Raw genomic sequence first — 72,089 nt, 5'->3', positions numbered from 1 at the left:
TGTGTGTTTGGTTTTCAGCTTAATTATGCACATGTCATACGTAATTTAGGCAGGATAATAGTAGGATGTGCTAACTTTGCGATTGCAGGCTCCAACAATTATGACTTATAGATATTGTGTGTGATTGAACCCTTGGACATGTCAAGGGCATTTTATTATGTGTGCATGATTATATTTAACTAATACAGCAGGAGCTGTATTAGCCCTAAGATTTTACATTTATGTTCGATCTAGACATGATGTACATTCCCTTGTGGAATATAGGATCGATGTATGTAAAATTTTATTTTTTCGGTTGCGGATTGTATTCTTACTAGGCGTAGTGCTATTGGAGGACCAGAGACGCAGGGGAAAAGGAAGCTCGATGGACCCGATGGCATGAACCCTAGGGCTGACAGCACACGAAGGATAGTGATGGAAAATGTCATAATAGTTGGAAAATTAATTTCCATATTTATTGCTTTTATTTACTGTGATGTGTGTGTGCATGTGATGTATGCTAGCATAATCAAAAATCCTCACCTTTAAAAACTAAGTGGGAGAGGGATTAGTAAAATTCCACGGTCTCTATTACTAGTTTGTAAGTGATACAGCAAACTTGCGTGTTGGCTCTGAGTGCCTCCCTCCACAACGGATGAGTTTGTTGTGGATCACTAAATTAAACTTCCTTTATGGATGGTTATAGGAAATTATGTAACAACCCAAATTTCCTCATTCCTTGTCCTAATAGTAATTAAAAATATTTAGAGATGCTTTAGAAATATTCTAGAGATTTTTAAAAATTTTTAGAGTATTTTTATTCAATTTTTGGAGTTCGTTTGGTATTTTTACCAAAAGATACAAGTTGTAAGAATAAAGAGGTTGAGCCGAGGTTCGAACCGGAGACCTCCGGTTAAGCAAAACCTTAATTTGTCTTGGATAACTAGGAACCCAGCAGGGCCGTGCTGATTAAATATATAGCGAAATAAATTTAAGCAGTAATAGAAAACAGAAAATATTAAGTATAAAAAAGTTTCGGCCGAGATTCGAACCCGCGACCTCCGACCCAATCCAAGACTTAGGCAAACCGCGGTAGCCAAGCGTTCAACAGGTGATTTGTGAACAAATCAATAATGAATTAATCTTAAGTCATAACAGAATCGGAAAATACCTAAGTATAAAAAGGGTTAAGTAAAGGAGAAGAGGGAATACCTTATCCCGATCCCGATTTCGAGCGGCGCCATTATGTGCTTGGGTGAAAACGAAGCCGAGTTAGGGCTTCTCTCCGGCAACCGGCCTAGGGTGAGCTCCGAGAGGTTTCTCTACCATCGTGATCACCTTGTTGAGGAGAACAAGTGGATGTGAAGAAGTTGACGAGAGCTTGAGTTTCTCCGAAGCCCTTGAAGCAATTTCGGTTGTAAGTCCAAGAACAAAGGTAAGTGCTTCCTCACCTGCAGTAGAGTTGTTTTGGATTCATGTTAGTTTCTTGTTCTTGATTTTCGAAGCATGTTTGTAAGGAGGAATTGTTTTGATGTTGCTGCCATGATTCTCAAAGGAAGAAAGAAAATTGTGTAGGATAAGAAGGTAGTTTGGATTCTCTTCAAGCCTTGTGATTGATATTTTGATTTCGAATTAGACCTTTCTACTTGTTACCTTAATTGGCATGTTCGGTTCATATAGAGCCTTGCTGGTTTCGGATTTTGTTGCTAGGCAATGAACATAGAATGGGTTAGATTAATTTGGAGCATGTAAATTAGTTTCATTGTTGCTGCTGGGATTAATGGGCGTGAATATAGAAAGGATATGTTCGGTCCTTAATGGTGTTACCTTAATGGTTTGGATTAATGGTTTGGATTCTGTTACCTTAATGCTTGTTTCCTTACTGTTGGGTTTTGGGAGCATTCAGTTAGATCCCTTAGTGGTGTAATTAGACCTGCAGACTTGATCTCTATTGCTTTATAAAAGTATAAGTTTTGAATAAGTTTTATACAGGTTTCAAGCTTCAGTAGGTTTTAGTTTTGAATGGCTATGAGTAGCGTTTTTGGTTTCTTTTGTTTCCTTGTCGTGGCATTGAGCATGAGGAATCATTATTGTTCTTTTGTTGGTTTCCCGTAGCAAATCATGTACTAGTTGCAATGCAGATTTTATTAAGCTTACAAGTGTAGATTTTATTAAGCTTACAAGTGCAGATTTTATTAAGCTTATAATGCAGATTTTATTAAGTTTACAAGTGCAGATTTTATTAAGCTTACAAGTGCAAATTTTATTAAGCTTACAAGTGCAGAATTTTGTTAGTATAGTATGCAGAATTTTGATTAGCATAGTATGCAGATTTTTGTTAAGTTAGTATGCAGATTTTTGTTGAGCTTGTATGCAAATTTTTGTTAAGCTTTGCATGCAAATTTTTTGTTAAAGCTCTGTATGCAGATTTTTGTTTAAGCATTTCAATGTTAGAATTTATTTAAACATTTCAGTTTTTAAAGAAGCATTCTTTTATTAGAAGTATTAACAAGTATAAGTATTTTACTTGAGAAGGCTAGTACCCGACTTCCGAGGTTATCGTTAAACAAATCCAGGAGACCGTTTCTGAGGTCTCGGCCCTGTTAAGACCGAGGTCTTTACCCTCGTAGGACTGGTGGCTCGCTACCTTAGTTCTATTAGGGAGAGCGCAATGGTACTACGCCTGGGCCCAAGAAAGAAAAGATTATTATTTTCAAGTACTAAAGTATAAATTTTAAACAAGTGAAATAAGCTTCACATAAGTTTAAAATTCAGCAAGTTTAGTTTCTTTTATGCTAGCATGTTATTTAGAATTTCATACTATTGTTAAATGAGTGTGAGCAGCTTTACATGTTTAGCATTTCAGTATGTTTGATTCTTTTGCTATTAGATGAGCATGTGTAGTATTTCCTTTAAAGCATTCAGTTTTAGATTTATTCTTATTCACATGCATATTCGAGTTTTGTGAGTTAGATAGCTCTTACTAAGCAATTTTGCTTATAGTTGCATTTCCTTTCCTCTTACTACAGATAAAGGAAAGGAAAAGCTATAGCGAAGGAAGGCGACAAGGAGGTGCGAATGGATGTGTGATGTTTGGACTATGGAAGCCTTGGGAATTAGTTTAAAGTTTATTAAGATTTTGTAATGAAGATTTTATGTTTTAGAGCTCTTCCTTTTAATTGTTATGAACATTAGTTTCATTATTTGAGTGGTATTATTGTTGCATGCATGATCAGATTAATATATATTTTGTTTAGCATGTTCAGATTGATGTATAGATTTAGATGTGAACATAAGCTTGAGTAGTATGTATAGATGAGTTATTTATGTTTTCCGCTGTTACATACTTATATTTACATGTGAGCAGCATAGTTAAGATAAGTTAGTAGTCCAGTAGCGCTCCACCCTCACAGACCAGTAGTGAGGAGGGTGGGGTGTTACAAGTTGGTATCAGAATAGTTACTATTCTCCAACATCACACATCAGCACCAACCTTGTCGTCTTCAAGTAAGAATGTATTTATACTTTCTTTTATGCTTTTCCTTTATTATTTATGTGTAGATTTCTTTTGTGTTCTATGCATGATTGTGTATTACCTAGTTAGTTTCACTTATAGATGCATATGGAAAAAAAAAATACCCTATCAGCATTTTGAGTTTAGGAAAAGTATAAGAAAGATAAAGAAAAGAAAGAAAAAGGCCAAGGCCTTAAGTAGATCTCAAAGTCAAGACTTTAGGAAATTTGGCACACAAGGTGTTTGTTAAAATGCCAAGGCATTTAAAGAAAAAGTAATTAAGATATTTTACTTTGAAAGGCCAAAAATAGCACTTAATGTGAGTAGTGGAACTCACCGGCCACAGACTAGTGAAGAGCTGGTCAGCAGGGCATTAGTCGCTGAGCACTATCTGAACAGCATCAAGGCACAACAAGCGCAACTCAAGCCAGTCAAGATAGAGGACAAGACAGCAGAGAGTCAGAAGCTCAAGCAAGTAAGCAGAACTGGAAGGGCAAAAATAACAAAAGGAAATGATGGAATACAGGAGGCAGCCAAAAGGGAGGTCCAGTAGACAAGTAGGCCAAGTTCCCTCCCTGCCCTAAATGTGGGAGACTACATCCATGAGCCTGTCTTTTGGGTATGACTGGATGTTATTCATGTGGTCAAGAGGGACATCTGGCTAAAGCGTGTCCTAACAAGTTTAAGGCACCTCAACAACAGGCAGAGCCATACGGGAGCAGGCCTCAGTTACACTACATGCCTGTAACTCTGGACGGACCCCAGCTCAGTCAAGGGAGGTTGGAAGCCCCACCAGTTCTAGCCAGTGCCAGAGTATTCTCCCTCACTAAAGAGGAAGCTGCTAGTGCCTCCACGGTCGTAACAGGTCAAGTAGTTATCTTTCAGCATTTAGCTACTGTACTGTTTGATACCGGGGCGGCCCATTCTTTTATATCAGTACCCTTTGACAAAGAGCTTCGGGTACCTACAGAGAGCATGAACTCCAAGTTCTTAACAACTCTACCTTCTGGGGAAGTCGTGGAGTCCAACCAGTGACTTCAGGTTGTACCAGTCAGAATTTCAGACCGAGAGCCATATGTCAATCTAGTAGTCCTTACGATGCAAGATTTCGATGTCATTCTGGACATATATTTTAGAGCGCTGAACAAAGTAACAGTTAAGGACAAGTACCCACTTCCCAGGATAGATGACCTATTTGATCAGCTAAAGGGGGGATAATAGTATTCTCTAAAATAGACCTGCGCTCTGGGTACCATCAGTTGAAAGTGGGAGGAAGTGATACACCCAGAACAGTTTCTAGGACCAGATATGGACACTACGAATTTGTAGTCATGCCATTTGGTGTGACTAATGCACCTGCGACCTCCAAGGACTTTATAACAGGTCTTCCAAGGACCACTAATGAGCACGATGCGATATGAGTGATAGTGGATCAAGAAGTTAAGAGACTAAGGAACAAAAGAAGTACCACTAGTGGAGGTCATTTGACATCAGAAGTGCGAGGAAACTACTTGGGAGTGTAAGGACAGTATGAGACAGAGATATCTGGAGTTATTCTAAGTTCGAGGATGAACTTTTTATAAGGTGTGGGGAATTATAACAACCCAAATTTCCTCATTCCGAGTCCTAATAGTAATTAAAAAATATTTAGAGATACTTTAGAAATATTCTAGAGATTTTTAGAGTATTTTTATGTAATTTTTGGAGTTCGTTTGGTATTTTTACCAAAAGAAACAAGTTGTAAAAATAAAGAGGTTGAGCCGAGGTTTGAACCGGAGACCCCCGGTTAAGCAAAGCCTTAAGTTGTCTTGGATAACTAGGAACCCAGCAGGGCCGTGCTGATTAAATATATAGTGAAATAAACTTAAGCAGTAATAGAAAATAGAAAATATTAAGTATAAAAGAGTTTCGGCCGAGATTCGAACCCGCGACCTCCGACCCGATCCAAGACTTAGGCAAACCGCGGTAGCCAAGCGTTCAACAGGTGATTTGTGAACAAATTAATAACAAATTGATCTTAAGCCATAACAGAATCGGAAAATACCTAAGTATAAAAAGGGTTAAGTAAAGGAGAAGAGGGAATACCTTCTCCCGATCCCGATTTCGAGCAGCGTCGTTCTGTGCTTGGGCGAAAACGAAGCCGAGTTAGGGCTTCTCTCTGGCGACCAGCCTAGGGTGAGCTCCGAGAGGTTTCTCCACCATCGTGATCACCTTGTCGAGGAGAACAAGTGGATGTGAAGAAGTTGACGAGAGCTTGAGTTTCTCCGAAGCCCTTGAAGCAATTTCAGTTGTAAGTCCAAGAACAAAGGTAAGTGCTTCCTCACCTGCAGTAGAGTTGTTTCGGATTCATGTTAGCTTCTTGTTCTTGATTTTCGAAGCATGTTTGTAAGGAGGAATTGTTTTGATGTTGCTGCCGTGATTCTCAAAGGAAGAATGTAAATTGTGTAGGATAAGAAGGCAGTTTGGATTCTCTTCAGGCCTTGTGATTGATATTCTGATTTCAAATTAGACCTTTCTACTTGTTACCTTAATTGGCATGTTCGGTTCATATAGAGCCTTGCAGGTTTCGGATGTTGTTGCTAGGCAATGAACATAGAATGTGTTAGATTAATTTGGAGCATGTAAATTAGTTTCATTGTTGCTGCTGGGATTAATGGGCGTGAACATAGAAAGGATATGTTCGGTCCTTAATGTTGTTACCTTAATGGTTTGGATTCTGTTACCTTAATGCTTGTTTCCTTACTGTTGGGTTTTGGGAGCATTCAGTTAGATCCCTTAGTGGTGTAATTAGACCTGCAGACTTGATCTCTATTGCTTTATAAAAGTATAAGTTTTGAATAAGTTTTATACAGGTTTCAAGCTTCAGCGGGTTTTAGTTTTGAATGGCTATGAGTAGCGTTTTTGGTTTCTTTTGTTTCCTTGTCGTGGCATTGAGCATGAGGAATCATTATTGTTCTTTTGTTGGTTTCCAGTAGCAAATCCTGTACTAGTTGCAATGCAGATTTTATTAAGCTTACAAGTGTAGATTTTATTAAGCTTACAAGTGCAGATTTTATTAAGCTTATAATGCAGATTTTATTAAGTTTACAAGTGCAGATTTTATTAAGCTTACAAGTGCAGATTTTATTAAGCTTACAAGTGAAGAATTTTGTTAGTATAGTATGCAGAATTTTAATTAGCATAGTATGCAGATTTTTGTTAAGTTAGTATGCAGATTTTTGTTGAGCTTGTATGCAAATTTTTGTTAAGCTTTGCATGCAGATTTTTTGTTAAAGCTCTGTATGCAGATTTTTGTTTAAGCATTTCAATGTTAGAATTTGTTTAAACATTTCAATTCTTAAAGAAGCATTCTTTTATTAGAAGTATTAACAAATATAAGTATTTTACTTGAGAAGGCTAGTACCCGACTTCCGAGTTTGGCGTTAAACAAATCCAAGTGACCGTTTCCAAGGTCTCGGCCCTGGTAAGACCGAGATCTTTACCCTCGTAGGACTGGTGGCTCGCTACCTCAGTTCTATTAGGGAGCGCGCAATGGTACTACGCCTGGGCCCAAGAAAGAAAAGATTGTTATTTTCAAGTACTAAAGTATAAATTTTAAACAAGTGAAATAAGCTTCACATAAGTTTAAAATTCAGCAAGTTTAGTTTCTTTTATGCTAGCATGTTATTTAGAATTTCATACCGTTGTTAAATGAGCGTGAGCAGCTTTACATGTTTAACATTTCAGTATGTTTGATTCTTTTGCTATTAGATAAGCATGTGTAGTATTTCCTTTAAAGCATTCAGTTTTAGATTTATTCTTATTCAGATGCATATTCGAGTTTTGTGAGTTAGATAGCGCTTACTAAGTAATTTTTCTTATAGTTGCATTTCCTTTCCTCTTACTGCAGATAAAGGACAGGAAAAGCTATAGCGAAGGAAGGCGACAAGGAGGTGCGGATGGATGTGTGATGTTTGGACTATGGAAGCCTTGGGAATTAGTTTAAAGTTCATTAAGATTTTGTAATGAAGATTTTATGTTTTAGAACTCTTCCCTTTAATTGTTATGAACATTAGTTTCATTATTTGAGTGGTATTATTGTTGCATGCATGATCAAATTAATATATATTTTGTTTAGCATGTTCAGATTGATGTATAGATTTAAATGTGAACATAAGCTTGAATAGTATGTATAGATGAGTTATTTATGTTTTCCGCTGTTACATACTTATATTTACATGTGAGCAACATAGTTAAGATAAGTCAGTAGTCCAGTAGCGCTCCACCCTCACAGACCAGTAGTGAGGAGGGTGAGGTGTTACAAATTATTTAGGAGTATGTGATTTTCTCCAACTGAAGGGGCACAATCCTATTTAATAGACTAAGTATCAAATAATGGTATACACTTAGACACATTCAATAGTATCCTCCCCAACGGAGTCACTGCTATTGTTTTGTGTGACCAAAGGAAACCCAACTATTAATTTGTCATAAAGCTAGGTGAAACCCCCTCTTACAAATGTTTGAATTTGTATACGTCCACACTAACGTGGCATACAAAATTCACTATGTTTGAGGTAATTTTATTTGTCATAAAGTTAGGTTGACAAAATAAAATGGGTAAAACCTTCTCTTACAAATAATTGAATTTGTATACGTCCACACTAACGTGACATACAAAATTCATGGTGTTTGAGGTAATATAAGGTTGACAAGATAATTAATGGGTAAGACCCTTCTCTTACAAATGTTTGAATTTATATACGTCCACACTAATGTGGCATACAAAATTCACGGTGTTTGAGGTGTTGGTGAATTTAAATGATATTGTTTTGAGAAATCAATATTATTTTAAATTCAAAGTTTTGACTAAATATTTGATCATAGATAGACCAACTATTAATTTTATTTGTCATAAAGTTAGGTTGACGAGATAATAAAATTAATGGATAAAATCACCTCTTTGATTTTGTATACGTCCACACTATCGTGGCATACAAAATTCACGGAGATTTTAAGGTGTTGGTCTTGACCAAATATTTTTGGGATTCTTAGGATTTCAAATGTTTGTCAATCTCCTAGTTGTTATACTATAGAATAGGCTTAGTTGTCCCAATTTTAATGATTGGAAATAAGACTTGGACATTAAGATGAACTGTCCTCTCAGAACTAAGAACAATATAGGTGTATTTTATTCATTAGTTGTTGAAATATGTTTAGTGGTGTTATCTACCGATACCTGGTGTGTAGATACGAGGAGCCATTGATCATGTCTGCAATTCATTGCAGGGTTCCAGGAAACTCGACAACTATATGAAAGGGAAAACACTGCCTACATAGACACTACTGCAAAAATAGTAGCTGTTGTAGTGGGAGATGTTTATCCTCTGATAGGAATAAAATATGGATTTTGAGAAATTATCTTTACGTACCAAGTTTAGAAAGAATTTGATTTCGATTTCTAAACTATCAAAGAACTTGATATTCTATCTCTTTTGATAACAAAGTTGTTATCAAGAATAATAGGGAAGTTATCTGTTCTGATACGTTGGTTGACAATTTATAATCCAATAACTCCCACGATGCAACAAATGGAAATTAATAACACATCTTCTAACTCTAATAAGAGAAAGCAACCTTCGGAAATGAACCAATCATATCTTTGGCATATAAGGCTAGGTCATATTGACTTGAGTAGGATTCAAAGGATAATAGCCAATGAACCTTTGGGTTCATTGGTGGTGGAAAACTTTCAACCTACGAGTCTTACTTGGAAGGAAGAATGACCAAGAGGTTTTTTAAGTCTAAGGGGTATAGAGCCAAAGATGTATTGGGATTGATTCATTCTGATTTGTGTGGACCTATGACTATCTAGGCAAGAGGTGGTTCCGAATATTTCGTCTCTTTTATATACGACTATTCAAGATACGGGTATATTTACTTGATGCGCCGCGAGTCTAAATGCTTTGATAAGTTCAAAGAGTACAAGGCTGATGTGGAGAAACGTCAAGGTAAAAGTATCAAGACACTATGGTGAGATCGTAGTGGCAAGGACCTCTTAGGAGAGTCTAGGAGTCACTTATCAGAAGTCGGGATTCAATCCCAACTGACTGCACCTGGTACACCTCAATAGAATGGTGTAGTATATTGAAGGAATATGACTCTTATGGAAATAGTTAGATCAATGATGAGTTATTCAGAATTACTAAATTCGTTTTGAGGATATACTCTGAAAACAGAAGTGAACATAGTACCTTCTAAAATCAGAACCCTCTACTCCCATAGAATTGTAGAATGGGTGTAAGCCTAGTCTAAAACATATTCGGATTTGGGGTAGTCCAGCACATGTGTTGAAGGGAGACACTGATAAGTTGGATAGGAGTTCACTTGTTTGTGGGTTATCCTAGAGAAATGAAAGGAGATTTATAGTCCTTAAAAATCAGAAGGTCATTGTAAGCACCAATGCCCGATTTTTAGAAGAGGACTATATAATAAACCACAAGCCTATAAGTAAATTTGTTCTTCAGGAAATAATTAGGACACGTCTAATCTAGTACTAACTGTACAAGATGAAATATCATAAGAAATTACAACACGTATCACAAATGATACATAATTGCACAAAGTACCTCGTCGTAGTGGGAGGGTTGTTAGGCAACCTGAAAGATTCATGTTTTGAGAGAGTCTTTAGACTTGATCCTTGGTGAACATGGACCTGATCCCCGGATATATGATGAAGCACTCCAAGATAAAGATGCAGCATCTTGGCAAAGAGCAATGAATACTGAAATAGAATCTATGTATTCTAATAGAGTCTGGGGGCTTATAGAACCACCAAATGGTGTAAAAGTCATTGGGTGCAAATAGGTCTACAATAGGAAAATAGGGATAGATGGGAAGATGGAAACTTTCAAAGCAAGGCTTGTTGAAAAAGGAAACTTTTTCACCGGTAGTCATGCTTAAGTCTATCCGGATTCTTTTATCTATTGCTGCTCATATGGATTATGAGATTTGACAAATAGATGTTAAAAACAGCTTTCCTTAATGGAAGTCTTGAAGAAAGTATCCATATGAAGTAACAAGAGGGGTTCATTGCGAAGGGCAAAGAGCATCTAGTATGTAAGCTTAATCGGTCTATTTATGAACTGAAGCAAAGCTTCAAGGTCTTGGAATATCCAGTTTAATGAAGTAATCCAGACCTATGGATTTATTCAGTGTCCGGATGAGTCTTGTGTATACAAGAAGTGTGATGGAAACGTGGTGGTATTTCATGTACTATACGTAGATGACATATTTGGTAGTTGGAAACAATATCAATGTGTTGTCGGAAGTAAGGGTATGGTTGTCCAAACAATTCGATATAAAGGACTTGGCAGGATGCACATATTCTTGGGATCAAAGTAATAAAGGATCGTAAGAAAAGAATATTATGATTATCCCAAGCTTCATATATCGATACGATCCTAGCTCGTTTTAGCATGCAAGACTCCAAGAAAGGTTTTCTACCTTTTAGACATGAAGTAACTTTATCTAAAGAGATGTCTCCGAAGACATTAAAGGAGATAGAGGACATGAAGGCAGTTCCTTATACTTCGGCTATCGGAAGCCTAATGTATGCTATGCACGAGACCGGATATCTACTTTGCCGTGGGCATGGTTAGCAGATATCAAAAGTAACCCTAGACTGGGACATTAGACTGCTGTTAAGCATATATTAAAGTACTTGAGAAGGACTAGAGATTATATGATGGTTTATCAAGCAAATAATTTGCTCTCTGAAGGTTACATGGATTTTGACTTCCAATTAGATAGGGATAATAGTAAGTCGACCTCGGGGTTTTGTGTTTACTTTAGGAAGTGAAGCCATAACAATGGAAGAGAGTATAGGTGCTTTTCGGATTCCACCATAGAAGCTGAATGGCTCAGAAACTTCATGATACACTTAGACATGATTTCTGGTTTGCCCAAAAATTATTACAGTTTATTGTAATAATAGTGGTGCAGTAGCAAACTCGAAGAAACAATAAGTCCATAAGGCAAGTAACACAATAGAGCGCAAGTACCACCCAATACGAGACATCGTATAACGAGGAGAAGTTGTTGCCGCCTAGAATGCATCAGGTGATAACCTGGGAGATCCTTTCACTAAGGCCCTTAAGGCAAGAGCTTTTGATGGGCATGTTGAAGGGATGACAATCAGATGTATGGCAGGATATATAGCAGCATAGTCTTTTAGTATAAGTGGGAGATTGTTGGAATGTATACTAAAAGCCTAGCTTTTTGTATAAACATTTACTTAGAAATAAGAATCATATTGGTCAAATATCTACATTTATAAGTTAAGTGTAGTTGTTCGATTAATTCATATTGTAGATAATATGGTGTGTGATGTCACACACAGAAAATCATGTTATCAATTTCTTATAAATTATAAACAGTAGATCACGACTGAGATGGAAAGGAATAAACCATTGGAATAGTCATAGTGTAATTAGGTATTAGTTTATCTTGACTGATAAATTACACTAGTACACTCTGAGTGTATTAAGCAAGACCATTTAAGGTAAGTTCTTTTTATACTGACTTAATAAAAGAACAAGACCTTAGTTATTGTGGAAGTGTGTGCTCTTAATCCTAATATAATAACAAGCACATATGTTTAGTATTTATTTCTTTGACTTATCAAAGGGTGAGATTCAGCTCGATAAATCAATAGGCTCGATAAGTTGAAAAATGATATTACTTATAGCGTATGCTGTTGATTATAGAAGGAAACTATGTCCTAGTAGTCTAGGTTGATAATGTCCCAAAGAGGAGCTCATAAGGATTGTCATGTTAAACCCTGTAGGTGGACTTAGTCCGACATGACGATAAGGTTGAGTGGTACTACTCTTGGACTAAGATATTAATTAAAGTGAGTTGTCAGTAACTCATTTAATTAGTGGGCATTCGACATCTTAAACATAACGGAGACTAACACACTTATAATAAGAAAGAGCCGAAAATATAATTTGGGATTGATGCGGTAGTTCAATAATAATTCTTTAGTGGTATGAATTATTATTGATGAAAATAAGTTGGGTGTTCGGGGCGAACACGGGAAGCTTAATTTCATCGGGAGACCAAAACCAATTCCTCCTCTGGGTCCCTATCGTAGCCTCTTGTATATAGAGAATTATACCCACCTATACCCACCTTTATACCCATCCTAAGGTGGTCGGCCAAGCAAACTTGAAACCCAAGCTTGGGCCGGCCAAGCAAATAGGATGAGCCAAGTTGTGTGGTCGGCCCTAGCTTGAACCCAAACTTGGTATGGCCGGCCACATCAAATTAAAAGGATTCTAATTTTTAAAAAATTTTCTTATCTGGATTCCATGATTTTAAAAGAAAGTTTTAAAATTATAAATCTGTCCTTTTATAGCTTTCTACAAAAGATTAAGAAATGATTTGATATCTTTCCTTATTTGTAAATTGAAAGGAAGATTTTAATTTTGAGAAAACTTTCCTTTTTTGTAACCATGTTCATGATTTATAAGAGAGTTTTAAAATTATAAATCATTCCTTTTATAGCTCTCTACAAAAGATTAAAAAAAGATTTGATATCTTTCCTTATTTGTACATTGAAAGGAAGAGTTTAATTTTGAGAAAACTTTCCTTTTTTGTAACCATGTTCAAGATTTAAAAGAGAGTTTTAAAAATTATAAATTTTCCTTTTATAAGTTTCTACAAAAGATTAAGAAAAAATTTAATATCTTTCCTTATTTGTAGATTGAGAGAAAGATTTTAATTTTAAAAGATAACTTTCCTTTTTAGAAATCGTCCACATGTTTTAATAGAGAGATTTTAATTTATAAAATTCCTTTTATAACCAACCATGAAGGGAAAAATTGTTAGAGAAATTTTTATTTTAAAATTTCCAGAAACAAATTAGGAAGTTTTAATTTTGTGTTAAAACTTTTCTTGCTTGGAGCAATGAGGTGGTTGACCATGTGGATTTAAGAAAAGGAAATTGGTTTTAATTAATTAAATTTTCCTTTTCATGGCAAAGAAAATAAGGAAGTGTTTATTTAAACTTTCCTTATTTGCCAAGACCAAGGATTATAAAAGAGGGGGTAGGGGTGCCTTCATGGGTAACAACTCTATTTTATTTTCCACCCTCTCTTCCTTGGTGGTGGCCGACCCTAGTCCTTGCTTCTCTCCTCTTCTCTTCTTCTTTGGTGGCCCGCAGCATCATCCCTTGGAGCTTTTTGGTGGTGGCCGAATCTTGCTTGGAGGAGAAGGAGAGAAAGGAGGTTTTGTTTCTAGCATCTCTTGGAGCTTGGTGGTGGTGGCCGAAACTCTTCATCTCAAGGAGAGGAGCTTAGCCAAAACTTGCAAGGAGGAAGAAAAAGGGTTTGGGTGATTCTCATCTCGGTAGATCGTTGCCCACACAACGTCCAGGATAAGAAAAGAAATACGGTAGAAGATCAAGAGGTCGTTGCATACAAAGAAAGGTATAACTAGTAATTATTTTCCGCATCATACTAGTTTTTCTTTGTATGAATTCCAAACACAAGACGCATATAATTCTAGGTTTCTAATTTGTGATTCAAGTTTATGTTTTTTTTTTGTTTTTCGAATTTGTGATTCGATTGTTCCTTTTGGTTAAACATAGGGTTATATAAGAAAATTAAATATTAGATTTCATTGAAAGGCTTTGTCTAGGAAGTGGTGGTTGCTCCCATATCCAAGAAGATCTAGTGTCTCGCCAGGTTTAACCTGGAAGCTGATTTCTGAAATTAATATTTAATTGAATTTATAACGTAGGTGGATTTGGATCAATAATGTTAAGTATCGTTTGCGATCCAAGTCTAAACCATTAAGAACAGATAAGTTAAATTTGGAATCAATAATGTTAAGTTCCGTTTGCGATTCTAAATTTAATTTCTAAAGAACACAATAGGTTATTAGGATAGGTTCGACACTTGTACAAAATTTTTGTACACTGGAACCGGTAAGATCTTCCTAGGACTAACCAACAATTGGTATCAGAGCTAGGGTTTGCCTCTGTGTGTTTGGTTTTCAGCTTAATTATGCACATGTCATACATAATTTAGGCAGGATAATAGTAGGATGTGTTAACTTTGTGATTGCAGGCTCCAACTATTATGACTTATAGATATTGTGTGTGATTAGACCCTTGGACATGTCAAGGGCATTTTATTATGTGTACATGATTGTATTTAACTAATACAGCAGGAGCTGTATTAGCCCTAGGATTTAAATTTATGTTCGATCTAGACATGATGTACATTCCCTTGTGGAATATAGGATCGATGTATGTAAAATTTTATTTACCTAGGCTGGATGGAAGCCTTGTGCGGGTCGGGCTCAGGCCGAACACATAGAGGACACCCCTCCAACAGTAACTTATGTATATGATATTTCTGGCCGACCAAGCTGGAAGCTGCATGAAGGTAGTCAGAGCGACTCTTGTATTTCTTGAGATCTGGAGGGTTTGGTGTAGGACCATTGGGTTGTCTAAAAGGGGGGTTGAATAGCTCTGAATAAAACACAACCCTTTCTCGAACGATTAAGCTAACACTTGAAAAATAGATTAAGTAGAAAATAAAGCATAAAAATGAGGCACCGGATTTGACTTGGTTACAACCGGGGAGGTTGTTAATCCAAGGAAGATGGTCGCACTAAGAACTCCTTCAGGCGGAGAAGCCTCGTTTACAGTAGTAGGCACAGAAAGAAAGAAGCTAATCTAAGCAGTGGAATCACACAAGTGTTGTTACAATTTCTGAACTGATGAAAAGCTTTTGGAGCAAGGTTATATTTATAGCATTGGTCGAGGCGCCCCAAAGGGGTTCCGGCCGCCCTAGGGGGATAAACTTTATCCCCCAACGATCAGATCGAGTCAAATCTCGATCCTGGTCAAAAGTCTGGTCCAGGCACCAGGAAGGGTTCCGGGCGCCCCGGAGGGCTCCGGGCGCCCCGAAGCCCAAAGTCAATAGATGTTGACTTTTTCGTCCGGGACCTTTTCTCTGGTTCAGTCCCTCCTCGGTCCGGTTCTTCTCCTCCGGATCCGCTCGCTTGGGTGATCTCTGCTATCCGGAAAAGGGCTCACCTAAACCCAACTTCCGGTTTTCTCGAGCGGGCTTCCCTCCTGCTTCTCGTCCCTCGGAATCGCCGCGTGTTTCCTTCTCGTCCGCTGGCGTACTCATCCGCAGTCTTCGTCCCTCGGACGCACCACGTGTCGTCCTTCTCGCTAGCTGCGTCTCTTGCTCCCCGAGCAATCTTCCACTCTGGCTTTCGTCCCTCGGAACCACTACACGCTTCCTTCTCGTCCGCGGGTGTACTCTTCCGCAGCACCTCGTCCCTCGGACTGCCGTCCTTCTCGCTAGCTGCGTCTTCCGCTCAACTACCTGTGCTCCTAAGCTCCTGGACACTTAGATACAAGGTTAGAAATACACAGGACCTAACTTAACTTGTTGATCACACCAAAACAACCTTGGGGTTCCAACAATTTCCCCATTTTTGGTGTGATCAACCCAAGTTAAGCTAGGGTTAAAATAGACATTAAATAAAATTAAGTGAATTAACTTAATTTACAATTTAAGTATAAAAAGATAGAAAAAATTAAATCTATCTACCTCCCCCTAGACTTAATCTATATACCTCCCCCTAGACTTATACTTTCCCTTCTCCCCCTTTGATCACAAAAAATGAGGTTTCAAGAAAAACAATCTAAGAGTTAAAAATTTAGTAAATTTGAAAAAAATATTTAAAAGAAATTCTAAATTAAAAACAATTCTTAGTAAAGTTTTGAAAATATGACTTAGGCAATTTTTTTTAAAAAAAAAATTCTAAGTAATTTGAGCATAAATTTCTAATTTTAGAAAATCTTAAGAAAAACATTAATAAAAAAATTCTAAGTAAAGATTATTTTTGAAAGAAAATTTTCTAACTTAATCATTTGAGAATTTTTAAGAAAAATTTTTCTAAGTAAAAAAAATGACTTAATCAATTTAAAAAAATTTTAAGTAAGTAAATTTCTAAATTGAAAAAAATGTTTTGAATAACCTTTTTAAAGCATTAATTAATTCTTGCATTAATGCTTTATTAGTAAGTTAATTAAACATTTATTTCAATATTTTGGCTTCCAGGTCGTGGCGAGGCACTAGGCATTCTTGGTTATTGGAACAACAACCACTTCCTTGACAAAGCCTCATAAAGAAATTCTTTGTTTAATTTTCTCACTTAAAGCGCTAATTTTAATTTTAAAATTAATTTAAGCATGACTTCGAAACCCAATATAGGTTCCAGCCTACTAGATTAACCAAAAAATTTTTAGGAACATATTTTCTTGAAATGTTCTTAATTTGTCCCGGGTGATATTTAAAGTACCAATTTAAATTATTAAATCTTCTAAAATTGGTTTTAGATGAACATGCATAGTTTTTCAAGTTATCTACTTGAATTTTCAAATTATCATTTTCAAGTTTCAATTTTTCATTTGCTAGTGTTAATTTATCTAATTCTTCTAAGGGACAAGACTTAGCTAGAATTACTTTTAAATTTTTATTTTTACTTTCTAATTTGCAGCAATCTTTTGTTAAAAGTTTAACGAACTTAAACATTTTATCGGGAGGAAGAGATCGTACCTGACTTACCTTGTCGATCTCGTTGTCCATTTCTCCCCCTGAGCTACAGCTTTCTTCCGACGTGTCTCCCCTTTCATTGATGCTCTCGATGCTCATTTCGGAAGAGCTTGAATCGTAGTCGTTGTCTTGATGACTCGCCATCAGTGCGAGTCTGGAGAATGCTTCGACTTCCGATTCGGACGACGTATCGTCCCACGTCGCCTTCAGGGCCTTTCGTTTTTGGATAGGTTTTTTACCCTTCTCCTTGTCTTTGTTCTTCATCTTGGGACAGTTGTCCTTGACATGCCCTTCTTCGTCGCAGTGGTAGCAGCGGATTGTCCTTTTCTTTTTCCCCTGCGGATGGTTAGTAGATCTAGATTTACAAAGTTTATTGAATCTTCTTACCATCATTACCATTTCCTCATCATCGAGAGAAGATTCCGACTCAGGTTCGTCTCTCGAAGCTTTGAGGGCGACGTTGTTCTTGGGCTCCTTCATTCCTGCACATCTTGACTCATGCACTTCAAATGTTGAAAAAAATTCTTCTAATGAAATTTTTTCTAAGTCATTCGAAATGTAAAAAACATCTACTAGTGATGCCCATTTTGAATTTCTCGGAAATGAATTTAACGTATACCTGAGTGAATCTGGGTTACTTACCTTTTCTCCGAGATTCGTGAGTCCTGTGATGATTTCTTTTATTCTGGAGTGCAGATGTGCGACTGTCTCATCTTCCCCAAGTCGCAGGTTGGTGAGCTGATTGCGAAGCAGATCTCGTCTAGTGAGCTTGGCTTCGGACGTTTCTTCGTTCAGCTCAAGGAACTTCTCCCAAAGCTCCTTTGCCGAGTTGTAGGTGCCGACACGGTTGACTTCTTGTGGCGGAAGTACGCTTAGCAGATGGAATTCTGCTTTCTTGTTTTCCACGTACTCGACCTGCTCTTTCTTTGTCCATTGATTTTTCGCTTTGCCCTCGGGAGCTTCAAAACTGAATTCCATTGTTAGTAATAAATCGAAATCGGTACCAAAAAATACCTCCATGTGCTTTTTCCAGCTTGTAAAGTCCCCCTCGAATTTTGGCGGGTGGATGTTAGATCCAACCATCTCGTTGCTTCGTTCGGCGGTTAGTCCTCCTGAAGCGTCTCGACTCTGATACCACTTGTAGGGCCATTGGGTCAGCTAGAAGGGGGGTTGAATAGCCCTGAATAAAACACGACCCTTTCTCGAACGATTAAGCTAACACTTGAAAAATAGATTAAGCAGAAAATAAAGCATACAAACGAGGCATCGGATTTGACTTGGTTACAACCGGGGAGGTTGTTAATCCAAGGAAGATGGTCGTACTAAGAACTCCTTCAGGCGGAGAAGCCTTATTTACAGTAGTGTAGGCACAGAAAGAAAGAAGCTAATCTAAGCAGTGGAAGCACACAAGTGTTGTTACAATTTCTAAACTGATGAAAAGCTTCTGGACCAAGGCTATATTTATAGCCTTGGTCGGGGTGCCCCGAAGGGGTTCCAGGCGCCCCTGGGGGGGATAAACTTTATCCCCCAATGATCAGATCGAGTCAAATCTTGATCCTGGTCAAAAGTCTGGTCCAGGCGCCCGGAAGGGTTCCGGGCGCCCCGGAGCCCAAAGTCAACAGATGTTGAGTTTTTCGTCCGGGACCTCTTCTCTGGTTCAGTCCCGCCTCGGTCCGGTTCTTCTCCTCCGGATCCTCTCGCTTGGGTGATCTCTGCCATCCGGAAAAGAGCTCACCCGAACCCAACTTCCGGTCTTCTCGAGCGGGCTTCCCTCCGACTTCTCGTCCCTCGGAATCGCCGCGTGTTTCCTTCTCGTCGGCCGACGTACTCATCCGCAGTCTTCGTCCCTCGGACGCACCGCGTGCCGTCCTTCTCGCTAGCTGCATCTCTTGCTCCCCGAGCAATCTTCCGCTCCGGCTTTCGTCTCTCGGAACCACCGCACACTTCCTTCTCGTCCGCCGGTGTACTCTTTCGCAGCACCTCGTCCCTCGGACTGCCATCCTTCTCGCTAGTTGCGTCTTCCGCTCGACTACCTGTGCTCCTAAGCTTCTGCACACTTAGACACAAGGTTAGAAACACACAGGACCTAACTTAACTTGTTGATCACACCAAAACAACCTTGGGATTCCAACATTTGACACCTCTAATTGGCACCTGGTTGGGAAGTCCGGGCACTCGGGAAAGTGAACAAACAAGTAGTAGTCTTTCCAATGCTTGTTGGAGGATGAGATCTTGTCAAAAAAAGACTAAGCCCATTCAGGCTTGAAAGAGAAAAGTCCCCGACTTGGACAATTTGGGATAATAGAAATAGTGGAAGAGCCGAGAAGTAAGAGGAATGCCGTGCAAGCGGAACAAATTGACGACCCCACACAACAACCGAAAGGAGTTCGACACCAGTTGATGGAGAGAAATATGAAAATATTTACAAATGGCAGAGAAGAAAGGGTGGATCGGGAACCACAGACTGGTGATGAATTGGTTCCTAAAAAAGCATACAAAAATCAGAGGCGGCTTATTCAGGCGGTCAAAAGTCGAGGGAAGACCGATTTGATAATCAGAGAAAATTTCAAAGGTAGCTCTCAAACTCTCTGCATCACCTCCGTCAAACCTAGACTCAATGGATGTATACTAGAGCCCAGGGACAGAGACAGGAGGTTGAGAGGAGCTTGCCATCGGAAATAAAAGTCAACGAGAAACAACGAAGAAATTCGACTGAAAAGGAGGATGCTAAGAACAATGAATAGATTCAATTGAAAGGAGACGATGGCTTACTAGAGAGATCGCTGAGATTGTCGAAAAAGGTGAAGAATGCAGTGTCACTGAGATGCTCACCAACGAAGATGAAGACGCAAAGTGAGTAAGACGGCGAAATACACGAGGTTTATAAACCTCGTGGCCGATCGACCTCAGCTGTCCGATCCAAGGTTACGAAAACCTAGAAGCAGATCTAATCATTGATTTTGAAAAGGTGCATGTCTCATCACAAGTGAATGCCCGCCTGTCACATTGAGTGTTCGACGATAGTCAGGGACACGCGTCCTGCGGTCACCGGATAACATTTAATGAACTTAATTAAGAGGGTATAGTCGCATGCTCGGCCATAATTAGCAGGGATTTGTACAATTTTCAAGAAATTTGGATGACGTCAGTCGCAACCGGACTCACCCTAGGAAACACATAACGGAAGACAATTTGCCAAGTGTTGCTGCTCATCTTCCCAATCAGCGCAAGGAATGAGCCACAGGACTGAACTTGACAATGACAAAATGTAGCTGAGCGACGTTGGCTTGTGAGCCAACCAGTGATTACAGATCGAGCATAATCCGATCGGACACTATGGCATTTGGGCCGAACGGGCTTCAAAGCCACCAAAGACATATCTTGTCCAGTCAGTCGGACTTGCATCCTCCTTCAACTAGATTTGAAGGGGAGGCTTATTATGCGGTGATAAGGAATAGCCTACCTGGCTCGAGTCAATTGTCACGGTATAGGTCAAAGTCAAGGCGGTCAATATCAAGGCTTAAGCTAGCAAGGCTCGACTGCACCCGAGCGGGAAGTGGTTCATCGACCAATCGGAGGGATCCTTGTTCGATCGACCATCTGAGTAAACAAGTGTAGTTAACCCAGTCGGCTGGAGAACAAGCTAAGCGAGCCGGGAGCCCGAGCCGAGCGAACCACTCGTCTGGTTCAAAGAATGGCGTTGACATTATACACATAATGAATCGATAAAATGATAAAAGAGGAAAAGACGGATAATTAATAAAGGAAAGAGAAAATCAAATAGAACACTCCATCTATCATTAAATGAGAAGAATACAAGACAAAAATATCCTTTGTCGATAATCAATATCATTAAACAGAGGAAGATAGAGAGTCACCAGAAACGGTATAAAAATGATATGTCATATATGAAGAAAGATAAGAAAAATCTTTATCCTTAATACTCACTTTTTTCCTCTCCTACTTCTAACTTGAGCGTCGGAGGGTCAACGCTAGGGACCCCTTTCCTAGTTTGATTTTATTTTGCAGATATACACAAGGTCTTCATCTAGTCAGCGAGACTCTTACATCCCAACTTTCTAGCTTTACGCCTTTTGAACAGGATCAAGTATAATAATAATGACCTAAAGGGGTTTGTATTGATTGATATTCAAAATTATATTCAAAATTATTGTGTTCAAGTTAAACACAAATATTTTTAATAATTTTTTGTGTCTAATTATTTATTTTTATATAATTTTAATTTAAATATATGTAGATTAAAGTTTGAATAATTTGAATCAAATTTAAATTTAATTCATTTTAAATTATAATTTAGTTTTGTTCGAATCCATTCCAACGATTCAAATGAATTGGAGATTGAATTTTACTCCGAGTCAAAATTATTTATATTTTTTTACTTCAAATTGAATTTAAATATTATATATATATTTGGCAAGTTTGAAGTTGAAAAAAATAACTTTAATGATCTTAAAAATGAGCGAGTGAAAAATAAATATTTTTGAGAATGGTAAACTGTGGCGAAATTTAAGAAAGTTTTGAAAATTAGGGGCATTGATTTGAGAATTCTGCCAAAATAACTACTTTATGCTAATTGAGTAATAGTTCACCCATATTTCCATCCAAGTAAACAAGGCCTTACAGCCGACCTCTTTATTGCGATCCCAGGCCCCGAAGAGTCGACCTCTTCCCCAGTCCCAAATCCCACGCCTCCTTCCTGCCGTCCTTTTTACTCATCGCGATAGAAGAGAAGCCCAAGAGCCGCTGCCGCCTCCGGTGAACGGGACAGGTTCCCGACTGCTCCGTGGTATCACACCGACGAGAGGAGAAACAGATAGGAGGAAGTGATGGCGTCTTCGGTGGTAGAGTCGGCGATGGCTGACGGACCTGTGATGAGCATGATGAATAAGCGTCTCCGAGCCTTGCGCAAGAAACACAACCGCATCTTGCAGATGGAGGAGAGACTCGCCCAAGGGAAGCCGCTCAACAAAGAGCAGGAAGAGGTTCTCCGCTCCAAGACCGCAATCCTCACTCTCATCGACGAGTACGAAAAGCTTCAGGGTCCCCTCGCCGCCGCCGTCCAGGAGGAGCTCGACCGCGCCTCTTCCGCCACCGACCTTGCCGTATCTCCCCCTCCTCCTGTCTCTACCCCTCAAGAAGACACCCCTGCCCCCGCTGATGACAAGGAGGGGCCGGATCGGACCGTGATTGACATTTTGACCTTGGTCTATTTCGGGTGCCTGTTCGATGTCAACCCCCAGAGCGAGTTTGCGGCGATGATGCTGACTAGGACTCACGAGCGTGGCTGCTGCTTGACCTACGACTACGTGACGGACGATGCCACCGACCTACTTGGGGAGCAGGATCTCGATGCGATATCGGCGCTTGGCTCCTTTGTCACTTCGCGGCCGGTCTATTCAGGTGTCTCTCATAAGGACGCTCTCCATGCCTGCCTTCAGCACGCAAAGCTCTGGCTTATGAACGCTGATCAACCTATCCAGCCTGGGACATCGCTCACCTGTTAGTGCCTTTTGGTTATATGTGGATGATAGGTTTCTTTTTTCTGCATCTTTTGTTGGTTTTGACGTACATGCTGTGGACAATTTAGATTCTGGATTGAGAGAAAAGTTGAACAAGATTTTGGCTTCAGACTATTTCACCACTACGCCAGAAATGAAGGCCCCTGGTGATGTGGCAGCTGCTGTGGGAAAGTATGGTGCTTCTTGTCAGATTCATATTAGTGAGGCAACGACAGTGCCCTCATTAGTCGTCCAATCTAAAGATGTCCAAGTTCCTGTTGTGTCTGAGGTGAATGTGAAATTTTATGGTTCTACTATGTTTTTATTTGATGCATTTTATTCATTCAACTTATCTAGTCATGTAGTAGGTTGGGTCGGCTATATGGATCCTTTTACACCATTGGACACTATCCCTTATTATATCATCATCTATACTCTTAAGTACATGCCCGTATCATCTTAAATGCGTCTCTCGGGGTTTTCCCTCAACCGATATAACTCCAACTTTTCTCTTTGATACTTTTATTTCTTATTCTGTCCATCCTCATATATCCACACTATAGGATCGATGTCTGCACCAATATACACATCCATTTAACATCCTTATCTCTGCAATTTTGCTCGAATCATAGCCCAACATTCAACTCCATATAATATAGTAGGTTTAACTACGGTTTTGTAGAACTTTTATTTAAATTTTAGATGTATTTTACGATCACATAAAACACTGACGCTCTTCTCCATTTCAACTTTATATTCTATATAAGACATATTTCTCAATCCCTCTATCGTTTTGCAAAAATGATCCTAAATATTTAAAGCTCTCAGTTTCAAGTAACTTGTTTTCTCATATTTTAATAATTATCTCATTACGTCTAATATTGCTAAATTTAAATTCTATATATTTTTTCTTTATTCTACTTAGCCTAAAACCTTTCTTTTCTAGTGTTTCCCGCTAAGATTCTAATTTAGCATTTACTCATTCACGTTTCATCTACTAAAATAATATCGTCTGCAAACAACATGTACCACGGTATTGTTTCTTGAATATATGCAGTGAGTTTGTCCATATAGTGTAAAAAGATAGGAACTTATAGTTGATCCTTGATGTAACTCTACCTCTATTAGAAATGCTTTAGTTACTCCGTTTAAAGTTTTCATTTTGGTCGTTATATGCTCATACATATCTTTAATTAATTCAATATATGTTATTCTAACACATCCCCTTTCTAAAATTCTTCATATAATTTCTCTTGGACTATTATAAGTTTTTTCTAAGTCAATCATGTGTAGATTTTATTTTTGCTTCCTATATTTTTCATTAAAGAAGATGTATAGTTTCTATTGTCGACCTTTTAGACATAAACCTAAATTAATTTTCGGTAACCATAGCCTTTTTTCTTAATTTTTTCTATTACTTTTTCTCGAAGTTTCATTGTATAACTCATTAGTTTAATACCCCTATAGTTTGTATAATTTTTACGTTTTCTTTGTTCTTATATAAGGGAACTAAAGTGTTTATCTTCTATTGATTAGATTTTTTTTTGTTTTTAATATCATGTTAAATAATTTTGTAAGTCATTCAATATCTTGTTTGCCTAGTTACTTTCATACTTCTATCGGAATATCATCTGATTCAACAGTTTTTTCATTGTGCATTTCATTTAAAACTTGTTTTACTTCTAAAGTTTGAATTCTACGATAAAAATTAAAATTTTTATACACAAATTTTCATTAAAAAGTTGATAAAAATACTTCTTCCACATCTTTTATTTTTTTCATTGTTTACTAGTACTCTATTGCATTTATCTTTAATACATTTTATTCGGATAAGATATCTTGTTTTTATTTCTCTTACTTTAGCCATGTTTTAAAGCGTTGTGCTGAGACGGTCGAAATTGACAAAACATCTCGTTTTGCCAAATGACCGGTGCCGGCACGACCCCGACACCATACCCACGACAGCTATGACGTGTTGCACGATCCTGTGGTTGTGGTAGAGGGGTCACTCAACCCCGCAATAGCAGTAGAGAGGTCGCTTAACCCTTCTGCTGCCGCTGCAGAGACGTCGCACGACCTTGCGGCCGCAAGGGGTCGCACGACCACTGCGATCGTGCCGGAGGAGTCACGCAATCCCACGGCCATAGCTGAGGGGTTGCACGACCACCGCGGTCGTGCCGAAGGTGTCATGCAATTCCAGCGACTATAGATGAGGGGTCGTGCAACCTCGCAGCAGCACCGAAGTTGCGCGATCTTGCGAGTGGTGTTAGATTTCAGAATTTTTAAAAAAAATTAAACTTAGATTAATTATTTTAATCAACTGCTATGTATGATGGAGATAATTTAAAGAAGTTTTATTAAACCCTAATAAAATTATCTAACTAATTTTATATTCTATTTATTTTAATTTAAAAATTATAATAAATTTTTTATTTATTTATTTATTTATCTATCTATTTTCATATCTTTTCCCTTTTTTTAAAGATTATTTGTTATATTGTTTATTTTGTTTATTTTTTAAATATTTATGTTAAATATTTTATTTTTTTAATTAATATATTTTTTATTTAAAAAATACTGAAACTATATTGGCACGGCACGATACGGTACCGAAACTGTATCGTTCCGTTCAGGACCAAAACCTTGGCACGGGTCAAAATTTTAGATCTTGACTTTAGCTATTTTATAAATGTCTCTTTCCCCTTCTTTTGTATTCAATTTTTGATATAATTGTTCAAAAGTTTCATTTTTTTCTTCATTCACTACTTTTTTATAATCTCTTTCTTAGATTTTGTATATTTTTTTTAAAGTTTTCCTCAATATTACAAATATATAATTTCTTATACGTTGTTTGTTTTTTCTTCACTTTCTCTTATACTTTCTCATTCCTCCACCACCAAGATTTCTTACGTGTTTGTCCCTTTGATTAGTACACTTTTAGCTATTATTTTCAATTTTGATGCTATCTTATCCCATATCGTATTAGAGTTTTTTATGTAATGCTTGTATTCCTATCTTCTCCTTAAATATATTTTGTTTCTCATCTTTTAACTTTTACTACTTAATTCTAGGAGTCGTATATATTTTCTTTATATTGATACTTAATTTATATTAGAAAAAAAAACCTAACTAGAGTAGAAAGAGAAATACTCCCTAGAAATCAAACACCGCAAAGAAGCAGGTTTAACCCAAGCACTAGTTCTATCGCTTCACTCAAACATAGGATGGTTCCTATGCTAGAAAGAGTCTTTTTCCATTTTATGTTTCTTCACATATTCCATTTTATGTGATTGAAGAGGGTGAGCCTTGTGGGATCTTACATTTATTGCTAAAAAAGAGAACGGTGACAAAACTGCTACATCATCAACAGCCCTATTGCTCCTCCAAACTGCATTTTTCCCATGAGGCCTACAACAACAAGCCTTGAGTTAGTTTTTTTTATCTGTTTTTCTTTCCTTGATACAAGAATTCTATCGAGCATCTAAGAGAGACATGCTAGTTTTTAGGGGGTTTACATTGAGGAATGATTATTATGATGTATCCAGCTTTTTTGGCTCCATGGTTTGCCAATTAACCATATTGTTTTTGAGCTTGTCTACCTACTGACTACAAGTAAATATAGTAAATTATGTGAAGCTGTTCATAAATTTGAGCACTCTTATGAATATTTCTCTAAGTTCATTGATGTTCATTTCTTTGTCCCCACGGGGGTGTCCAGTTGGCTAGAGGGTGATAAATTTGCTACAATGTGTAGGGGATCAATTCCTGATGGGCACATGCCCTCGGGAAAAAAACTCTTCCCAACCCCTAGCTAGTGATTTACCTTCCTTTACATAACTTGGGGATGAATACCTTTTGCTGCAATTGTTGTTCATTTCTTTGACTCATATTGTGAGAAAAATCAATTCTAATGTATATTTATTTAACTTGCCAAGTTACCAAAATATTAATCCATATTTTTCCTTTTATTATATCAAGCAAACTTAGTCTACTTTGCCTGAGTCGTATGAGATTTGGTTATTATAAGGCCTATAAAAGATGCCTCTCTCATTGTTTAAATCATTTAAACAATATTATAACATTTATGTTTTGTTGATTATTTTTTCTTTTGGGAGATATACCCTCGAGATTAGCAGTTGAGGCACATATATTCATATGGATGCTGCTGCAATACATCTAATCTACTAATGCCAAGTTCCTTTTTTTTGCTCCTATCACTCTTTATGGAGACAATTGTAGGTTCCAGGTTTCATGGAAGGTCTAACCTTTTATAATATCATACAAATTCTATCTGGAAAACTTCTCATTTATATGTCTGAGATTTCTGCTTGTTGCTGACTTATTTTCTAGTTTCTTTATAGTTGAGACTATGGAATATGGGTAGGTTCCCTTTCAAAGTTTAATTAAGATCATGCAGCAGATTTTGCTATCATCACCTGTCCATCAAGAAATGGCTTCAAATCTTTCTCTCTTTTTTTTTTGGAATAATTATATCTATACTTGGTTGATGAGGTTTTTGTTCATAGGAGTATATTTTGATACCTAAATTTACTCCTGGGAAACATCATGCCTATAGTTTTAGTTATAGTAGATATTTTTATTGATAAAAAAGGGTAACTCAGCTTTAGTTGTTGAAACCATGCAAACCAAGATAATGCATCTCTATTTTATCAGTGATCTGGTCTGGGTTAATAATATGGTCAGATAGGGAGATTTATAAAAGTTCACCGGCAAAGTTTCTACCACCTCAACTTAAGCAAGATTCTAATTTAGCAACATAATATGGTTATCACCTCCATCATGCCAACCAAATTTGGATTGGTATTATATGATACCCGTTGCCAGCAGTCGCATGAGTTACTTTTGGAACTTGATGCTAACTTGATCAATCATGGATAATATCACTTTGCTTCGTTAAGTTTGATAAAGGAAACATATTATATTATGCCATAAGGGAATTATTACGTATACATGTAGGATTTAAGTAGAAACTCGAGATCTAAAATACTTATATGCAACTACACAAAGCTTAATATCTAATGCTCTTAACACTCTTTATGTTGGAGCATAGATACTATCTGTCTTGTTTGTTATATAACTACATTAAAAAATGACCATAATGAAATGGAAAAATTATATAATATTCACATGTAGGTGAAAAAGATTTAAGTAGTTAACAAAGCATACAACTAATAATCCGCTCAACCTCAAATTAAAGCATCAATAATTGAGAGGATAAAGAGAGAATAAATGACAATAAAGAAAGAAGAAAAAGATGAAATGGAACTTGGAGGAAAAAATTATCTCACAAGAAAGTCTCTCAAGTGGCCTTCTCCTAAAAGTGACACATACAACAACTGCAATAAGGTCCTGGGTGTGAAAACAGATCTCTCTTTCTGACCCTTGAAATGGGGATATGATACTATGATAAAGCCAAGGAAGAAAAAGATAAGAGTGGTAGGGTCGGAGGAAAAGTATTGAAAGACAGGAGGGGAGGTCATTAATCACCCCCTAAGGGGATCCTGAGTTGGAAAACTTTGACCTTGAAATGGGGATCTAATTCTATGAAGAAACAGATTGTATTAAATAACAAGGAATGATTATAGATATATATAGTTATATATAGTTCTGTATCTTTATGGAAATAAATCTGCAAAGGTTTAAATGCCATTTTGTAGTTTCAATCTCAGACTGAACTGAAATGCGGACACACTTCAAAATATGTTGTGATTAACTTAAATGAATTTTAATTTTATGTTCATCTTCAACTTAAGTTTTATAAGCCTATAGCAATTAAATTGTCAATTGAATTAAACTTTTAAGAGTAAAAATATTATAAAAAAACACTAATGATTATGCCTTACTATACCAAAATGAGGGTCGAAAATCAAATGAGAGCATTAGATCCTTTAACATTCTATGAGAATTTTCTGAAACCTAGACTAAATAATGCTCTTAGGACATCTAGTATTGGAATTGGTTTGTTCATGTAATATGTATGTATATCTCGATCAACCACAGAAAACTTGACTATAGAACATGGAAACATATTCTTTTCTCCTACTCTGATTTCACTGCTCTTCTTTATTAATGATGTGCTTTGATTGGTCTTTCCTCGCTTTGCCTTCCCGCATATTGCATCTTGTTTTTTGTGACAAAATCAAATGATTAGTCATGGGATGCAACAGAACGAGACTAGTTGAGACAGGCTTATCTTAGTTGGTACCACCAAACTTGTGTCACTACGACGACACAGTGAATTTTACCCATATATTGGTCAACAATTTGAATGCTATATGTTAACGATGCTGACTACTACCTATCGCTGCTTGAAACCATGAAATTCACAATACCTAATATCTAATACTGTTAACATGTTTCTTCTGCTGCCTGCAAAAGAGATTCCAGGTTTGCTAAATGCTAATATTATTTAAGCAATCTAATAATTCGTTTTCCATGTTAAAATATCTTAGTTTTATTCTTTACTATTTTTGTAACAACAGATGGGTTTCTTGTAGGACCTAGATTCTTTCTTTCTTCGGAGTTCCATCTTTTTCATTGTTTCCTTCCTCATAAAAAGTGGAAAAACAAGGATATGTGAACAATTGAAGAATGCGGGGAAAGGATGACAAATGAAATTTTCTTTGAGTTATTCTATTGAATGCATATGGAGAGAGAGACATAGATGACTTTTTTTAATCTTCACCAAGTTTCAATTAGTTTTCACTGTAGTGGTGGATGAGTTACAAAGGATAGATGCTCAAATTTATTCATTCAAATACTGATCTTTCCATCAGATGAAGGGGGGCCTTGGTGCAACGGAAAAGTTGTTGCCATGTGATCAAAAGGCCACGGGTTCGAATCCTGGAAACAACCTCTTGCAAAAAGCAGGTAAGGTTGCGTACAATGGATTCTTCCCCGGAACCCCGTATGGCGGGAGCTTCGTGCACCAGGCTGTCCTTTTACTGATCTTTCCATCAGATGAAACAACTGAAGTAGGATGATCCATTTGTTGAATTTATCTTGCTCCTATTCTGTCCGCAACTATCCTTCAGGAAAATCTAGCATTAGATTCAATCTTGTAACAGTAAACATGGAATAAAGTTAAGCTAAATCTGAATATATAAAAAAGTAAAATTAAATAAAATTTTATTTGTAATTGTAATGAAGGGGAGCCTTGGCGTAACGGTAAAGTTGTTGTCATGTGATCAAAAGGTCACGGGTTCGAATCCTGGAAACAGTCTCTTGCAAAAAAAGCAGGGTAAGACTGCGTACAATGGATCCTTCCTCGGGACCCCACATGGCGGGAGCTTCGTGCACCGGGCTGTTTTTTTTTTTTTATTTGTAACTGTAATAACCTTTTGTTGCTGTGTCTTCTGCTGCCATTCGATGTTTTTTAGGTGTTTCCTGTGGAATTTGTCATTCTTTCTCTTAAACTCTAGAGATGCACTTGAAAATTTAGATGCGCTTGAAAATTTAGATGTCAAAATTTGCACACACCTTCCATTGTCAACCATTCGTTAGAAAGATGTAAATTTTTTAACAGATTTCTATTTGATGAAAGTGACACAAGAAATAGATGTGCTGTAGCATGTTTAGGTTTAACTTTTTAAGGGGTGTTCCTTGGTACTACACATTTATTCCACCGCATCTAGTGGTTCATGGTTTTAAATCAAAACTCTTCTATATGCAGCACCAAGGCATGTAAATTTATCCTTTATATGTTGTGTTTTTTTTCCACACAATGACTCTTCTTCCTTAGCTTTTCTATGATGGAATATATGGAGAGGAGGGAAAGGGACAAAAATATGCATAAATGGAGTTGCATATACAATTTTGTGAGGCTGTCTTTTACCTCTTCCAAATTTTCTTCCCAGTAATTAGACCTGAGAGAAAATGTAAACTATTCAATGTGAACTCTTTTTTTTTTTCTGTAGAAGAGAGATTAGTTTAATTGATCCAATGCCACATACTTATATAGTATTTATAAGTAGTTAATCTGTAACACTATTATATTGATCTACCTAAATGTTGACTCTAATCTGTATACATTGACTATTTCTGCTATCCATCCAGCATTCAGCGAAGCGTGCCACTTCCATTCTGTCTGCACGCTACACCTCAATAAGTAACAAAAATAGATTTGATTTTGAGAAACATACCTGATTCAGGGTTTGCGTCAGGTTTGAGCATTTAAGTGGCTAAAGTTGGGGAATGAGCAATGGTGAGGATGAGAAGGCCAAATAGCAATTAGCTGTGAGCTCTGTCTATGCTATGCCCAAGAGTGTATGAATAGCATAGAGAGATGGCTGTTGATATAGGGGAAAGTCATAAAATGTAGAATGAGTACTTGGAAAAAGGGTCAGGGTGAATATAGAAGACAAGTTAGTGTATTCGAGAAGAGGAAGAGATGGGAGGGAGGCAAAAGAAAATGGATATCTGGAAAGGAGAAGAGAAGAGGAAGAAGGTGAGCCAGAAGTATTGAATCAGTTTGCTATGGTACTAATTGAAGGATTAAAAATGGGAAGCGACGGAAGAAGTTGGTGGGGGAATTGGAGAATAAGACAAACTAGAATGGATCTCCTTTCTCATATTAGACAGGCTCTTGTTCAAAACAATGCCTTTATTATATAAACATGCCATTAGATAAAGAAAGTATGAAACCATCCTTGTCTACAATTACTCTTAAATCTTGGTTGATATCTATTGTTAATGCCTTGTATTGCTGACAATACCTTTGTTTTGACTTATAGCTATTGCTAGCGTCAAATATTTTCTCTATTTTTTATTTTTTATTTTTTTGAAATGAGAATCTTGCTTGTTTAAAAATACTTGTAGAACAAAGTGAAATCTGATGTTTGTTGTCCTGCAGGAGGATGAACAGCAAGACTTTCAACCAAATGATGTTTACCCTGATCATGAAGTTAGCCTTGCTGATGAACAGCTACTCACTGTAACCACTGCAACCCAATCCTTTTCTGTCCCAAGTAAAATTGATCTTCAATTTTCTACATCTTTCTGTCTTTTTGTTCCACTTGCAGGATGAACTGGACACTGTTAGCTCTCCAGCAGTTGCTGTCTTCAATCAAGAGTTTGAAAATCCAGAAATAGTTTCAGAAAATCTAAATCCTAGGGATGTGGAGCAGAAAGAACACCAATATCATTCGCGTAGGCCTTACCACAATACTCGAGGTGCAATTCATGGTGGCATAGGCGGTCCTGGAGGCCGGAGGGGTTATCGTGGTGGTGGTCGTGGTGGCCGAGGTGGGAACGGCAGTTACCAGAATGGCCGGAGTCAGTACTATGACTCTAACTACTACCCTAGAAACTATTATAATGCGAAGGGGAGAGGGGGTCGATCTGGTGGTTCAGCTAATTATACTAATCATGGAAGTCAAGTCCCTTCAGACATTGAGTTGGATGCTAGTGCCTAGATTTAAGAACCAGCTCTTGGCAAGAATTAGCTATTTTACCTGAGGTGCACTTTTGAATCTAAAAACCTTCCATCGGGGCTCAGGCTATAACCGACTCACTTGAAATTTGTGGGCTTTTAGTGTTATATATTGGATGCATCTCTCTGGATGTTGGGTAATGAATCTTGAACTACTGATAACTTGTTTAGAAAACACTAACAGATAAATTTGTCTAGAGAACAGATCTGTCTAAGTCGTGGTAATTCGATTTCCTTGTGTTACCATTATTGTTTTGTCTGTGCCCTTTTGGTAATTGATAGAGCAGAGAGCTGTTCTGTATTTGGGTGGGTGATTATGCAGGCTATCAAGAGCAGTCGTCATTTTCTTATATTTTTAAGTAGCCATAACATTTGTTTGGTTGCCATGACGACTTGGAAAAGGAATGAATCAACTAGAATGGAGTGTTTTCCTTCACAAGGACATTCTAGTGGATGATTGTGACCCATAATGGTCTTTGTACAGATCGGAATACCCTCTCAATGTTAATTAGCTTAGTTGGCAAGTACTTTGGATTTAGAATCTACCTTCATTAAAAGGACCTTCCAATTCTTCTATACGTATATTATAAAAAGAAACTTTTATCACCTTTCCTAATATAATTCAATCAACGAGCTATATTATCAGCAATCAATTCAAGAAGAAAATAAAGTCAGGAAAGAAAGCAATTTGGTACAATAGACATTTCCTACTTGCCTTTCCACTTGACTCTAGTTGATTAATTATATTTCTGATAGGATAAACATAAATGATCAAAATGAAAGAAAAGCTTTAAAACTAAAAAGAAAAATAAAGAGGAGCTTGCCAATAACGTGGTGGTACTGGGACAGGTCAATAAACAAGAAGTATGCATGCTAATGGGAATGGAGGAAACCTGATTTCCCTTTGAAGACCTAAATATGATTCCCAGATCAAATTACCCAAAACCCCCCAATCAAGTCCACCTTAAAATTCTACATTCAATAACTCACTTCCAAAGTTCACTTCCCTGTGTGAAATAAAATTCAAGTTCAAATTTAAATTGTTTAAACTTTGATTCGAGCATAAATAAATTATAGCTTAAAATGACTTAAATTTAAATTATTTGGATCTTAAATATATTTAAAATAAAATTATGTAAAAATAATTAAAGTTCGATTAAAGTTTGAATAAAATGTTACGAGTTTAAATTTGACTTGAATTTGATAATTTTAAGTACAAATTAAATATTTTTAGAGTCGATCTGAAAAATTCAGGTTCAAATTCGTTTTCACTCCTGTCAACCTTAAATTTCATCTTAAATTTCTAGATTCAATAGCAAGTTGCTTACAAGGTTTTACAAAAATATTGTCACAAATATAATGATCGTGAATGTGGAAGAATAATGATTTGCAATGGTAGCACCAAATTGTCGTTTGTTAATCTTGCTGATTTAAATTAATTGTGATTAATATTTTATTTTAGTTGTTCTCCTTGCTAATCCAAGGGTACTAGATGTTGAAGTTGATTACCAACACATTTTTAGAAACAGTAGTCTCGCTAATGATTTGGTTAAGACGTCGACAAGTTAATAATGTGTGGAGTTATAGAAGATTGATTGTTGTTGATTTATCACATGCTTCTAAATAAACTAAAAAGAAAAATGATATTCTTAAGGAAAAATCTTAAGAAAAACTCTTAGGGTGCATTTGGTTCGAGGTTATTCTTGATAAACATGATTATCCATCCAAGGTTATCAACAAAAACCTTGTTTAGTTTAGGTATTCGATGATTCCCAAGTAATGTTTCATGCCCGACACGTCAGCAAAAGGGTCATGCAGTCCGGAATCGGAAAACCTCAGAAAACTAAGGTTTTTCTAGAAAACAGAAAACGACTTTTTGTCATTCTCTGTTTTTCTAGAAAACGATAGCCAATTTTTTACAAAACGCGCGCGGAAAACGCAAACCAAACACCATTTTCCAGAAAACGCGCGTTTTTCAGAAAATAAAAATGGAAAACGCGCGTACCAAACGCCCCCTAAGGTTTTTGTTGATTCCGGGGTTAACGAATTTTTTTTACCAAAAATACACTATGATAAGAAAAAACATGAAAAAAAGAGAAAAAATGTAAAAAATTATTAAAAAATGTAAAAAAAAAATTTTAAAAATGTTTTAAAAAATTTAAAGATTTATTTAAAAAAAAAAAATAATTTAAAAAATAAAAAAAATAAAAATTTTAAAAATAAAAAATAAAAAAATAAAAATTTTAAAAATAAAAAATAAAATTTTAAAAAATTTAAAAATTTTAAAAAAATTATAAAAATTTAAAAATTTTAAAAAATTTAAAAAAATTTAAAAAATTTAAAAAAAATTATAAAAATTTTAAAAATAAAAATAAAATTAAAAATAAAAATAAAAATTTTAAAAATGTAAAAAAATAAAAAAAATATAAATATAAATAATATAAAAATATAAAAACATTAAAAAATAAAAAAACACATAAAAAAGTAAAAAAATATACAGGAAAAAGAAAAGTAAAAAAATATTAAAAAATAAATAATAATAATAATAATAAATAAATAAATAATAATAATAATAATAATAATAATATGTATAGTTGGTTTTGTAACTTAGGGTAATACGGTAAAATATTAAACTAGGGTATTCATTAAAACCTTCAAACAAACAAGTTTTTGTTGCATTACTTAAGTTGAACCAAACAACATTTGGTTATGTTTTATTCCCTATAACCTTGGTTATGTGATTACCTGGTAATCACATAACCAAGGTTATACATGATGACTTGAACCAAACGCACCCTTAAGGATAAACACATAAATGATGGGACCCATAAAAAGTGAAATGATGGGTCCCATTATTTATGTGTCTATCCTTAAGAGTTTTCCTTGAGTGTATCTAAGCTTAACTAAAAATTAATTTTCAGAGATTTTGTGCATGAAAAATTAGATTCATACTAATTTCATACTAAATTTTATGTGAGTATTGATGGACAAATGTAATTGAGAGAAAAAAAATTGAAACTAAATGATCTCGAATGTTGCATTGATAATAAATTTATTAAATTAAACAAGACACAATAAATACAATTAAATTTCATTAAAAAAATTGTATACCCACTAATATTGTTGATTAAATGTGAATGGAGAAGAGGTGGAAGAGAAGAAGTTCCATTGTAAATGGGATTTTAGTCTCACATTGAGAAATCAATCAACTATTAGGATGAGCAATCGATTGATGCTGAGGTGGATGAAGCCATGGAACTGATAGGTCAGAGCAATGGTCAAAAATATAGAGGATATGGGAGAGACAATCAACTGATAGCTGAAATCAGCCTAATAACTGTCCTATAAAAGAGGGGTTCAAGAAAAATTGAAGGAGTTACTCACTCCTCTCTATCTCGCATTGGTCCCAACAATTCAGCCTACCTTGACTCAGCTTGTACATTCATTATATATCAACACATATTGAACTTTGCAACTGTCAAATGCCTAATTAACCTTTACTCACTTGATTTTTTTCCTTTTGTCAATTTTTTATTGGACTTTTTGTACTATCAAATATCTACTCAACCTCGACTCATTTTGATTTTATCAACTGTTAAGTATATGCCCTACTCTACTATTCAATCTTGCTCAAATATCAAAACATAATTTATACTGTAATCAATCTTGAATATGGGTTGATTGTACCAACAAATTGCCACCACAGACTATCAAGGATCTACATGTTGTGGGGATCCTAATGAAGGTACAATGAGCAACGTTAGTCATGGTGATCTCATCTGTACCTTGTGATGCCAAATGATTCTCGGATGGTTTAGCTAATGAGGAGGAAGACAATATTGAAGAGGGAATGAGAGGCAACGACTATGGAGGTGCCAACACTGCCACTGGTGATGACCTTGAGAGTGAGAGTGAGAGTGAGAGTGAGAGTGAGTTATCGAATTTTGAAGTTTAAAGTAGGTTTTTTTTCCGTCTTAGGAGTCAAGCTTGGGTGGGAAAGGGCATAAGGTCTTGTTTATGGCTCATTCCGTGTTGGCATGCATGATAAATCGGCTATTGAGTTTGTAAGATCCGATTAATTAAGTTTAGAGATGACTGATTTGATTTTATAAAAAAAAAAATTATTGGTGATCAGAATAAATTGAAAATGTACAGATGAATATGAGTGACAAAAGATAATTTGGTGTCAACTCATCTCAGGATCAACATGGAGAAGGTAAATCACGGACGACTACTAACCTTTAGAATAATGACTAATATATAAGGGAGGTATTTACCTCGACTTTACCGAGATTTGAACCCCAGACCTCATTATGACAACACCTCATACGCTAGCCACTAGACCCATCGGAGGAGGTAAATCATGGGTGACTATTAGTCATTAGTACAGATGGCAAGGTATAGGAGAAGGTATACTCAGATACGTTGAATTTCGATCTCAAAATCTCATATGATAATATTTTATATTTTAACCATCTCACCGTCCCGAGAGATAACTAACATGCATAAGTTGGGGTAAAAGGTGAATACGCTCACCCCCAGCACCCTCGCCAACCCGTCTCAAGGTCAACACAGAGAAGGTAAATCACGCGCGGCTACTAGCCTTTGGAATAGTGACTAGCACATAAGGGAGGTATTTATCTCGGCTTTACCGAGATTCGAACCTCAGACTTCATTATGATAATACTTCATGCGCTAGCCACTAGATCCATCCGAAGGGACTAACTAACATGTTAAGTGTTCTTTAGCGAGGTGGCATTAGACTTTATCATTTTGATGGTTGTGAGTAGATGGTGAAATTTATCATGCATTATATTTAAAATAAAAAAAATATTGTGTTAGGTTTGAAAATTCAAAAAATTACGTCTGGTTTAAAATGCATGTAAAGGTTATTGATTAATTAATCTGAAATGGATTATAAATTAATTTAGCATAATGGTTAGCACTTTTCATTACCTTAATTCCTTTTGCTAATATTTCTAAAAGGTAAAGATTTTCTACGGACACTTAAGATCTCACTAAAAATATTTAAACCTGAGAATATTTAGTAAAATATTTTAACTAAATTGATTGAGCAAGACTTGCTCTACCCAATCACTTGACCATACCATTTGGACTACTCGAAATAAATGACCTATCTTACTCACCCGACTAATCATCCATTTATCTTGTTGGGTGTGACCGGACAAGCCAACTCATTTGGATTAATTGACCATTTGACTTGATTGCAACATCTGAAGTATTTAACTTGTTTGACTTACCCATACTAACTTGTCCAATCAGACTCACTAACCCACTCAAACTCAAAGACTCATTTGAATTGGTCAATCCATTTGAATCCAAAGGCTTGTCTTACTCAGTTTGTTTGAATTGATTTGACCCAATCCACTTAGTTTTGTTTGTGCTTTTCGAATGCCGGTCGGACTAGGCGGTTCAATTTCAAAATTAGTTGGATTGAAGGCCCAAAAATTTAATTATAGATGTTATTTTTTAAAAATAAATAAATAGATAAATAGGCCTTAAAGATAAGCTCAAGCAAAGAATTCAATAATAAGTGGCAGATATATACAGGGCCGAACAATTAATGTCGACTGAGACGTACATTTCTCAAAACCAATCCATTAGATCCGGTCTATTCTAATAAAAACTTTAAAAAAATGTTTATAAAAACTAAACAAAAAAATAGTTTCTTCATTTAATTTGTTTTAAAAATAATTTCAAGTATAGAATTAAAAATCTCGGACTGGATTACTTAATCCCCTGATCATCCATATCTGCCTCTGTACAAACCGAACGTCTTCATCTCCCCCTGCTGTCCTGTCCTGCTCTGTGCTTCCTTCTTAATTATATTCAGCTGATCTCTAAAGCTTCTCCAAAAGCTCTGCCATGAGTAGCCCGGCTCAAGGTGATGCATCAACTTAATTACTGCTCTTCATGTTCGCTCCATATCGATCACTTAGAGCCAGTTCTCATGCGTTTGCTTTCATATGTGATATTATGATCATGAAGGGCCGCCTGTGATGGTTGCCCCACAGTATGCTGCTGCTCCATCATCATCATCAGGAAAAACTTCCAGGTTTATTGAACAATGGTTGGTGCCTTCACCTTTAATTTCCCTATTTGTCTGTAATTGGCCAGAACAGTTTGATCTGGAAGGAAATTAATCAGAAAGAAAAATCATAGATTTATATATCGTTGATATATGGATACATGTTGATTTGACTGCAGCGTCTCTTTATTGTGCTTTTGCTGCATCTTGGATGGGTGCTGCTGCGACCCCTCGGCACTTCTCGTCTTCTGATCATGCTCTTTTACTGCCCCTTTCTTTTTTTTTTGTTCAGCTTCAGAATTGTGGAGTCTGTTGATTGATGATGAATTATAAAGAATACACGATACTGTTGGGTTCAGGAGGGCGGCCATGTTATGCTGAGATTGTTGCATAAAAGACAAAAATGAAGTTTTGCTAAAATTACTGGATTATAATTTTCTAATATATATATATATATATATATATATATATATATATATATATATATATATATATATATATATATATATATAAAGTTTTGTTATGGTTAGGCCTGACCCCGGACCGGGTCCGGCCGGGACTTGATTTGGGCCTGTAAATGGGTCAATTGGCCAGTTACCCGTTAATCTGGGTTGTCGGATCGGTTACGGTTCCATGCCCTCAAAAACTGATGGACCGCCGGTTGGGCTTGTCAATTCAACATTTTTAAACCACCGGTTAATTGGAGGTTCCTAGCCACGTTGAAATCGGTGGTTCTAAACCGTTTTGGGGGGATATTTTTTTAAATATTATTTAACGGTTAAGATCATTTGATCATTTTTAAATTAATAACTATGATTTAGTGTCTGTTACTATCCAAACTCTATAAATAAAGAGTCCATTTCATCGTTTCCACATCTATTTTCTTTGCTCTCATTCTCAATTTCGCATTCTCTACATATTTTTGACTCCAAGTCTCTATTTCTATGTACTTTAATTTCCAACTTTCAACTACAATGGAAGGAGACAGTCGAGGTTCATTATCTCGATCTTGGAGAGGAAAGGAAATAGTGAATCTGCATGAAAACTCCAACATTCAATCCATCGATAATAAGAATGAGGATCTTCCGACATCCGAAATATAAGGAAGTACTGATGCAAAAATTCCTCCTCTAAAATCTTCTATTTTTACTAATCATTTTGAGAATGTCACTCTTCCATTAAAAGAATTGCGTACAAAATGTAAATACTGCAATGCTTTATACAAATTTCAAGTTGGCGGGGGCTATGAGTCGTTGAGACGACACATAGAAATAAAGTACCCGATGGAATAGAGACTTGACCGTTCTTAAACATAATTATTTAGGATTTCTTCAACTAACGGTAGTACTGATTCTAATTTATTTTTATATTCTGATAATAAATTAAGAGAATCATTAGCTGAATTTATTTTTCATAATATCTTTCTTTTAGTTTTGGATCTAAATATACACTTAAAGATTTTTTGAAAGAATATCTTAACTTATGTGCTAAATGCATTCACAGGACTACATTTACTCATATAATTTTTTAAAAAAAAAGTAAAAAAAGAATTTAATTGATGAATTTAGTAAATCAAATAATAAATTTTCTTTATATTCCAATATTTAGAGTGATAATTGTCAAACATATTTATATATGAGTGTGATTTGTCATTGGATCAATAACTCTTTGAACTTCTAAAAAAAATGGTTAGCTTATAGAGTTTTGGATGAATCGCATACTGCTCTTAACATCGCACAATTATTATGTTTAATTTTAGAAAAATATGGATTAACTCATAAAATATTTTTAATATTATTAGATAATGATAGTTCAATATTATTATGTTTATTTTTTTTATATTAGCTGTGTATGCCAATTTTAAATTTATGTGTTCAAAATAGATTATTTTTTTTTAAAAAAATCATATTAAATCAATTAGAACTATAATTTCTTATTTATGGCCGCATTATCTTTAATGAAACAATGAGATAAGTTTTGTAAAACTAATGAAATGAGATTTAAAAAATTTCCAGGTGATATACCAACAAATTAACATATCAATTATTACAAGATTCATTTCAATATAAAGAATTATTATGTTTATTTTTTTTCATAAAATACTAATACTAATATATAATTATTTTTACAATAATGAAATATTTGTAGTAGTATTTGTGAAAATTTTAAAATATTTAATAATACAACCAAATAACTTTTCGATATTTATTATCTCACTGCATTATGTAAAATATAGAATACAAATTAATATTTCTGAAATATAACAAATTACTAGTAATAATTTAAAACTTATAAAAACATAACTTTTATTAAAAGAACGGACGAAACACCCATGAGGATCCTCAAGTTTCACACAGGAACTTGAGAATTATTTTATGACTTTTTTTGATTTTAATGAAACAGACAGTGAAAATTTTAATATCTTAAAGTGGTGGTCACATAAGACTTAAAGTTTTCCCGTCCTCTCCGTGATCGATAAAGAAATTTTAAAATTTAAATATCTTAAAGTGATGGTCACAAAAGGCTTAAAGCTTTTCCGTTCTCTCCGTGATCGTCAAAGAAATTTTAGCTTATCTCAGTGTCAATTGTTGTCGTGGAGCAGGCGTTCAGTGTAAGTGATAACATATTAGATGAACGACGATCGACTTTGTCTCCTGACTCATTGAAGCTCAAGTATTACTCGACGATTGAACCCGAGTTGAGAAAAAAAAATATAAGGAATGCAACTTTCAGATGACGAAATCAAAGGTTTTGATACTAAAGGAATGAATCGGGAACAGGAAATGAAAGTGAACAACAATGACATTTCCAAATATAAAAGGGTAAAAATGTAAAAGAACTACATAAACTTTGATTCTCCTATATCCTAAGGATCCATATAGACAATTTAAATAAATGCAAGTCATTTTTTTAATAAATTTTAAATTTTTTATATTCGACAGTTTCGAACCGTGAACTGTAATCGTCTTATACAATTAAAGTTAAGACTCATCTATCAGAAATTGTTGAACTAACGATTTTAAACTGTAAAAATTGTTGAATCTGAATCGTGATCAAGTGTACTTAGGGTGAGGACAACTTCTCATTGACTTTTAAAAATAATGGGTAAAGTGATATGAATTATACTATATATATTAAAATTACTGTCTCTATGAATTTTAAAATAAAAAATATATTTTTAAAAAACTTATAAATTTTATAAGTTATTATAAAATTATAAATATAATAATTTTGGCTAAAATTATCATACGATAATTCCGGAGGACAAATTTTTTATTTTTTACAGGTATTCGACCGAGGCCGTTCATAATTATTTTTAGATTGTTTGATCATGTGGATTTCAAATTTTCAATGACTTTTATCTATTTAAAATTCAAGATGAAAATGACATATACCTATAACACGATTTATCATTTTTAAAATCAATTTGAAATATGAGTGGACTCCCATGAACTCCTACATTGCATATGTGTAGTTCAAAATTAAATAATAATAATAATAATAATTTTCATCAAAACTGGCATGTTTATTTATTTATTATTATTTGATTAGTTTGAAATCGTAGATACAATGCAATAGCCTCCTTGAAACTATTTTTTATTCATATTTATAAAAGAAAATAAATATATAAAAGGTTTAGTCAAAATATTTATATGGTCCCTTTTTGAAATCATTTGATCACTTTGAAATGACCTTTTAATTGAGGAGAAAATACCCAAGGTAGTTTTGATTAAAAAAAACATACTATTATTAGTTGTCTTGTCACTTTAAGCAAGGTGGACTTTAATCTCCTACTATGCATCTATCATTTTAAATTCAAAATTTGATTAAAAATAATCGTATAATAATTTTAGCACCTAAGTATTTTGAGTTCTTTGATCATTTTAAAATTATATGTAAATTTAAATAGTCTTTAATTTTACATGTACTTATCTATTTAAATTCAATTTTTTAAAAATATATATATATAACTATGCAATAATTTTAAAATTGTTATATAACAGTTTTAACTAAAATTGTTAAACAATTTTAACTGATGGTCGTTCATTTTATGAGGTGTTTGGTTTATTTATTTCCCCTAAAACAAGAAATGCTTGCCATAAGATATAGGATATGCTCTTAATTTTGCGATTAATTAATTATTATTTTTAATAGATTAAACAGATGGCAAATCATAACACATCCAACTTTTTCTATTAAGGAAAAAAAAAGCTAATCAACAGAGTGGCTTAGAATCTTATTCTTGGTAGCTTCTCAAAGGTTCTTGATCTCTTTCTCAATAAACTCAATAGTCAATCTGTCTTCTTTATAGTCAATCCACTCTCATCTCCTCCGCTCTTCACTCTCCTTCCTGTGTTTCATTTCACTCTTGTAGCTCTCTCAAAGCCTCTCCCACTTCTCTGCCATGAATGGCCCAAAGTATTCCTATCCTTATCCAGCTCAAGGTATGGTTGATCCAACTTCCTCTCCTTGTTCATTCAGTTAAACTTCTTGCAGGTCGACATGTGAAGTAAACAGACTGCGTAAGCAATACTCACCAGAATAGTAAAAACTGTTTAGTTACAGATACATATTAAGATTCAGTAAGAGCGAATTCTGATATAATTTTTCTTTCTCTGAAAGGATATTACCAAGGGCCACCTGTGATGGCTCCACCACAATATGCTGCTCCACCACCAAGAAGAGAGCTTGGCTTTCTTGAAGGATGGTCTGCATCTCCACCTTTCTCCTGTTTCCTTTCCCCTTAATAAACTTCTATGCTGTTTAATATTTGTTGGCTTGCAGCCTTGCTGCTTTGTGCTGTTGCTGCCTGATTGATGAGTGTTGCTGCGACCCATCCATAATATTCATCAGCTAATCGTGCTGTTACTGAAATGTTCTCATGTTCTCTGCCTTCTCTATCAGTGAAGAATTAATCAAGCTATTGGCAGCAGTTGTGATTGTAAATATTTAATAAAACTATATAGAAATCAATTAGTACCTCTGTTGTGGAGCAGTTCGAGTGTTGCAACTTTTCTGCTTTGAAAGACTTGAACAGAATTGTGCATGATAAGTCTTGCTGTCTCTATTGTGGGGCAGTTGAAGTGATGCAAATTCCTGCCTTTTTCTGTAAAAATCAGCATGGAAAATCCTACAATAATGCATATACCATAAACTTCTCAGCTAAGTCTTCCTTACATACGACAACTGGAACTTTAATTGTTTCAGTTTTACAAATATCACAAAATTTTACAAATATCACAAATTCAATGAAGTTTTACATGAAGAGCAAAAGAAAGATTTCTTCATTCTATTCCTTCAATTGTTGCAAAGTAACCTGGTGTATGAAACTAGAGAAGAAAGGGCATTTAATTGAATACTAAGTTCTTCACTGTCAGCGATTTAAAGACTCGTGCTTGGAGGAGCAGAGGATGGTCCCAAACCACCTGTCATCTGGAGCATCATTACCTCGTAGAGCAGAAGATAATTTGTGTTTTTCAGTGTGTAAATAGACTGCTGTATGTTAGATCTGAGTCAACCATTTCTTTTGTATACATTCAAGTCAAGTCGATAACCCGTGGCGTTAATTTTAGATATCAAATATAAATAAAAAGTATATATTATTTGATTCTTATCATTTTAGAAATATCTTACATATATAATTGACTTATTTGAACCAATTTTATAAGAAATAGTATATTTAAACAAATACAGAAACGTATACAAATATGACAAACTAAAGAGGGTCTTAAATGAAACTATTAAGTGAAAGAAATTAATGAACATGCCTTACAAGAGTATAAAAGTGAATGAGAATGAGAAATTATTAGTAAGGTAGAAAATTCCCAAAGGTTCTTGCCTATCCAATAATTAGAATTCTTGTTGACGCATGCCAATCTATAGCATTGCTATTTAATTTGAAGAACAAATTTCTTGCTAGCAACAAAAATAGATGTCATGCAATTGCACATAGCTTTTCGGTATACATATAAATTTTCACAGAAGCAAACAGCTAAACTAATTGCATGACAATGGCTACACTATCCTTTTGCATAACATATCATATAGGTTGTTCAATCATTCCCTTTATCAACTGGATTGTTAACTGTTCTACTTCATCCAGGATGTAACTTCCCCTGCTAGTGAGAATGACATAGGCAAGCTTGTTGCCCAGTTGCAATATTTCCACCTAGAATTTTGTTGATTGGAGTCGCTGGAGAAGCTGCAGCTCCTCATGTAACACAAGCGGTTCTTCCCAATCAGTATTGTGCCTTTGACTGACAAGATTAGCCAAGAAGAGAGGAGAAAGAGGATAATCAAATCATCAAGAGAAAGATGAGAAAGGTATAGGTCATGAAAAATAGTTATTGTTTTAGTTATGCAAATTATATCTTATTTTAGATCTTATATAGTGACCTTAGATGGAGAAATTTACATATGGTGCAAAAGAGAGTTATGGTAGAAGGCAAAGAAGGTGCACAACAAGCTTCATCATGACCTTTCCACAAACAAGATGTGCAATTGTGTAACAAACAAATGAACCCTAACCACAAACCAAAGAATTGTCTTTGACGGTGGTTGATTATGTTTAGTACAAAATGAAGTGAAACATCCTCGTATGCTTAGCACATATGAGCCTTTATCGCCACCATCGCACGTGTGCCTACCATACAACTCAAGGCACGTTGTCTAAAAAATAAAAGGATCTTTGCTTCCGTGTTCTGTTAAGAGAACGAGTCCTTGAAATATGAGGACACAATGGTGGACTAATCGTTCCATAGGTACCACATATTCTAAGTGAGATGATTCAACTAAAAGTGTCTTAAGCCCCACCCTTACCTTTCCAAATGGCCATGATCCTTGAGATTGCAATTTAAGCCTTCATGAACATTTAGACTCTATTTCCTTGTCTCCTCATCTAGGACTAGAGCAGCTGGAAATGTAATGTGGTGCCTAGGTGATGGTGCTGGCCTAGACAACCAACCTAAGATTCACCATGCTCAAGTGTTATCACAATGATACTTGTTCCTTACAGCATCACAATTCACAAAGGACCCAAGGGAATCTACAATGAATTCCCAAATAAAGGCAACAATGATTTCCCAAATAAAACCTTATAGAGGGAAACTGCACAAAATTAAAGCAAAGAGATAAGTGAGTCGCCATCTCTAACCGTCATGATAATCCCATGATTTCTTTCCTCAATGATAGAAGATCCACATTCTAGCACTTGATCATACAAACACATGGATGAATCATTTTCCATTAAAAAAAATCAAAAAGAAACTGTTACAATGATCATAATTGATCTTTGTCAATACCTGAGGCAGCGAACTAGATGTTTGATTGGGCACAGGAGTTTCCCTATTAATGACAGCTTGATACACTTTTAGAAAACAATCTAAATGTCACAAGAAAATCATAAAGATCAGATAAACAAGAGAATCATATCTATGCTTGAATTTGAGACTAGATTCAAGGCATGACGATGCTTGAAATATACTCAATTGTACACAACAAGATGAGATCTAGCCACATGGACTATTTTCTTCATTAAAATTGCTACAAAGATTAATATCCTCTAAGGTGATGTTTAACATTAGTGTCGCTACATGGCAAAGAAGGCAACAAGGAAATATGAACCTGTCAGCTCACCTGCTATGGTACATGAAACATATTGTACAATGAATTCCTTTCTCAGAAATTTCCATCAACTAGTGAAGCTGAAACTCAGGCATCCATGAGTCTGAGCATCCCATCTACATGTCTTGATTTCCAGTCCCAAATTAGGAGCTGAATGAGATAGCTAATAAACTATCCCGGCTACCAACCTTTACCTTGTGAGAATTGATAGCCGCAGAATTGGATCACCCATTTGCACGGACTGATATCAAAACAATATGATGAGATATGGTCGAGTAGGCAACCAACCTGTTCATTAGCATAATGCCTAGAAGTTATGCTCATCTTCATCTTTGGTTGTAGGGCCATCATCAAGACCTGTTCCTGGGGCAAGTTCATTCAGGTCCAGGAATCTCATTCTTTGGACACCGTTCTCCTCCTGTACATTATTGTACATCTTTTCTATTGCTTGTTTCTCTTCATCTCCAGCCTCAATATGATCTGAAGTTATTTTGTTATTTGCTATTTCTTCACTTTCGACTTCGTGCGAATCTTGACTTGCTGTTGAAAGTTCTAGATCACCAGATGCATTGGAATTTGCATCGGTTCTGTTTGATTTGCTTGGCTGCCCTGAACCTGTATCTGTGTCAGAAAGTTCATACTGTCGGTAATTTATGCGTGATCGCACTGCTCGCTTACTGCGTCTTAGGCCTGTCTGGAGTTCAACTGACCTCAATTTTTTGTCTTGCCTAGTTCGACTTGGAAAACTTTTTTTACATTGTTCCCCATCCATATCTTCACTAGTACTTAAAGAATATTCCTCTTCTTCCTCATCTTCTGCATTTTCCTCCTCCCATCGATACTCCTCATCACCTTCCGAACCACTAGATACCTTTCGCTGTTTTCTACTTCTCAAATATTCCTCATCATATACTGCTTCTCCTACTATGTCGTCGTCACTGTCCATATCTGCATCAAAATCTGAAACAGTATCCACAAAATCCTTTTCTGAATACCTCTGTGGTCTTTTCCTTCTCCTATTGCTAAGTCACAAGGTGCAAAAGTGGGTGAGCTTTATCATATACCAAAGAATCACTAGGAGTAACAATATTGGTACCTGCGATCAAGTGTCTCATCTTGCAGGTCATCATCGGTTTCTTCATAGTCATTTGACTTTGGAGACTCCATGTCATCATCATTAGTTGGTTCTATTTGAGAAGAACCATTCCATTTACCATTTGCTGTTATCTCAGGCTTCTCAGTAACTGGTTTTTTAACAATAGTGTCAGGAGAGCTTTGTCTTCTCCTGAAACATAAAATGCAAAAACTTGCACTGTTAATGTGAATCCTTTTTTTTTTGTTCAGTTTTATGAACAAAATGTTTGGCATATATACAAAGGAATGACATACATACTTGGTTATTTTAATAGCTTCACTAATAGAGCGATCATAGTCATCTGAAAATTAATAGAACACGAAACTATCATTAATTTGTGATTAAAAATGTAGAAAAACAAGAAAAGGCAATTGCATATCACGATAATCATGGATAGAATGGTATCCCTGAAATCCATCAAAAGTCACCAAAAAGAAACAAAGATCTAAGCTACCTGTGAAATACTATGGCATAGGCTACTGCTCAGATTCAGATTGAAGCAAACAAAATATTAGTTCCTAGAATTGTTTCAACCTTTTCCATGACTGTTTTTCATGACCAATGTCTGATAATATATAGACAATAAAATTCAACCTATCTTTGAATATCCATACGACTAGTTACTTGTAATCAGTGGTTAACAGCTCTTCCAAGATGATTCCCAACACCATTTACCCATTGCAAGGTCAAGCAAGATCTCTAGCAAATCATGACAGATTACCATTCCATAATGGTATAGATATTGCAAGCAATAAGGACTTTTGAGGAATTAGAGAAAAAATGACCAGCTAGTAGAGATCTGATGCAATTACTGGTCCTTGAACAATAGGTTCTGTGTATTCGGCATTCCTATTTAAACATAACAATAAGATATCCAAGTTTCTACTTAGTATCAGAGGTAGCACCTTCTCTCCCTCTGATAATTAGACTAATAACTAATAAGAAGGTAATTTATCCCTATTCAAAAATCATGAAAATGCAGTGTAAGTAAACATAGATGTATCACAATGTAATAAGGCCTTAATGCTTTATTGAAACACATCTATCTAATAAGTAATTATTTGGGCGTTCCCTCTCCAAAACCCAATTAATCAAAGAATGAAGAATTAGACAAGCACCAATAATTGCACAATTTTGAAAGCCTAACGATCAAGTGAAGCATAACTCCATGAATCATACATTTTCTGTAGATTCTACAGTTTTAGGATGGCAAGCAGAGGGATACATTTGGTTATCAATAGCTAATTTGTTCTGTTTAATCAGGACTAAAATGACTTCAGGTAAAGTAGTAGATACCCATGATGGGTATGAAGCAAGTTTATGTTTGGAGGATTGGGAAGTAGGTTCTTAAAAAAAATTGTTAATAGATATATAAATATAGTAATATACGCTATTAAAACTTCTAATTTCTCGTTTTTAAAAAATATGGTTGAGTTTTGTCATGTTGTCCATTTTTACGAGTATGGGTGCACATGTTATAACATGGAAGGCTATACGGATAAAACAATAAACAATTATAGCAGGTATAAGATGAGTAAGAGTATGAGCTTCTTGATAAGTATGAGTATGGCATTCAGTAGTGCAACTTTCATGGATACCTACTCATTGCCATGCCTGCAACTTCCTGAAACCAAATAGAATAGGAAAAGGTGCGGAAGAACAATTAGCTCACAGATAATATTAGGGGGAAAAAATATCATGACGAGGTAAGAAATCAGTGCAACTCAGAAATTTTCTAGATCATAATAAATAAATGTCAAAACATCAGACAAGGGACCATATCATTAGAATTGTAATGGTCTTACCAAATGTATATGTGACAGGTTTTCTATCACGAAGGGAACGGCCTGATGAAATCCCATCTGCTGTAAAAAAGCTATCAAGGAGGATGGCTTCTCTTTGCTGCTTTTTCAACAGCTTCTCCTTTTTCTGTGGTATAACCAAAATTTCATAAATTAGGAATTATGGAAGAATGATGAGCAGTATATACATGAGAATTTACAGCAGAAATATATCAACTAAGGGGCTATTTGGTTTCCTGCAGGTAGCATTTGCAGCATTACTCTATTTGCAAGCATCTGATTGCTTGTGATTTGCAAATGACCTGTAAGCTATGAATCTATGAGCGGTTGGGCACTAACAGCTGCAAAAACAACTGCAACCACTTGCAAGATACAAGAATCAAATCAAAATTACAGTATATTAAAAATAAAAACAGAAAGAAGATATAAAAATAAGGTAATAAATTTTAATCTAGTGCCATGTGAAGGGGAGCCTTAGCGTAACAGTAAATTTGTTATCATGTGACCTCGAGGCCACAGGTTCAAATTGTGGAGACATCTTCTTATAAAAATGCAAGGTAAGGTTGCATACAATTGATCCAATATGGTCCGACCCTTCTCCAGGACCTCAAGGCTCGCAGGTATCTTTTATTTAAGGAGTTGAAATAATATATATCAGGCTTACACATAAATCAATATTTAAACAAACAATATAGCATGGTATCATGATTTCATTTTTTTAAAAAAAAAACTACGAAATTCTTAGAAATATTGTTTTAGCTAGTCTTATAGATATGGCATAAACATTATGTCATCATATTGTTCTTAAATTAGCAGAAGGGGAGCCTTGGCGCAACGGTAAAGTTGTTGCCATGTGACCAAAAGGTCACGGGTTCGAATCCTGGAAACAGCCTCTTGCAAAAAGCAAGGTAAGGCTGTGTACAATGGATCCTTCCCCGGGACCCCGCATGGCGGGAGCTTCGTGCACCGGGTTGCCCTTTTTATTGTTCTTAAATTAGCAAATAACAAAAATATTAGATAATGGAAATGTTTTTTTTTTACTTTTTTTAATATGGTTTTAAAAACTAGAATGATATGCTTTATTTTCAAACAAATAATTGTGGTGTTATAATGTTCTAGAAGTTATAACTAAAATAATTAAAAACAAACATGCAAACAACACTATGTTGAATATTAAATATCCTTTTGATGTATAGAAAACAATTTTATCACGTAACTAGGATTACTTTAATGGAATTGCATTTTATAATACATAAAGAACTATTGGTTACAACAATTGCATTTGCAAGGACCAAAGAGCCACTCTTTGAAGCATTTGGATTTGCAAGCAATGGTTAACCAAATAACCCCTAAGCAACTATAAGGGGGAAAGAATCATATACTTTGTGAATTCTCTCAATCTCTGGCAGGGAGTCAATTTTTAATTTCTTCCCAAGAGAGACTTCTGTTCTATTCTTACTGGAAAAGAGTTTATCCTGTAAAAAAGCATTGAAAATAAAAAAAAATAATATCAAACACACATCAAGAGAAATGGAATAATCATTAAATAAATTATACAGATCAGTCAGTCGGTTAGCAGAAGCACTGTATGGACTCAACAAAGCAGAGACCACAATTAGACCCATTACTTGGTGTAACTAAAAATTAGTCCACATGCTGATCTATTTCAACAAACTAGTAGTGTGGATTCTAACATCTAAATAGTGGTTCACCACATAATATATGATGGCCTAGTAACCAAAATTAGTACTTTTCTAATTCCCACCAAACAAATTCCAGCAGCATGAAACAAAACTTAAAACCTTAGCATGAAAACAAAAACAATTTCCTTAATCATACAACGTAAATGTAAAATTATTGAACCAAAATGCTAGGTCAGTCACTTGTATCATTGCATATAAGGATAAAAAAGAATTGTACAATAGCATTGAATCAAGAAACCATAAAACCACAGAATTTTAATCATTTTAAAGACAAAAAATGATAAAGGATAGAGGTCTGGTTCAATGCAAGAGACCAATGGAGGTGACCAAATAAATAATAAACCTAGAGAGATTAAAACTCAAATCACAGTCACATTGATAACACAAAGGTACACTCATTTAAATTGCATTAGAGCTCTTAGACTCCTAAAGTCAAACTATCTGGCTTCTTTCGTAGGCATAATGTATTATGGGTAGACCACTGATGTAGTCTACACTGCAAAATTTCATCAAGTTATATCCTCAACCCCCAAAAGATGCAATATTGTCCTGCAATAATTGAAGAATGGTAAATGGAGGCATCTTTACTGTTGAGAGCACCATCTAAGATCACATTATCGACTCAAAATTACATAAAAATAAAGAAACAACAATTTGGGATTGTTAACTGGGAACCAAAATCACAAAAGCAGCCCACAGCTAATTGTGCTCAAAGGAGTTCAGTAACCAGAAAACTGTAACAACAGTAGGACACTATCGTTTGATGAAGTAACAGAAGCTGAATTTACTCTCACCCAGATATTTGAAAATGACATTGATGAAGAAATTAGCAGTTTCTACAGTTTCCCTTTTTAGTCTATCATATAACTTTCTTTTGGCTGCATTATGCTACCAAGATACTTAAAATGATATTGCAACAGGTGGAAACCAAAATGGAGGAACTCACAGATACTTCTTGAAATTCATCTAAGTTGGTCGCAACAGTTTCCCACTGCAAAGAAACAAGGGAGATTGATGAAGATCCCTTTGCCCTGGTGTTTTTTGTCTCAACTCGTCTTATTTCACGGTATAATCTGTGACCAACAATAGGATCATCTTCATACCTGCAAAATAAAGAAATGAAAAAATTGCCAATGTTAATCATTATATATATAATATAACCAAATTTGTACAATAATTGTATTCTAAATCTAAACAGAATAATGATACCAATAGGAAATCCCATGTGAATCACCACCAATTCTTTCTTTACGGAAAGCTGAGAGTTGGATGCCATGTTTCAAAGAACTATCAATGAAATTCCGAATGTCCTCTTGCTGCATAGTGGAAAAGATTAACTCAATGCCAGCATAATGCGGACTCAGACAATGGTAATTTAAAACTCAGTTCAACAGAAAAAAGACTCTTAGCTCCATTATGTGACCAATAATTGTTGACAAAAAATCATAAATTGTATTAGCTCAATCATACTACTTACAGAATGACAACCTCCAGTGTTGTTCAAATTGTGATCCAAGTTTTAGTATCATATCTTTCTACTGTGTAGAACCTGCTAGATCACAATCAAGGCCATGTTCTAGAGGATTGGGATGTATCATGACATCATCCAGCACAGCCAGTAGGAATGGTTGGGTGAAAGATCCAGCCCAATTCAACATATAATAGGACTTGGGTGTGGTGCGAATAGGCAGATGGTTCAAACTTAAGCAATAACACCATGCACCTTCCTAATTCTTCTTGCACCCAAACCTCTCGACTCCCATAATTGTCCCCATTGTCACATGAACTTTCATTTAAGTGGAGACTCATTTAGAAAACATAGATCATAATCTTTATCTCCTTCGATCCCAACTAATAATAATTAGATTCAAGATTAGTTTTATAAGTTTATAGTACAACAATAAATAAAAAGCTATCATCAGAGAATAGGTGGAATAAACTTATTACCAATAGGTGTATTCTATGGAAAGCCATGAGAACAACATTTCCTGATCACATAAAGTAATTTGTACTTTATAACAATAATTTAATGTTAATTTGAAAGGTGAGGTAATTACTTGGCATTTTCATTTTGTCTAAATAATTTTCAATTAGTATAAACTGCAAAAGGAACACCTTTACTAATGCAGCTTCTAATTTGCAAGTTTCAGTGCACTTATTTAATGGTTAAACTTTATTAGGTGTTTCACAGTAGCATAAATTGAACACTGTGAACTATAAGTTTATAGGTCCTTGTCATCTATGACTAAAATCCCATCTTTCAATTTAATTTCAATTATCTCTGTAGGAAAATATTAGGTGTTCATAGTAGCATAACTTGAACCCATGAACTATTAGTTTATAAATTCTCTTCATCTACAAGCAAGTCAATTTTAATTCAAATGATGATATTAGGAGGGGAACCTCATTATAATTTGAAACAACCAATGGCAACCAAAAACACTAGAATTAGCCTTGAGAGAATATAATGCTTTAATTCTTTGATATAACATAATTCATCCGGCATGAAAAAGCAAGCATTTCAAGGTTGGCACTCAAGACTAAGGCCCACACCGATTGAAATATGAACTATTTAATTAGTAGATGAAGATTATGATTAGACTTCGGTAAGAGAATATAATCATAGAGTTCATGACGCACCTCAACACGGATATCACAGAGTGCTTTTAAAATCAACACTCTTGTCCCGGGTTGAAGTGTTCTATATTTCTCAATTTCCGTCCTGAAAAAAAAATGATCTAAAATCGTATCGCCTAGAGAAACTTGAATAAACATTGTGTTTGGTATGTTGTATAACCTTACCCATGGGATGCAACAATTGGGATCTCACCCTCAGCAACCTGCATAGATAAACCCTTGCTTAATTATTCCATTATGTTTTTTTGTTACAATGTCATTAGCAGATGAATTTAAAATGCCATTGTACCCAGTGCCACCAATCTCTTAATTTTCTGCAAAGCACAGTAACCCAAGTTGTGCGTCCTAGAGCCATGCGAGTTACCGGAGGGATAGCCTATTGACACAAATGGGAAGAAATACACAACATGAAATTTTTAACTAACCTCTTAAAAATCAATTTACTCAGGTATTGGCAAGTAAGCTATGTAAGATGAAATGCCAAGCAGTAACAGCCAAAAACACACTAATATAACAAGAATAGAGATTGTTTTTCCAAGCAAGGATGGTACTCACAACAAGAAACCGTCATTAACTGAGCAACACGCCAAAAAGGAAAAAATATCATTAGGAAAACATCAGGCAATTTAAGAAGCATGCATTAAACTTCACAGAACAGGAAACACAAACCAAACTGCAGCTGCTTTGTCTTGGCAAAAATTTTATGGTTCTTCAAGATAACATGAGATGTAATTTTAGGAGCAGTCAATAAGGAAGGTTAAAGCTACAGCATTTAAGTCACAACAAGAAAGTAAAAACCTTTAGCAAAGGCATGTGCACGTCATCCAGCGTGCTGCTCGCCGTCAAAAGCGCCGTCTCGAGCTCTTCAGCTGAGAACTCTGCGGCAATGTTCAGCAGCGGTCTGAAAATCTAGGAACCAAACAGGAAAACAAACCACATCCCTTAGAGATCTAGCAAAGAAAGAAATATCGGTGGAAGAGGAGGAGCTTAACCAGCAGGAGATGAGCCTAACATGAAGGAAGTTGAAGATTGAGGCAAGCTCCCACATGGAACGGAGCTCCCAGCGGGGAAGTTGAGGCGGAAGCGGAGGCTCGAGGAGCGGGGTGATCACTCTACCGGTTTGCTGCTGCTCCTCCTTTTCCCGGCGGGTCACAGGGCGGCGCTCTGGCTGCGGGGGTCGGGCAGCGGCGGCGACGGAGTGGGATCGGGAGGTGCAGGCGCGGGGAAAGCGTGTTTTTCGGAGCGAGAGTTCGGCCGGTGGCGGAGAGGGGCGAGGGTCGTCCACTGGGGGGGAGGATCCGTCAGCGGCGGAGGGCGGCGAGGCAGGTTGATCGTCAGTCATGGAGAAGGGGAGATCGGGAGGGTGGGAGGCGGATGCTACGGCGGAGCAGGGGTCGAGGGAAGGGGAGGAGGACGGCGGAAGGAGGCGATGGCATGGGGAAGAGGCGGAGGCCATGGAAGAGGGAGGGGCATGAATTGGGACTTGGGAGGATGTCACACTGCGAGAGGGCATTAAGGGAATTTCGTCTTGGAACCTTATAATAGCTTTTCAAATTACATGATTCCACCCCTAAACCGGTTTAGTTGTAGATACTGAACCGGTATTTTACCCGGTTGAGTTACTTACTGACAACTTATTTTAGGCCGGTGAGTTATCTGATTAAATAACATATACATCCAAATATTACCTTGTTTAGCTAAATTATTATATAATTTAAAATAGTAAATAATACATAATGAATTATATTGTAAAAAATCTTTACAAGTTTTGCATATCACACACGCAATTTAATAAATATTTTAAATATGAATTTCATTTTTTTTTAATTAAGATCAACTATTTAGTTTACGCGGTCTAATTCACCGATCTCAATTTTCTATAGGCCATTCCAATTAATGAGAAATCGGTCACCATGGATAACCCACTATCTAAGCGTTTTTATGTGAATCGAATATGAATTTAACTTTGATAATACCAAAATGTGGACTTGGTCTTCAAAAATGCTTCTATTGCATCCCAAATCATAGCATTGAATGAGTTTTTTTAGCCCCTATGAATTGAGGACAGATCCTCTTGTCCGTAATTTTACGGATCAGGAATGATCCACTATTGTAGACCATTAATTTGGATGAATCCTATCAACTTAAAGGTGGGCTCTATTCAAATCAATGATCCTCATATAGTGGATCATCCCCTGGTTTACAAATTACGGACCAGAGAATCCCTATTGCTATGAATTGGTACAATTGATAACTACATGAATAATTATTTTAATAAGTTTTATGATTAATTTTTAATAGATATAAAATATAAGTTGGATATTTGACCTTTTTTTTTTATAAATGATCACTGTATTAAAATAAAAATATACTTCATGATTTACTTATCTATATCTAGTCAAGGACCCGATAATATTGAACCGTATTAAATGAGCATTATCATTTTTACTCTAGTGAATTGAAGTTTTTTTAATCCAGAATAAATGAAAATATTTGATAATCTTAAAAATCATAAATACATTATGATACCTCATAAATGTATTACTATATACCGAGTAAACATCTAAAACTTTTTTTTTTTATTTTTTAACTAAACACTATAACCCAATTAATAAGCTTGAAATAAAATCTTAAAAAATTTTAGCTTAAATACTATAACTCAATTGGGAAACCAAAACCCTAAAGGTAAAGTGTTAAAAAATAATATTAAAAAAAAAGACTGATACCCCTAGGGTTCAGGCTTCCTAATTGGGTTATAGTATTCAAACTAAAAAAAAAATGAAAGACTGATATCTTAGGGTTCAGGCTTCCCAATTAGGTTATAGTATTCAAGATAAATATTTTTAAAAGATTTTATCGCTAGGGTTCAGATTTCCGAATTGAGTTATAGTGTTTAGTTAAAAGACAAATTAAAAATAAAAAAAATTTAGGCATTTATGAGGTATAGTAATATGTTTATGGGATATACTAATATATTTGAGATTTATATTTGAAGAAATATTGATTTTCTAAAATGAAAAAAAAATGAAAATAAAAAAATGCGTTGATATCCTGCGTGTGCACAGGTGCATATTGTGTGACTCAATATATGGATTTGTTATGTTGCGGACTATTTGCTGTGGGATTGTACGAACCTAAGGCGTCTAGATTCAATCCAGGAGTCCTGGATTCAATCAAAAGTTATTTTTTATTTATTTATTTTGGATATATTATATGTATATAGAATTTAGGGAAGCCTTGGCGTAATGATAAAATTGTTACCATGTGACAGAAGGTCATGTATTTGAATCCTGAAATCAACCTCTTGCAAAAAGAAGGTTAAGGCTGCGTACAATGGATCCTTCTCCAGCCCCCCGCATGACAGGAGCTTCGTGCACTGGGCTGCCTTTTTTTTAGGGTTTAAGATTTTAAAATTTAAGGGTTAAGTTATAGTGGGTTTAAGCTAATAAGATTTTTTCTCTAAGATTTAAGCGTCCCTCTTGGGTTATAATATTCAAGATAAAAAAATTTAAATACTTACGGGGATATTATATGTATTTAATATTTAAGATTTTAGAATTTAGGGGTTAGATTATAGTAAATTTAAGCCAATAAAATTTTTCCTAGGATTCAATCTTTCCTCTTGGATTATAATATTAAAGATAAAATTTTTTTAGATGTATGATGTTATTTTTTTAAAAAGGAAGATTGATTTAAAAAAAAGATAAAATGAAATCCAGACCAGACATATATATATATATATATATATATATATATATATATATATATATATATATCGTTTGATTGATGGACGATACTGAATGATTCTCAGTGAAGTTGGATATTCGGACCATTCTCGAATGCTCATATATATATATATATATATATATATATATATATATATATCTCGTTTGATTGATAGACGATACTGAATGATCCTCAGTGAAGTTGGATATTCGGACCATTCTCGAACACTCCGAGTGGCTAAAACCCACTTGGAGCACCCAGAAGTGACTCTTATTCACTGAGAGTTGCTAATGCATCGTTCACAGAATGACCATATATAAAATTAAAAATCATTAATAATTTTAAAAAGTTCATATATATTTTAAATTTAGATTGGTATACTTATTTTAACTAAGTTCTTCAAATTCTTTTTTTTTTCATATTTTTTCTAAGTTATCAATGTCTTTTAGATTTAAAATTATCTTTAAAAACTTTATTTTTTATTTCAAATTTATTTAATAAATTTAAGATAACTAGAAAAGTAATAACTTAAATTTGGAATAAATTTGAACCTTTTAACCAAACTTTCATATAAAAATAATAAATTTAGTTAATCTTATTGATCCTAACGGTGACTAGTCTAACTCCATAAAATTTTTTTACCAGTTATCAAGATAAATCGAGAAGTACTCACGATAAGTAATCCAGAAGCTAGTTGACAACTTGGATGTCTAGTTGTCAACTTGATGGTCTATCGTTCTACCATTAACCCCGAGAGCAATCAAAAAATCCTAGGTTTCTTGACTGTCCATCGCGAGCGCTTCTTGATTTACCTTAGAATTAATTAATAAGGCTAATTGAATCCATCCTTCATAAAAAAAATCAAATTCAATACTTGAGATAATAAATTAACATTAATTACTTTAAACTCATGTTAATTACTTTAATAAATGAACATTTTTGGCATTATAAGTAATAGCATAAATTGATCTTTTTTTTAAAACAATAATTTAACTGACTAATTGTTTGAGGTCTAGATTTTGCCTAAACATGCAAGATATCACAAATTGTCTTAGGTATCACAATTTGATTTTGTTACGCATAGACACAATCAAATTTTAGTTATATTAAATGCTACAATTTAACCGCACTAGTTGTTTTGATTTAATTAAAATATTATGAATATGACTTTTTTCTATTCATCTATAAACTAAATCTAAAAAAAATCACCATTTGATTCTAGTAAATGCTACATGTTGAAAACACCACCCTAATATTTTTCAAAGATTCAATAACATGTCAAGATCTAGCAAGATTATTAACTTTGGATCAACTTAAAATTATTCATTGGGCATATTTGACATGTATGTACATATTGATATAGCTCACATGTCACCATAGATGGATCTATGCAAGGGCCGGCTGTCCGGTAGCCCAGCCCAAATTATATGATTACCATCAAATGACACATGTGGTTCCCATCAAAGTCCATGCATGGATTCTTTGAAATGACCTATGATTCATTTCTTGATCGTAAAAAGTGAATATGTTTATTTTTAGCGTCTCCATTAATTCGTCTCAGGACCAATACAGAGAAGATAAATTACGGACGACTATTAGCTTTTGAAATAATGACTAGTACATAAAGGAGACATTTACCTTAGCTTTGTCGAGATTCGAACTCCAGACCTTATGATGACAATACCTCATGCGCTAACCATTAAACCGCCCCAAAAGGACCCTATAATTCATTTCTTGATTTATTTCATGTTAGCTGCTCGACTAAATAACATCAAAAAGACAAATTTTATTTATTATTTTCAACTATCCTTTTAAATCATTAAAAAAAATCCATTTGAGCGGTCTAAATCCTATACCAATTTTATTACATGAATATAAAAAATATAAATTAAATGTACGAAGAACAATGACCTTTTGTAATTAATTAATTATACTTATTATCCTTTCATCCACCCATCCTCCAAATAATATTACTTTAGTCTTCCGTCTCGTTTACTCATCTCCATTCCCTTACCCTACACCACTCATGACTATGCCCACTCTCTCGGTAGCCAAGCCCTGCCCCTAGAGGTGTACTCATCAATAAAGCTACCCTCATGCCGTACTTGTGGGCTGACTATCTCTATCTAACCGTTGGCAACACGCTCTTTAATGTCAGTGTGAGCCACCAATCTTCCGTCGTGATCTCTAAATTTTCAACTTTTAAGAATTAGATAAATTAACTTAATAATTCATAAATAATGAAAAAAATTCATTTAATTAAAAATTAAAATCTTTTAAAATATAGGAGAAGGTGAGATGATAATGTGTTAGTGTAAAGTGAACTCCGATCGTCCTTAGTAGACTCATTCAACTCAGGATCAGGATCAGGATCAGTTCAATTCATCTCTATTTGTTACATCCATCCCTGGATGTCACTAATCCATTAATTGAGATGTCTTAATTAAATTATGCTATATATTATTTACATATGTTGAATGTGTCTTAGTTCATTATATAGATATTAGATTATGTTGAATGTGTCATCATATAAAATCTTTCCCTCACTATGTATTCCATGAAAGAGACCGTCATAAGTTTTATCCCTCTCTAAGCGATATTGTCACATGGAGACAAGTTAACACATTATTAGATACTGATAGTTCTTATAAAACCTAAGCCGTATGAATTCTAGACAGTCAAAAAAATAATTCGAATAGGAAAAACAAAAACATACATAACATAAGAAAATAAATATATAAACATAATGACAAAGAACCTGATTGAAGAGTCATGTCTTTATTCTTTAGCGTCGTCTAGAAGATCCTGAGGAAGAAGAAGCAGAAGCAAATGAGGAGGATCTTCTAAGGGGCTTAGGGGATAAAGGCGCCGAAAAGTTTCCTGTCAATGGGGAACAAGAAACTAGATCAAGATTCTCCCTAAACCCTTGTGGACCTTCCCTTATATAGGCAATCAATCCGTTATCAATCCATAGATAATAATGGATTGGACTAAAGGGTTCTACACATTCAACCCACATCAAATTACTCGAAACCCACTAAACATAAGTTAGATCACTTTAAAGGGTTCAAATCGTATTCACATGTGCAACTTATAAATAAGCTTACCTAATAGGTATAATTATATCCAACAATCTCTTACTTAGGTTATATGTGAGTTGTATGTGAAATACAAGTAAAACTTTAGTTGATATCAAACTTTATGCGTACAAGATATCCTATAAATAGTCTGGTCCATTAACTTCATTGGTATAGGACTAAAAAGGTCATAACTACTGTATATGATTATAACAAACCCCAACATTAATCACAATACTAATATCATTAATAACATAGATCAAGATGTGGATGTGTAGAGTGAAAATTACATGAAATGTGATCAATATATATCAATTTCCAACTGGTCCTAAGATGACCTCAAAAGAGGTCAGATCATATTCGTAAAATACTTTATATTAAACTGCAATAGTAAATTATGACCCAAACTGTATGATTCCAAAAGGAATCTCTATCATATTTACAAACATCAAATGCTAAACAGTAGCCGTAAATAATGATATCATAGTTAGAGTGTCAAACAAACATATAAATTTTTATTAATATTTTAAATTTTAAGTATGTACGATAATTAAAATAAATGTTTATTTTTATTAATCAACATAGAGCAATAAATGAATATAGACTCCTAGTAGATGAGTTCTTCTTCCATAAAAAGGACTTCCATATCCACAACATGCACATGAAACACCATAAGCACCAAGCCTTTAGTGAGTGGATTAGCCAACATGGAATCTGTGCTGATGTGCTCTACCATGATCTGACAACTCTGAACTCTTTCTTTAACCGCTAAAAACTTGATGTCGATGTGCTTGGACTTAGAAGAACTACAGTTATTATTGGCATAAAGTTCTGTGGCTTTATTATCACAGTAGATCCTCAGTGACTTGTCAATACTATCAACGATCTGTAATGCTATGATGAGGTTCTGTAGCCAAATCTCATGATTGGATGTTTTACAGCATGCTACTAACTCTACCTCCATAGTAGAAGTGACTACTAACATTTGCTTGACACTCTTCTAAGTTATAGCCCCTCCAACTGTTGGTGCAATATCCCTAGGTCAAGGTTGACCTGTTTGACTAAGCTTGAGTTGGCTCAAGCTTGAGTCTTGATGTTTGTGTTTCGATGCTTGACAATACATTGAGACAATACATGAAGATTGCAGGTGCAATTGTTCATGCGGGGAGATTATGAAGGAGAGTCAAGTAGATTAAGGTTGACTGGATACTTGACTGGGAAATCCTAGTGAGTGAAGCTAGGTGAAAGTCCTAGTGAGTGAAGCCAGGTAGATGGGAAGTCCTAGTGAGTGAAGTTAGGTGAAAGTCCTGGTGAGTGAAGCTAGGCAGATGGAAAGTCCCGGTGAGTGAAGCCGGGCAGTGGGAAAATCCTGGTGAGTGAAGCCAGGTGAAAGACCTAGTGAGTGAAGCTAGGAAGATTGAAAGACCTGGTGAGTGAAGCGAAGTATGAGGAAATCCAGATGGGTCAAGAGTGACCGGACATCTGGTGGAAGGAAGTCCAAGTGGGTAATGGAGGACCGGACACTTGGCACAAAGAGAAAGTCCAGATGAGTCAAAAGTTGACCGAACTCTTAGCGGTCGTAAGTCCAATAGGGAGTTGGCATGGAACTAGGAAGTTCGGACGTAATAAACTTCTGAAGACCATAACTTTTGACTTGGATATCGGAATGAGGTGATCTCGGATGCAAAACGAAGCTAATTTCAAGCTCTACATAGATTTCTACTTCCTAATCGATTGGCCAATCGATTGGAGGAGGGTTCAATCGATTGGCCAATCGATTGGGGGGTTCAATTGATTGGTCAATCAATTGGGCGACGTGACTTTGTGCAGAAAAGCTGTGGATCGATTGGGTAATCGATCGAAACTTTCCCAATCAATTGGTCAATCGATTGGGAGAGTTTCTGAGTGAACAGTAAGCTTCTGAATCGATCAATTGATCGATTGAAGCCTCCAATCGATTGGAGCGCTGGAAATCGCGCGAAAAGCTTTGAATCGATTGAGCAATCGATTCAGGGTGATTCCAGAGAGCACAGAGGTACTCTGGATCGATCGGCCGATCGATCCAAAGCCTCCCTAATCGATTGTGAGTAATCCAATCAATTGGGATTTGACCGTTGGCGCGGATAAAGCTGTTGGCGAGCGTTTTTCTGCACATAACTTCCTCTCTTCTCCACAGGCGATCACAACAAACCTCCACAGCGATCTTTTCTTCCTCACTGCCAGTTCTTGAAGGTTCTTGGAGGCTCATCCAAGTCAAGAGGTGAGTTGTAACAAAAAGAGGAAGAAACTAGGATTTTCATTGTAATCTTGTAAGATTCATTTGTATTTTTGCTTCTTTCTTTCTCATTGTTGTATTGTGAGGTTGTAAGGCTTCTCCACCTTTGGTAGTTACCGAGAAGGAGTGTTTTTATAGTGGAGGGTGTGTGAGTGTGTGGATCCTTGGACTAGTCACCTCTTCTTGAGGTGGATACCAAGTAAATCCTAGAGTTAGCGTTGTGTGTTTGTTTCTTTATATTTTCCGCTGCATATCTTTGAAGAAACAAGCAACGACGAGCACGAGATCGTGTCGAGCTATTCACCCCCTCTAGCTCCATTTTCGGTCCCAACACCAACAAGCATGAGATATAGCCTGAAATGGATCTCTTGCTTGTTGGATCAATACACATGTGAGAGGGGGGGGGGGGATGAATCACGTGGGTTTCGAAAACACATTTTCTCATTTTGAAATCAAAGTATACATGGCGAAAAAACTAAAAGAGCAATACAAGAAAACACAGGTGGTTTTACTTGGTTCAGAGCCTTTGGTGACTCCTACTCCAAGATCCAGGTCCCGCAGACCTATCGATGGGTAATCCACTAAAATACCTTTATTAGTACCTCCGGAAAAGAGAATCGAGTACATAAAAAGATGGAACAAGTGCAACACCTTGCACTTGTCCTATTTCAAATAGTTAAATACACAAATTACAGCCTCATTACCCAACACCTTTGAAGATTGCCAGCTTATGCTCAGTGTCGGTCGATTCCTCGACAATAGTCGGGTGCAATAGTGTCATAGCAGAGTTACAATAGTATGCCGGAGCAGTCGGAATCTTAATCAGATGCGTAGAACCTTGTATGTGAGTTGTTGTAGAAGCCTTGGGCGAGAAGCCTTAAATAGAGCATGGAAGGTGCCTTCCATAGGCATTAAAGGCGCCTCTAATGGGATAAAGTTTATCCCATAAATGTTGTGCCTTATCTACTTCGATCGCCAAACTTCATCCTTTGGAAGGCATCTTCCATAGCCTTGGAAAGCGCCTTTCATGAATAGTACAAAGACACCTTCATCTACTTGAAGGAGCCTTCAGACACTATTCATCCTAAGGTAAATTTGCTCCTTTGTCCTGCAAAATAATGTTAGTCCAATAAACCAAATAATGACCTACAAGATAAGTGTTAACACAATAATAAGCAGTAGTAATTAGTTTCTGCCCACCCAGGACCCGGAAGTAGTTAAGGTCTCAGATTAGGGATCCAAAATGACCCTAAACGGGACTGATGCCTACTGTCTCCTCAATCGGGACGTGCCCTCACTTAGTCACTCTCCTCCAGTGACTTACCTTTAATTACCAGTTTGCTAGATATCCGGTCAGTTCGTCGACTTATCTGTGTTGGTCCCTTTGGAGGCCGGTAAGAGGGGAGGGGTGAATTACCATACAAAAATAAACACAAACTTGGTTTGCAATTAGAGAATTGCTAATCCAAGACAAATACGATGCACTATCTGACGATCTCCGTCGGGCGGAGTAGCCTTTTTACAGCGTTGAGAGTACAAACAAAAAAGTAAAGCACTACGAAACTGATTACAAGTGAGTTAAAATCTGTGCAGATCAGTGCTATATTTATATCACTGTTCAGGGCGCCCCGAAGGGTTCCGGGCGCCTTGGGGGGGGGGATAAAACTTTATCCCCAAACGTTCAGTCAATGTCCACATCATCATGGATGAGTTTTGGGTTCCGGGCGCCCGGACCTTCAAAGGTGCCCAAGGCGCCCGGAATGATTCCGGACGCCCGGACCACTTAAGTCAACCTTGTTGACTTTTATGGTTCGGTTCCTCTGCTCCAGTTTAGCACGTCTCGATCCAGGTCTTCAACTCGGCTCCGCTAGCTTGGGTGATCTCAGCCATCCGGAATAGGGCTCACCCGAATCCAAGTTCCGGCCTTCTCCTCGAGCAGCCTTCCTTCCCGGTTTCTTGTCCCTTGAACGTCGCGTACATTCTTCTTGTCCGCTGATGTACTCTTCCGCGGTTACCGCGCCCCTCGGACGCACCGAGCTCATCGGCTCTCTCCCGTGTCATCCTTCTCGCCAGCCGTGTCTTCCGCTCGACTTCCTGTGTTCCTAAGCTCTTGTACACTTAGACACAAGGGTTAGACAAAACAGGATCTAACTTAATTCGTTTGATCACATCAAAATACCTTGGGGTTCCAACAATCTCCCCCTTTTTGATGTGAACAACCCAAGTTAAGTTAGGGTAAAAAAATGCAATAAAAACAATTAATATGTAAATAAGTCCAAGATTTGTCAATTCAACAATTATTATATACCTCCCCCTAGACTTAACATACTTGTAGGGTCTTTTGAGCCGCAAAAACCGCATTTTGTGTTGTGGAACCCCCGAAAGCCCATGCCACCAGATCCGTGTGAATATTAAATTTTCATGTACATGTTTTCTAATCCTAGATCTACATGTTTAGGAGTTTATACCTTTGATGTGAAGCCCTTCACTTATCCCACTCGTCCAAGAAGATGCCGGATATTGAGGGTGTCAAGTGAACACCCCTCTATGTGTATCCACACGAGCAGTTAGGTGGAGAAGAAACCTTAGAGTGTGTTAGCACTCTTTGAGGGTTTCGGCCAAGGAGGAGGAGAGGGAGAGAAGAAGAAGCAAGGAGGAATAATGATGATCGATTATTAAAATAAGAGTAAAAAATGGCTTAAGTATTTTCATCTAATGAAAATACTTAATGCTCATTAACATCATTAATGAGTCTCATTAATGAGCCTTAATGAATATTTAATTAATACTCATTCTTCATTAAATGGCCATTTTAAAACTCATTCGAAATTTGAATCTAAAATTCAAATTGAATTCCATTTATCATTGAATTCAAAATTCAATGAATATCATCATTAAGCCTCACTTGAGTCTAACTCAAGTATAGCCTCACTTGAGTCTAACTCAAGTCTAACTCAATCGAGTCTTACTCAATTAATCTAATTTGGATGACTCTTAATCCAATTTGGTTCATCACATGAACCTAATCCTCTTGGTTCATCATATGAACCGAATCTCCATCTAATTGCCCTTTGTGTGTGACCCTATAGGTTCTTGTAACATTGGCAATACTCCTAAACTCATTTAGAAGTATAAGTAATGAGCGGTATCTAGCAACACATCATTACTAGCCAAGTTACAAGAATGTTGAGATTCAACATCACCTTATGACTACTAATTGTAACTCTTCACAATATATGACAATGTCCTTCTATCCTTGACATCTAGATTGATCAATGTGAGGTATAGACCGTGTCATCCTCTAATCAATCTAAATCTTGAACTCCAAGTAGACTCACTCTAATCAAATGAGCTCAATATCTCATATTGACTTATTTGGGCATGACCATGCACTACAACAAAAATGTCAAAAGACAACACCACAAAGACAACGATTTTGGAAGAAACTGTTGTGAATTTGATAAAAGACAACGGTTTTTGACAAAACCGTTGTCTTTGAGCTCCCATAAAATATAAAAGACAATAGTTTTATTAAAACTGTTGTTGTTGAGCGATTTTATTTTAAATCGACGACACATTTTACAACGGTTATCTAAAACCGTTGTCTTTAAATACTTTTTAGGGGTTAAGACAATAGTTTTATAAACCGTTGTGTTTTTATATTGTTTTATATAGTCAAAGACAACAGTTTTAATAAACCGTTGTCTTTGACTTTATTCTTTCATTGTTTTTCCCTTCACATTTTTTATTGCAACCGTGTTTTACTTTCTCTTTCTGCCAAAAATTTTTAGCTCCATGTTTTTCCCCCCTAGCCTTGTCGAACCCTAACCTATTTTTCTTTCCCTCTCCTTATGCAATCTCTTCACGCAATGAACCCTTGTTGTTTTTTCTTCCTCCACATCCATCCGCCTCTAGGGTTTCCTTGTTCTTCACGATCCTCATTCTATCTGTGTTCTTTCTACAAGAGTCTTCTACCAAAAAGGCTCTTCCATGGCTTTAGAGGCGAGAGGATCAGGAACATATAGGCGAAGCAGCATGAGACTCATAAGGCCTCGTACGTTTACTTGTGATAAATTTGAGTTAAGTAATGCTCTTTTGTTCGTCTTCCGATCTTCTTATGTTGTTTTCTAACCCATTCTTTTATTCTTCGATTAACATCACGAATCCTCAATTTGTTATTTTTTGAGTTTTTTTTCTTCACTTGATGTGTTATTGGTTAATCTGAATTTGTGGTGATCTTTTTTTCTTGTGCAATGATTTATTTCGAGTGCATTACAACATTGCAGCATGTAGGCACTATAAAAGAACTCTTAGATTCAGATCACCTTGGTTAAGCGTAATAGGCACACTCATTGTTCTCCGGGCTGGTCAAAGTTCACACGTTCTAGGGTTAATGCAGTCTTTATATAAAGCCCTAATCCGTTGTTCTTTGCATCGTGCCGCTTTCCTCGGTTTCCTGCATTAATCGTCGCCAAGGTACGAATCCAAAGCCCCAGTCGCAGTGCTTTTCTCCTTAGGTTTTTTTGGTTCATTTGGAAGTCGGTGATCCTCGTTCTCTGGGTATTTTGATTTTTTATTTTCCTGTTTCTGCATTAAAATTGATGTTCATTCATTCGTCGAATGATCCTATGCCATTTTAACATACACTCGAGGTCGACAAAATGCATGGCTTGTAGGAAAAATATTTTTCCCTAATTGTTTTTATTGTGTTATCAGGTGATTTGGTCACATATTTGTGAATCTAGGGAAGCGATATCACTTTCAAGATGCAGAACGAAGCGGGTGAAATGATGAATCTTTATATCCCTAGAAAATGGTGATTATCTTATCAGTAATTAGATCTTCTGTAGCCTGGATATATTGATCGATTATGTTGATTATTGTGATATTTTTTCCAACTTTTGTTTTCTCCCCTAGTTCTGCTACGAACAGACTAATCATTGCCAAGGATCATGCATCCGTCCAAATCAATATTAGACACTTGGATGATAATGGAGTGTACACCAGCCAGTATACCACTTTTGCTCTTTCTGGCTTTATTCGTCCTCAGGTTTGTTCCATCTTTGAACTAAAAGTATGATTTTTATATGTATTCTCCCTCTGTTGAAATTTATTTTTTTGTATAGTGTATCCTGTTTAGTTCCATATTAATCAGGTCCTAACCAGGATTTATTCCATTATAGTGTAAAATGACCTGATAATTTCCTGTAGTCCCACCTCCAAAGTGCATGTTATCAAGTTGTCTTTTTTGCTAACAAAAGTTTACTTTTCAATTTCGAATGACATGCAAACTGTCCTGAATTGGTTGCGTGATACCTTGTTTCAATGCATTATTGATGCAGGGAAAAGTGGCAAGCTTGAACATTTGTGATGTTAAGTGTTCAGATCAATAAAGTCTGTTAAGTTTCAATGCCCATAGTGATTTTTTACAAGTAAAAAAAAAATCTAATTACAATTATCATGTCATATGTTTTGCAAAAATCACATGTTAAGGCTATTAACTAAGCATATCGAACCTGAAGCTTTCGAGCATCCAATGAGCAACAATTAACATATTGATATGAGGATATTTTCTTCCCAGATTAGTTTGCCTTTTACAATTTTGACTTGACATTTAAAATATATACTTGCAATCTGCCTATTATAGATCATGGAGGAAAGTGAGACCTCTAAGGAGGATAGTGGATCACTGGGCAGAGAAAGGATCAATCCCTTGGCACGAGAGCCAATATCCCTGTCCGGTAATTAGTTTGTGTTTGATGTATCTGCATTTACTGTGCTGACTTCCTTTTACCATCATGCTTCGTTCAACTACTTTACTTTATCAAGATCGATTAGAACAAGGATTAAATTTTGTTTTCCCTTTCCATTCGATAACTTTTGAATTGGTCATGACTTTTGCAACTGCTTCTAAGATTCTGTTTAACTACCTTCTTCTTAAAGAATTGGACGCTTCGTAGTTGTGGGAGAAGTAATACTAATGACCTATTTGCACAAGAAGCACAATGAAAAGGGAAATACATAATTAATATAAGACAGTTCTATAGTGCTGTAGTGCAAATGTACTATTATTAAAGGTTAAAACAAAATGATAATCTTAAAATTACCAACTTGTGTTGGAAAGCTTGTAATGCTCCCCTTTGATGAATCAAATCAAGCTCGATTATTATAAGTTAAAGGTAATAATCTGCAGCCAAATGTGATGGATAAAGTTTCCCATTAGATGTGTAATGGGCATTTTTCTTGCAGGGGAATGGTTGGCTGATCAAGAACCGGACAAGTAATATATATTATGTGACTTCCTTTTCTCCAAAATATAAATAAATAAAGAAAATAATGCCTTCTAGTTTTAAGTCTGAAATTTATTTCTTGTTTTATTTTTGATTTCTCTTGCATGACATAATGTTTTCTGCTTGATTTTTTTGTTGGAGCAGCTCATGCTATCCAATGATTCTGGAAGATACTCTAGTTTTTAGGATCTACTATATGAAAATACTGTATGAGAAGTTTAATTTAGAGTATATCACAATGAAGAAAATAACAAACCTTGTTAGCCAATTTTTGTTATATACTTTGCAAACTCTAAAGCTCTATATTACTGGAGACTAGCTAGACTTCTTGTTGTTGAATTGGATTAAAATCATGTGGATTTTATTTTCATAGGAAGTAAAAGGGTGTTTAGAAGATGCACAAGTAGAGAAGATTTGATCCAACAAAACAAGATACTTTGACATATATATGTGTGATATATTGTTATGGGTACTATTTAGTTTTGTAAACTTTGGTGATGTTTGGATGTTGATGTTTGGTACTTTAATGATGTTTGGATGATGATGTTTGGATTGTAGATAACTTGATCAATGGGTATATAGTAATTTTAGTTTGTGCCTAGAAAGAAGTATTGTTATCATATTCAATTGTGTATAGCGTCTTTGTCATCATCATCTTTATGCCATTTACTCCTGGGAAATGAGTTAACTTGCAATCATATGCTATTTACCTCAGGGAAAAGATAATGACTATACCCAGAAAGGAGAAGAAAAGAGAAGCTAGGAGGGAGGAGAAAGCAGAAAAGGTTGCAGTTCTCGATATGGTGTTTAGAAGATGCACAAGGTGTTTAGAAGATGCACAGGTAGAGAAGATTTGATCCAACAAAACAATATATTTTGGACATCATATATATGTGTGATATATTGTTGTGGGTACTATTTAGTTTTGTAAACTTTTGTGATGTTTGGATGTTGATGTTTGGTACTTTAATGATGTTTGGATGATGATGTTTGGTACTTTAATGAAATTTGCACTGGATGATGATGTTTGGATTGCAGGTTTTTGATCAATGATATCTTGTAGATATATAATTTAAATAAAATAATGGTTATAAAATGATGGAAAAGCTTCAGTTTTTTATTTATTGTCAAAATGTTGTATATTGTACCCAAAGATATCAATTTAAATATGTAAAACTGTTGTCAATGGCGTTAAAAGACAACGGTGAAAAATCATTGTCAAACTGATATTAAATAACATTGTTGGCTAAAAAGACAACGATTTTTAACCGTTGTCAAACCATTGTCATTGGCTAAAAGACAATGGTTTTTAGCCGTTGTCGTAGACAGTTCAAAACTGTTGTTGAAGAGCCTATTATTAAAGGCATACACTCAAAGACTACGGTGAACAACTGTTGTCGTTGAATGAAAAGACAACGGTTTTTTATCGTTGTAAAACTGTTGTCTTTGTCTTCAAAGACAACGATTAAAAACTGTTGACTTTGGGCATCCTCTTTAACAACACGACATTTAACAACAGTCAGAAAGGGGCTATGACAACGGTGAAAAATCATTGTTGTTAGGCTTTTTTCTTGTAGTGATGCACTTAGTGGTCTCACTCTATCAAGAATAATGATGTCACTCCCGTCATAAAGGAGGGATAGATCCCATCTACATCACTCACATCCCTCCGCATAATTCGTTACATACCCAGTAATCGCCTTTATAGTCCACCCAATTACGGGTAATGTTTGACGAAGCCAAAGTATGCAACTCCTTATGTAGGGAACCATGGTGACTTCAGGTCCAAGGACTAGTAGTCATACTAATAGCCACATGAGAAAGTATATGATACTCATATAACGATCCATGATACTTTCTCATGGCGGGTTATTCAGTATACATTCTCCAATGTATACCCATGTGTCAACTTGATATCTCTATATCCATGACTTGTGAGATCAAGTCATCGAGTTGACCTACATGTTAGTCTCATTGCATTAATATTATCCCTGAATGTTAATACTTGACTAGGAATGATTAAGAGTAGCGTTCCCTATATCATCTCACTATCGATTCAACCAATCGATTGATATAGGTAAGAACCTTCTACTCAAGGACGCTATTATACTTAGTTATTTGGCATAAATACAAGTAAGTATAATAACCAAAACAAAAGCCTTTATATATATAGGAATATGATACAATGAGTCCATACAATAATCATCATATGATTGGCTCTAGGGCTCTAACCAACAATCTCCCACTAGCACTAGTGCCAATCAGTGTAGGCTCTAAGGCCTAATGACCTAGTGTGACCATCATGCTTTCTCTGTGCCAAAGCCTTGATCAAGGGATCAGCGATGTTAGCCTCTGTGGGTACTCTGCAAATCTTCACATCTCCTCTATCGATGATCTCTCGAATGAGATGGAAGCGCCGTAGTATATGTTTGGTCCGCTGGTGTGAGCGAGGTTCCTTAGCCTGTGCAATTGCTCCATTGTTGTCACAATAGAGCTCTATCGGATTGGCTATGCTAGGAACCACCCCAAGCTCAGTAATGAACTTACGGATCCAAACTGCCTCCTTTGCTGCTTTTGATGCAGTAATATACTCAGCCACTGTTGTAGAATCAGCGACTGTGTCCTGCTTCGAACTCTTCCAACTCACAGCACCACAATTTATGCAAAACACGAACCCAGACTATGATCGATAATCATCCTGGTCAGTTTGAAAGCTAGCATCACTGTAACCCTTTACAGTTAGCTCGTCATCGCCTCTATATATCAAGAAATATTCTTTAGTCCTTCTCAAGTACTTAAGAATATTCTTGATCGCTATCCAGTGACTTTCACCTGGATCTGAGTGGTATCTGCTCGTCATGCTCAAAGCATACGAGACATCAGGACGAGTACATAGCATGGCGTACATGATATATCCTATGGCTGAAGCATAAGGGATCTGATCCATGCGGTCTCTCTCCTCTCTAGAAGAGGGACCTTCAGTCTTTGAAAGACTCACACCATGTGACATTGGCAGAAATCCCTTCTTGGAGTTCTGCATGGCAAACCGTAGTAATACCTTGTCAATATATGTACTCTGACTTAGGTCAAACAATCTCCTAGATCTATCTTTATAAATCTTTATACCTAGAATGCGGGATGCTTCACCTAAGTCCTTTATTGAGAAACAAGCCCCTAGCCAAGTCTTTATAGACCACAGCAAAGGGATGTCGTTCCCAATGAGTAGTATATCATCCACATACAATACAAGGAAGACAACTGTGCTCCCTACAACCTTCTTGTAGACACAAGGTTCATCTTCATTCTTGATGAAACCAAACTATTTGATTGCATCATCGAATCGAAAATTCCAGCTCCGAGAAGCTTGCTTTAGTCCATAAATGGATCTATGCAGCTTGCATACTCTGCCAGTATGCTAAGGATCTATAAAACCCTCAGGTTGTGTCATGTACACATTTTCGAGCAGGTTTCCATTCAGAAACGCAGTTTTAATATCTATCTGTCAGATCTCATAATCGTGGTACGCTGCAATAGCAAGCATGATCCGAATGGACTTAAACATCGCTACTGGAGAAAAGGTTTCATCATAGTCAATACCATGAATTTGCTTGAAACTTTTGCTACCAGACGACCCTTATATATAAGTCCATCCATGTCAGTCTTTCTCTTAAAGACCCACTTACA

At 35.8% G+C, this 72,089-nt stretch overlaps 3 protein-coding genes and 1 long non-coding RNA gene across 15 annotated transcripts; 2 read left to right on the top strand and 2 right to left on the bottom strand.

The window, feature by feature from the left end:
* The first annotated feature begins 21,789 nt into the window (after positions 1-21,789).
* LOC122052523 lies at positions 21,790-32,337 on the top strand. Its single transcript, XM_042614087.1, has 4 exons — positions 21,790-22,638; positions 22,727-22,926; positions 31,510-31,590; positions 31,679-32,337. The coding sequence occupies exons 1-4, from the start codon at positions 21,966-21,968 to the stop codon at positions 32,069-32,071; spliced, it is 1,347 nt and encodes a 448-aa protein (XP_042470021.1). The 5' UTR covers positions 21,790-21,965; the 3' UTR covers positions 32,072-32,337.
* A 5,461-nt stretch (positions 32,338-37,798) lies between these two features.
* Positions 37,799-38,529, bottom strand: LOC122054069. Its single transcript, XM_042615909.1, has 2 exons — positions 38,299-38,529; positions 37,799-38,212 (listed from the first exon to the last, which is right to left on the bottom strand). Exons 1-2 carry the CDS (start codon positions 38,527-38,529, stop codon positions 38,090-38,092), a joined length of 354 nt encoding a protein of 117 aa, XP_042471843.1. The 3' UTR covers positions 37,799-38,089.
* A 3,813-nt stretch (positions 38,530-42,342) lies between these two features.
* Positions 42,343-43,299, top strand: LOC122052522. The gene is made up of 3 exons (XR_006132042.1): positions 42,343-42,582; positions 42,761-42,845; positions 42,923-43,299. It is a non-coding gene; the product is annotated as an uncharacterized LOC122052522 (long non-coding RNA).
* LOC122052520 (DDT domain-containing protein DDR4-like) lies at positions 42,483-54,542 on the bottom strand. 12 transcript variants are annotated; one of them, XM_042614077.1, is made up of 17 exons: positions 54,050-54,542; positions 53,836-53,946; positions 53,327-53,413; positions 53,203-53,240; positions 53,041-53,122; positions 51,610-51,716; positions 51,347-51,503; positions 50,080-50,172; positions 48,701-48,824; positions 47,154-47,196; positions 46,857-47,045; positions 45,773-46,782; positions 45,439-45,518; positions 43,399-45,346; positions 43,119-43,268; positions 42,769-43,035; positions 42,483-42,656 (listed from the first exon to the last, which is right to left on the bottom strand). In XM_042614077.1, exons 1-12 carry the CDS (start codon positions 54,491-54,493, stop codon positions 46,068-46,070), a joined length of 2,190 nt encoding a protein of 729 aa, XP_042470011.1. In that variant the 5' UTR covers positions 54,494-54,542; the 3' UTR covers positions 42,483-42,656; positions 42,769-43,035; positions 43,119-43,268; positions 43,399-45,346; positions 45,439-45,518; positions 45,773-46,067. The 12 variants fall into 12 exon arrangements, with proteins under 12 accessions (XP_042470011.1, XP_042470016.1, XP_042470008.1 ...); XM_042614082.1 differs by having other exon boundaries at positions 42,483-42,689; positions 43,119-45,346; XM_042614074.1 differs by having other exon boundaries at positions 43,119-45,346.
* Positions 54,543-72,089: the final 17,547 nt, after the last annotated feature.

The sequence above is a fragment of the Zingiber officinale genome, chromosome 3A (genome assembly GCF_018446385.1).
Source record: "Zingiber officinale cultivar Zhangliang chromosome 3A, Zo_v1.1, whole genome shotgun sequence".
NCBI classification, from domain to species: Eukaryota; Viridiplantae; Streptophyta; class Magnoliopsida; order Zingiberales; family Zingiberaceae; genus Zingiber; species Zingiber officinale.
This window is presented reverse-complemented; position numbering and strand designations above follow the sequence as displayed.

What these genes read in the sequence shown, in the direction of transcription:
- LOC122054069 (XM_042615909.1), bottom strand. Translation starts at nt 38,529, where the DNA reads ATGCAACAATCTCAGCATAACATGGCCGCCCTCCTGAACCCAACAGTA. An exon ending in CGCTGCAGTCAAATCAACAT is followed by an intron (nt 38,213 to 38,298) that starts GTATCCATATAT and finishes GGCCAATTACAG; the next exon opens with ACAAATAGGGAAATTAAAGG.
- LOC122052520 (XM_042614082.1), bottom strand. Translation starts at nt 54,493, where the DNA reads ATGGCCTCCGCCTCTTCCCCATGCCATCGCCTCCTTCCGCCGTCCTCC. An exon ending in TGCACATGCCTTTGCTAAAG is followed by an intron (nt 53,414 to 53,835) that starts GTTTTTACTTTC and finishes TTGTGTCAATAG; the next exon opens with GCTATCCCTCCGGTAACTCG. An exon ending in ACCTGTCACATATACATTTG is followed by an intron (nt 47,197 to 48,700) that starts GTAAGACCATTA and finishes ATTAATTTTCAG; the next exon opens with ATGACTATGATCGCTCTATT.
- LOC122052523 (XM_042614087.1), top strand. Translation starts at nt 21,966, where the DNA reads ATGGCGTCTTCGGTGGTAGAGTCGGCGATGGCTGACGGACCTGTGATG. An exon ending in GCCTGGGACATCGCTCACCT is followed by an intron (nt 22,639 to 22,726) that starts GTTAGTGCCTTT and finishes TGGACAATTTAG; the next exon opens with ATTCTGGATTGAGAGAAAAG. An exon ending in AAGTTCCTGTTGTGTCTGAG is followed by an intron (nt 22,927 to 31,509) that starts GTGAATGTGAAA and finishes GTTGTCCTGCAG; the next exon opens with GAGGATGAACAGCAAGACTT.